The sequence below is a fragment of the Eschrichtius robustus genome, chromosome 8 (assembly GCF_028021215.1).
Source record: "Eschrichtius robustus isolate mEscRob2 chromosome 8, mEscRob2.pri, whole genome shotgun sequence".
NCBI lineage: Eukaryota > Metazoa > Chordata > Mammalia > Artiodactyla > Eschrichtiidae > Eschrichtius > Eschrichtius robustus.
This window is the reverse complement of record NC_090831.1, coordinates 124,505,965-124,574,568: the sequence shown is the minus strand read 5'-3', so window position 1 is coordinate 124,574,568 and position 68,604 is coordinate 124,505,965. Positions and strand designations below refer to the sequence as shown.

Below are 68,604 nucleotides of genomic sequence, written 5' to 3'. Positions count from 1 at the left end.
CTGCCCAGTACACCTTCCTCTGCTCTCGGCTCCTCTCTCCCCTTGGCTTTAGCTACTCTCTCCTTCCAGGCTTCCTCCCAACCTCTGGCCCACGTGACGGGAAACGGAGGCCCTGGGAGCTGGAGGAGGCTTGTTGCAGCCCAGCCAGCGGGGGAGACACCGAGTAGATCAGAAGGACACAGGTCTGCTGACCTGGATCAGCTCTGGCCAGTTGGGTCACATAGTACTGGGGCCCACGGGGCCGACCTGCACCTGTGCGGTCCAAGGAAGAGGAGGGGAGACAAGGGGGGTGGGCTGGGCCCTGGGGAGTCCCCCCTGCAGCCTCCTGGGAGTGTCTCTTCTCCCACCCAAAGGGACCACCTACGCGTTTTGTAGATGAGGAAACCGAGGCTTAGGAAGGTAGTTTTGTTTCTTGTGGCTTCTGTAACGCATCACCACAAACTTGGTGGCCTACGCAACAGAAACGTATTCTCTCTACAGCTTCACGAGGAGCTCCCTACGCCTACGCAACAGAGGAGGGAGAATCAGTCTGTTGTTCACAGGGGGCTTTGTGCAGTAGCTGCCGTCAAATGGAGGTGTGCGACCACTGCATCAAGTCCCACTCAGGGATGGTCCTGAAAGACAGTAGTGAAGGGTGAGCCGCCCGGTGGTCCCATTTTGGCCAGTCTGGTCGTCTGCTTTGCTTTGGAGGAGAGGTGGCTGGGGCTCTGGATCTACACTGACTAATGAGCGACGGGCAACAGACTGGCTGGCTGGTCGGGCACCTCTAATGGTCAAGACCAGGAAGTCTGGGAAAGAGGTCCATGGACGGAAGTCCCAGAAGGGGCATCAGGTGAAGACACAAAGGGGTCGTGTAAGTTCCCATCAGGGGCAGAAGAGGATCTGGGTCATCAGGCTGATGAAATGACCCGTCTGTCCTGTGAATGTCCGTCAGCCTCTCTGGCCCTCCCCCCGGTGCTTTTTCAGTAGGTACTCCTCACTAGGGCCAGTATGCATGTCATCTCCACTGAGGTCCCGGACTGAGAAATACCAACAAAGAGCAATGCTGAATCCCCGACATGGCGGACCAGCCTAATAATCCGTATTGTTCCTTCATGGAGGGAGCTAGTCATTTGTTCCCTTAGGAATGGAGTCCTGTTCCAGATACAGACTTTCTTTCCCTACTTGCAGAGCTTCTGCCGGCACCAGATTTTCAGAATGCCCTATTCGTTGTCATGGTAACCCACACAACACCCTCTCCAACCAAGGAACTCATTATAGAGCAAAAGATGTGTGGCACTGAGTTCATGCCCAAGGAATTCACTGGTCTGTGCACAGTTACCGAAATACTCAGTTGCAGCTGTTTAGATGAACCGGGGAATGGACTCCTGAAGGCTCAGTTTTGGCACCCACTGGAGGCCAGCACCCTGCAAGGCTAGGTGCCCTCCTCGAGGGTGTGGTGTCTCCTCTGGGAGATACCACCTATATAGGGTGCTATTTCCCCCATAGCGAGAATACACAGGACCTGTTCTTTGACAGGGTACCCCCAGAGATGCGAGTTGGTCTCCAGTGTAACCTGGAGAGATTCCAGGAGAGAGGAGAGGCATGAAGTACTCATTAGGTGTGTGGATGTGCAGAAGGGCTAGGGTGGACGAAGAAATGCCTCTCTCGCTACTTCATCAAACAGCCCTCTTACAGAACGTTTGCTTCTCCCCCATAACCTTGGGCTCAGTAGGTTTGGAGGTGCTAGTGTTCAAGAAGGAGTGCTGTCCCCAGTGAACACAATCTTGATCCCATTACATTGGAAGCTCAGGTTTGCTACTGGCCACTTTGGGGCTTCTCGTGCTGCTGAACCAACTGTACTGGTCGGGTTGACTGGTCGCAGTTACCGGGGGAAATTGGATTGCGGGCACAGGATAGGCCACGGAGGACAGTATCTGAACCAGAGGGTTTGCTGGAGTGCCTCACAGTCTCCTCAGTCCAAAAATAATGGCCAGCGGGAAACTGGTGACTCAAGAAAGAAAAGACAACTAAGAACTTGAATCTTATGGGAATGAAGAATGGGGCCACCCCTGTCAAAAGGCAAGGGAAATACAGACGGGGCAGTGGAAGAAGGAAGCTGAGAGCAGCAGCTTAGGTCTTGTGACCAGCAACAAGTGGGCTTTCTCTTTCTTCCTTTTTTCCTGTTACCTTCTGTGCAGAGCAGTGTCGGTCACTAACGCTATTCCTATTGGAATTATGACCGACTGACAGCACCTCGCTGTGATCAGTGGCTGATGGGACTTGGTGTTTCCCCTGGGTGGGACCACAAGATTTATTCCTCTAAGCAAAGGACAAAAAGTCTCTCCTGAGCCGTCCTCCGTCCTTCTCCTGCCTGCTTTGTGTCCCAGGAGGCTGACCTTGACAGACTGCATCATCCGGACTCCCTCACCTTCCGGCTTCTAGTTGGATGTGGCCAGTGGAAGCGCTGCGGGACATCAGAGGTAGGTCAGGGGATTTATCATGGTTTCCACAGTGGCTGCGTGTCCCTACGATCCCTGCTGGGCAGACCCTCTTCCGCAGCCTTGACCCCATGTGGTCCTGACAATGCCATCCCCTCTCCTTGCCCCCTTGGTCTCCGTCTGGTGCTAGTGTCTGGATGCCGCATCATCATGATTGGTTCCTTTAGCCCTGCCCACATCTCGTAAAGAGGCCCTTCATTAACTTTCTTCAATTAAACCTTCTTTCTGTGCCATATACTTCCTGCTGGGAGCTTGACTGATCTTCGGACCTTTAAGTCATTCAGCTTTACTGGAGCATAAAGTTTAAGGTGGGAGGAAGTGGTAAGAAAGGAAGCTGTACAGAGAGGGTGACCAGTTATGAGAGGCTTTGTATACTGTGATAATGTCAGTTTTCCACACACAGGACAAGCCACCTAACCTCTCTGTGCCTCAGTTTCATCCCCTATAAAATAAGGATAATGATAGGACACACCTTTGGAGTGACTGAGGATTAGATTAAAGAAGGCATGTGAAACACTTAAAGCAGTGCCTGGCACAGCAAGTGATAGCGTTGTTAGGGACAGTGAGTGATTGCAGGGTTTTAAACAAGGAAGTAACCAGGTCAGGTTTGGTGGTTCAGAAAGTTACTCTGGAGGAAATGTGGAGAAGACGTGCGGTGTGTCAGTGAACAAGTGGAATGAAACAAGACTAAAAGCAGGAACACCAGTAAGGGGACTACTGCAATAGTCTTAGCAATCATAATAATAATAATAACTTATGAAGAACTACCATCCAAACAAGGAATTAAAGAAAGAGGATGATATTGGGTTACAAGAAACAGGAATTCCAACACAATATCTGGGATCTTTAGGAAGTTCAATTTTGCTGAAGCCTAAATAATAGCAAGGCGAGGGTGATGGAAGAGCTGCCCCTCCCCCAGCTCCACACCTACACTGTCTGGGGTCCAGAGAGAATCCTTCTAGCTCGTTGTCACTCTCTCCACCATTGCTGCCATCTTAATTCCTGATAAGTGGACTGTCCACGTAGAGGATACTTCCAGAATCTTGGCCTCTCAGTTTCGTAAACTCGTCTCCCGCTCTGATCCTGATCTCCGCCCTCCCTCAGCCACTCGCTTCCACAGTCTTACCCTAGACCTCGTCATTAACATGACTGCAGTCTTCCCACGCCCAAATCCTCACCCAAAGCTTCTCGTCTCCTCAAGCCTCCAAAATCTCCTCCTCCATCCTCACACTCAGTAGTGAGTTTGCTCCCATTTTACCAAGGAAGCAGCAGCAGTCAGAAGAGAGCTTCTCCCACAATCAATCTGCCCACCCACCTGCCTCTGTGCCCCCAATCTCTCCCCTCCTGCCCGTTCTCTGCTAAGTCATCCCAGAGACCCCGAGTTAATGGGTTAAGGGTGTGGCCTGGGCTGGAGATCTTTAAATGCTCCCAGATGACTTTAACATCCATCCAAGGTTGAAAACTGCTGCCGTAGATGAACGACCCGTGCTCTCCCCTCTCACGTATGCAAGGACATTGTTCCAGAAATCGTTCCCTCCCTCCCAGCATCATTTATTTTTCCCTCCACTGGCTCTTTCTTATCAGCTACGAACATGTTCTTAATTCTCCCAATTTAAAGAAAGCTTTTCCACCCCATTTCTCCCTCCAGCTACTGCTTCACTGCAAAACTTCTCTGAAGGGTACTTGTGTCTGTAATTCCTCTTCTTCCCTTTGCCCCCTGGACCCACCAAGGCTGTTGCTACCACGTTCACCAACGGCCTTCTCAGGGCTATAGCCTGTGGCCGCTGCTCAGTCTTCGACTTCAGTGACAATCGGCAAAATTTGTCGCAGTGACCACTGCCTTCTCCCTAGAATGCTTTCTCAAACTGCCTTCCAGGACGCTACATTCTTCTGTTTTTCCTACTAATTTGTGACGGACCCTTCTCCGCATCCTTTCTTGGTTTCTCCTGTTATCTGACCCCTTAACGCTGGACTGCCCCAAGGTTCAGGCTTTGGACCTCTTCCCTAACCATGTTCATTCTCTTGGGACCCTCATCCAGTCTTGTGGCATTAACACTTTCTAAACATTGACTGCTACATGTACATTTCCAGCCTAAACGCCTGATGCCTACATCCAAATGCCAACTGGACATCTCTTCTTGAATGTCTAACAAGCATCTCAAATGCATCACGTGCAGAATGGAGCCCCGACCTCTTCTCAAACACGTTCCTCCCAGCACTCACGCCATGCCGTGAGTGCACGGCAGCTCCGTCCTCTCGGGGTGGGGGGGGGGGGGCTCGGCTCAGTCCTTGTAACCTGCAGGACTGCCACACCCAGGGTCAACCTGAGAGCAAATCCTAGTGGCTCTGCTTTCCAAGTATGCTCAGAATGCAACTATTTCTCACCATCTCTTTTACTACCTTTTATTCAAATCCGGTCTCTGTATCCCCTGAGTGATTGGACAGCCTCCCATCTGGCCTCCTTGCTCTTGCCTTGACCCCTACCGTGACTGCTCAGCATGGCAGCCGTATTGGTCCAGTTCCACGTAAGTCAGATCATGTCTGTCCTGCTCAAACCCTCCAACACTTTCCCATCTCATTCACAGTAAAAGGCAAGGCTCTCAAAATAGCCTACAGGGCCCTGCGTGGTCCCTCCTCCCCACCCCCCATACACACAGAGGCTGTTATCTCTCTGACCTCAGAGCTTCCAGCTACACCCAGGTTCCTTTAATACACAGGCCCATAAACCCAGGGCCTTTGCACTTGGTCTTCCCTCCTGACCCCGCTCCCATAGCGAACTTTTCATCTCCCTTCCCTAGTTTTTATAAATTAAACTTTTTATTTGGGGATAATTGTCAATTCACATACAGTTGTAAGAAATAATACAGAGAGGCCCTGTTTATCCCTCAGTTTTTCCCAATGGTGACCTCTTGCAAAACTATTGTATAATATACGGTGAATATGTTAGTTATCTGTGGCTACTGTAAAAATTACCACCAACTAAGTGACTTAAAGCAATAGAAATTTATTCTCTCACAATTGCGCAGGCGAGAAGTCCCAGACCAAGGTGTAGGCAGCGCTATCTCCCCTTCCGGGGGCTCTAGGAGAGAATCTGCTCCTTGCTTTTTCCAGCTTCAGGTGGCTGGTCCACTGCACCTTCCTCTCCTCCGTCTTCACATCACCTTCTCCTGTGCGTGCGTGCCCACGCATGTGTAATCTCCTTCTGCCTCTCTCTTATAAGGACACTTGTAATGACATTTGAAGCCCACACGGATAATCCAGGATAATCTCCTGATCTCAAGATCCTTAATTTAATTACATCTGCAAAGACCTTTTCTCCAAAGAAGGCAGCATTTACGGGTTCTGGGCACTAGGTTTGGACCTACCTCTGGGAGCCATTACCAACTTCGCACAGCAGTGAAGACAGGACCATTCCCATCACCACAGAATTCCTCAAGTTGCCCTTTAGAGCCACACCCACTTCCCTCCCATCCCCACTCCCTCCTTAACACCTGGCAACCACTAATCTGTTCTCCATCTCTATAATTTTGTCATTTCAAGAATGTTATATAAATGGAATCACACAGTATGTAACCTTTGAAACTAGCTTTTTTCACTCAGCATACTTATTTTGAGTGTCACCTGTGTAGTTGTATGTACCAATAGCTTATTCCTTTTCGTTGCTTAGTGGGAGCCCATGGGATGGATATGCAAGTTTGTTTAACCCACCGTTCACCCACCAAAGGACACTTGGGTGGCTTCCAGGTTGGGGCTATTATGAATAAAGCTGCTATGAACATTCATAGGCAGATTTTGGGGTGAACATAAGTTTTCATTTCTCTGGGACAAATGCCCAAGAGTGCAATTACTGTGTTAAGTGAGTGTTTAGTTTTATAAGAAAATGCCAAACTGTGTTGCAGAGGACCAGTTTGCATTCCCACCAGTAATGTATGGGTGAGTCGTTCAGTTTCTCTACATCTTCACTAGCATTAGGTATTGTCACTAGTTTCTATTTTAGCCATTCTGATAGTTGTGTAGCCTAATGGTTAGAGGTAGTGAACAGCCTTCCATGGGCTTATTTACCACCCTTATGTCCTCTTTGGTGAAGTGTCTGTTCATGTCTTTTGCTCATTTTCTGATTGGATTGTCTGGGGGTTTTTTACCTCTGAGTTTTAAGCATTCTTTGTATAGTCTACATACTAGTCATTTGTCTGATATGTGTTTTATACATATTTTCTCCTATCCTTTAGCCTTTATTGTCATCTTCTTAGCAGAGTCGTTCAAGAGAAATTTTAAAAAATATTTGTCAGTTTTTCCTTTTATGGATGGTGCATTTGGTGTCAAGTCAAAGAACTCTTCACCTTGCCCTAGATCCCAAAGATTTTCTCTGATATTTTTTCTAAGAGTTTTGTAGTTTTATCTTTTACATTTAAATCTGTGACCCATTTTGAGTTAATGTTGTATAAGGTGTGAGAGTTAAGTGGAGTTCATTTTTGTGTCTTTGGATGTCCAGTTGTTCCCGCACCATCTGGTGAAAGGTTATCTTTTCTCCATTGAATTGCTTTTGCACTTCTGTCAAAAATCAGTTGAGCATATTTGTGTGAGTTTATTTCTGGGTTCTCTGTTCTGTTCTATTGATCTACGTATCTATCCCTCTGCCAATATCACATTGTCTTGATTACTGTAGCTATAGAATAAGCCTCAACATGGGGGAGAGTGATTCTTCCACTTTATTCTTCTTTTTCAAAAATGTGTTAGGTACTCTAGTTCCTTTGCCTTTTTATATAAATTTTAAAATAATCTTCTCTTTATCTACAAAAACTCTTGCTGGGATTTTGATAGGAATTGAGTTAACCTGAATATCAATTTTGAAAGAATTGATGTCTTTACTAGGTCGAATCTTCCAAACCATCAACATGCTATGTCTCTCCATTTATTTCGGTTTTCTTTGATTTCTTTCATCATCACTGGGTAGTTTCAGCATATAAATCCTGCACATGTTATATTTACACTAAATATTTCCATCTTTTGAGTAATTGTAAATGGTATTGTTTTTTTAATTTCAGTGTCCACATGGTCATTGCTAGTACATAGAAATGCTATTGATTTTTGTGTCCTTTTATAATCTGTGGCCTTGCAGAACTCACTTATTAGTTCTAGGAGGTTTGTTTGTGGGCTTTTTTTTAAGATTTATTGGGATTCTCTGTGTAGACAGTCATGTCATCTTCAAATAGGGATACTTTTATTTCTTCTTTATGATTTCTATGTCTTTTCTTTCCTTTTTTTGCCTTGTTGCTCTGGCTAGAACTTCCAGCAATGTGTTGAATAAGAGTAACGAGAGTGGACATTTTTGCCTTGTTCTGGATCTTAGGGGAAAAGCATTCAGTTTTTCACAGTTAAGTGTAGTGTTAGCTCAAGGTGTTCTGTAGATGCCCTTTATCAAGTTGAGGAAGTTCCCTCTATTCCAGTTTTTCTGAGAGTTTTTATCATGAATGGGTGTTGAATTTTGTCAAATGCTCTCTCTGCATTGATTGATGTGATCATTTGATTTTACTTCTTTAGCCTGTTAATATGGTAGGTTACATTGATAGATTTTTTAAAAAATATTTATTTATTTTGGCTGCTCCGGGTCTTAGTTACGACACGCGGGATCTCTGTTGCAGCATGCGGACTTCTTAGTTGCGGCATGCGAACTCTTAGTTGCAGCATGCATGCGGGACCTAGTTCCCCGACCAGGGATTGAACCCGGGCCCCCTGCATTGGGAGGGCAGAGTCTTCTTACCCACTGGACCACCAGGGAAGTCCCAACATTGATAGATTTTTTAATATTGAAGCAGCCTTGCATGCCTGGAATGAACATCTCACATATTTTTCTTACTTGTTGTCTGTCTTTCCCATTTGAAGTCAAGTTCCGAGTGGGAAGAAGCTTTTTGGTTCATTTTATTCATTGCTGTATCCTAGTTCCCAAAACAACACCAGGCATACAGTAAGCTCTCAACACCAACTCGTCGAATGAATGAAAGAACAGTAGAGCTGTGAAGAGAATTCCCAAGATTAAGGTGAAGGGAGATTCCAGGATGACAGCTGTGGGCAGCCAGTCCGGGTGGAACAGGTCAGAAGGTTCCAGAAGAGCCTATAGAGCCTGAATGCCCTGAGAAGAGGTCTAGATAGTCTGCAGAGCTTTGGGGTTGATTTGATAAGTACGTAGAAAACTAAGCAAACAAACAAACAAACAAGCATTTTTTTTAAAAAGGTAATTATTATTGCGGTGCATCCACACAATGGAATATTATTCTGAAAAGAAATGAGCTATCAAGCCACAGGGAGACATTAAAGGAGGAGCCTTAAATGCATATTTTGAAGTGAAAGAAGCCAATCTGAAAAAGCTACATCCTGTATGATTCTAAGTATATGACCTTCTGAAAAAGGCAAAGCTATGGAAACAGTTAAAAATCAGGGTTGCCAGGGGTTAGGAGAGGGAAAGATGAATAGACAGCACGGAGGACTTTAGGCAGTGAAACTACTCTGGATGATACTATAATGCTGGATACATGTCCTTATACATTTATCCAAACCCAGAGAATGTACAACGCCAAGAGTGAACCCTCATGTAAACTATGGACTTCGGGTGATTGTGATGTGTCAGTGTATGTTCGTCAATAGTTACAAGTGTACCCCTCTGCTGGGGGATGTTGATGATGGGGGAGGCCATGTGTCGGGGTTGGGGGGCTCGGGGGTATATGGGAACCCTCTGTACTTTCTACCCCATTTTGCTGTGAATCTAAAATTGCTCTAAAAAATAAAGTATTTTTTAAGCTAATTATGAACTCCAGAGAAAAACAAAAGTTGCCCAGGAGAAGAAGAGCACTCACAGTTCATTCTGTGGGTTCAGTCAGGACCACGTCCAGGTATCTGTGGGGCCTGAAGTTTATACAATTGAGGGAGGACCCTTTAAGAAAAGCACTAAATCAGAAAAAATCTGATTAACTCTCAGAGCAGTTTCTGGAATCTTTGTACCTTCCCTGTCCTGATCTGTGGGTATGTTTGAGGGACAGTGAAGCAGGGGAGGGGGCTGACGAGTCCTGAAAACCCCAAGGAAAGCCCAGAACTCCAGAATGTACAGCAGCCCCTTGCTGGTGCCCACCAGCCCGGGACAAAGCACAAACTCCTGGGCAAGCACCCCGGACCCCCGCACCGGGCAGGCTCCTTTGCCTACTCCTTCGGTTCACCAGGCCGGTGCTTGGTTCCTCAAGACTCAGCACCATCAGAACCATTTTTTTTTTAGATTTCATATATATGTGTTAGCATACGGTATTTGTTTTTCTCTTTCTGACTTACTTCACTCTGTATGACAGACTCTAGGTCCATCCACCTCACTACAAATAACTCAATTTCGTTTCTTTTTATGGCTGAGAATAAAGATGCAGATGTAGAGAATGGACTTGAGGACACGGCGGGGTGGGGAGGGTAAGCTGGGACGAAGTGAGAGAGCAGCATGGACATATATACACTACCAAATGTAAAATAAATAGCTAGTGGGAAGCAGCCGCATAGCACAGGGAGATCAGCTCGGTGCTTTGTGACCACCTAGAGGGGTGGGATAGGGAGGGTGGGAGGGAGACGCAAGAGGGAGGGGATATGGGAATATATGTGTATGTATAGCTGACTCACTTTGTTATACAGCAGAAACTAACACAACATTGTAAAACAATTATACTCCAATAAAGATGTTAAAAAAAAAAAAAAGACTCAGCACCAAGGCTGCCTCTTCCATGAACGTACCACCCACCCTCTTCCGCAGAGTTGCCTGTGGGGGGGCATGGGAAGAAGCCCAACGGACGTGGATTTGAACCCCAGCTCTGCCACGTGCGAGTTACATGGCCTCGGACGTGTCACTTGACCTCCCAGAACTTCGTGTTTTATCTTCTGTAAATGCAAATAATAATGTCCGTCCTGCAGGGCTGTTGGGAAGAACAAACACCTGATATAGCGCTGGACACGTGGTGAGGGTGAGGAAACACGTCCTTCTTACTTTTTTTTGGCGGGGGTGGGGGTGGGGTGGGGTGGGGCACGTGGCATGTGGGATCTTAGTTCCCTGACCAGGGCTTGAACCCGTGCCCCTCTGCAGTGGAAGCGTGGAGTCTTAACCACTGGACCACCAGGGAAATCCCACATCTTTCTTACTTTCTAGGAGCATTAGAAAGTTTTTTTTAATTGTGGTAAAATACAAATAAAAGAAAATTTACCATCTTAACCATTTTTAAGTGTACAGTTCTGTGGCATTAACTACGTTCACATTGTTAATGACCACCGTCCATCCACAGAACTGTTTTCATCTAGCAACACAAATTCTGTCCCCATTAACACTAACTCCCCATTCCTGCTTCCCCACAGTCCCTGGCACCCTCCATTCTACTTGCTGTAACCCCCAGCATCGGGGCTGGCCTCTGTGACTGGTCTCCTTCCTTCTACCTGGTGTAGTGAGCTATTTACCTGTATTAATCCCCCACCTGGTCCAGAGGCATCTCATATCCCTGCCCCACAGAGCCTAGTACAGGGCCGGGCCCACAGTAATACCAGCTCCAGGAAGAAGCGCAGAAAGCCTGAGGGAGATGAACAGACAAAGGGTCCTGTATGGGTTCATGGGTTTGTGGTCTGATTTTACATAGTGGGTGCTCAGAAAATATTGAAAGTCTAAAAGATGATATAAATGATTTTTGTTAACTTTTACATATTTTTTGAATGGGTAAAATATTCTAAATTCAAAAGCTACAAAAGAAAACACAGTGGAAAGTAAATGTCCCTCCACCCCTGTCCTCCAGCCCCTCACCAGAGGCAGCTGCTGTGACCAGTTTCTCCTGTATCTGTCCAGAAGCCTGTGTGTGTGTGTTCGTGCACTTACACACACACACACACACACCAGCACGCTTTACACACTGTTCTGCACATTTTCCTTTTATTCTCTTGTCTCATCTTTGAGATTCTTCTCTATCCTTCTCTATCAGTACATAGAGGGTTTCCCTACTGTTTTTTTTTTTTTTTTTTGCTTTGTTTTGTTTTGTCTTTCATTTTTGTCCACACTGCACAGCCTGTAGGATCTTAGTTCCCCCACCAGAGATCGAACCCGGGCCCTTCAGCAATGAAAGCACAGAATCCTAACCACTGGACCGCCAGGGAATTCCTGCCCTACTCTTTGATAGATTCATTGAGTGGTGTATTTATCTTGTCACCTGTTTACACCGGTCACGTGATTTGTTTACTATGTCACCTGTTGATGAACCTTCAGACGTTTCCAAATTCTTGCTATTCAAGCAGTAGTACAGTGAACAGCCCCAGGTCTCACTCACAAATGATTGAATTTTGTATATAGTTGTGTGTATGTGTTAATCCCAAACTCCTAATTTATCCCTCCCCCCCCTCCCCTTTGGTAACCATGTTTGTTTTCTATGTCTGTGAGTCTATTTCTGTTTTGTAAATAAGTTCATTTGTATCATTTTTTTAGATTCCACATATAAGTGATTATCATATGATGTTTGTCTTTCTCTGTTGCAGACAACAGAATCGTATTCAGCCTTAGAAGGAAAGGAATTCTGACACATGCTACAGCATGGATGAACCTTGAGGACTTTATACTAAGTGAAATCAGCCAGTCACATAAGGGCAAATACTGTATGATTTCATTCATATGAGGTAATCAGAGTACTCAGATTCACAGAGACAGCGAGCCCGTGGGGTGACCAGAGCGGCCTATCTAGCTGGACGTCCAGAAAGGGCTTCTCTTGGCCGCCAGAGTCCCTGCAGAGACAGGAGTAAAGCTGGGAGGAACCCAGATTAGACCATGAGTGTCAAGTGCATAATGGGGTGGGGGGCATGGGTCAGAGCCTGTCCCTGAACCTGGAGTGGAACCGAAGCCCCCTCCCCACCCCACAGCGTGTGTGCGTGTGTGTGTGTGTGTGTGTGTGTGTGTGTGTGTGTGTGTGTGTCTGGTCCTAGAGTAGGTAACGCCTGCGGTCACATCAGACGCTCTGACGGTCTGTGTGAATCCACGGGCGCGTAGGTGCATCTACAGACCGAAGGCACATCTGCGCACAGACTGCAGATCACAATGGGCCCGGCAAGGGCGCGCCGCCGTGCTCCTAGCCTGGCGATCACATATTCGGATGGATGGGGCGACGCTGCCTGCTCTGATCCCTAACTCATTATTAAGCTCCTCGCTCTTTGCAGACGCTCCCTGCGCCTCCCCCGCTCAGGGCTGCAGCGGCGCAGGCGCCGGGGCCGAGCCGAGCGCCGAGCTGGGAGCGAGCAGCCGCGCGCCGGGCCAGGGTCCCGGGGGAGCAGGTGAGCGACCCGCGCCGCGCGGTCCCAGGCCCTTGGAGGAGACGCCGCGCCGCCGCGCTGCGCCGGCACCTCGGCTTTCCCTGCTTGGCAGTACCCGTCTTGCTTCTGTTGGCATCACCCCTCCTTCCCTTGCCTGGCATCCCTCCTCCCCCCTGCCTGGTATCTCCTCTCCTCCCGTCTGCCTGGCATCCCTCCCCCCACCCCGTCTGGCATCTACCCCCTCCTCCCCTTGCCTGGCACCTCCCTTCTTTTCCCTTCCTGGCACCTTCCTCTTACCTGGCACCTTCCCCTTACCTTGCACCCCCTTCTCCCTGCCTGGCTTCTTCCTCCCCTCCTCCTTTCCTGATCTCTACCCCCCCACTACTGATTCTCTCCCTCCCCCTGCCCGGCACCTCCCCCCACTCCCTTTCTTGCACCTCTTCCATGACTGGCAAACTCCCATCCCGCCTCCTCTCTGATTCTCCCCCTTCCTCACCCCTGCCTGGCATCTTTCCCTCCTTCCCCTACCTGGTACCTTCCCCTTCTCCCTCCCCTGCATTTCCCCTCTTTCCCTTTGCCTGGCACCCTCCTGCCTGGTACCTTCCCTCCTCCCCAGCTGCCTTGTACCTGCTCCTCCCCGCCTAGCACTTTCCCATTCTGCTTCTGACTGGCATCCTCTCCCTCCTCTCCACCCGCTGCCTGGCACCTCCCCTTCTCCCCCTGCCTGGCACTTCCCCTCTTCCCCCCTGCTTGGCACCTCCGCTCCTCCCCCCTGCTTGGTATCTGCCCTCCTCTCCCCTGCCTGGCACCTCCCTTCCTCCCTTGTGTCTGGCACCTCCCCCCTGCCTGGCACCTCCTCTCCTCCCCCCTGCCTGGCACCTCCCCTCCTCCCCCCTTTCTGGCACCTCTCCTCCTTCCCCTCCCCTCCTCCCCACCGCCTGGCACCTGCCCTGTCTCCACTTGGCATCCTCTTGCCTGGACACCTCACTCCCTTCAGATTGTCCCTCTGTCTCCCCGCTTCCTGCAGGGCACCTCCTCCCAGCCCTGGGTTGGTAACATCTCCCCTGCTGGCATCTTCCTCCTCTCCTTGCCTCCCCTTTCTCCTCACCTTCTCAGAGTCGCCCTCTGGCCAACACCACCTACACGTGACCCTGAACTGCTCTCAAGCCCCGCCCCCTGTAGGTACTGCGCTGCCCCCCCATCCCCGACTCCCCACCATCTGCCCAGGGACTCCAACTCACAAGGTGGGCTCTGACCCCAGCCCACAGCCGTCCTGCTCTTACATGGGGGTGAAACCAGGCTGTGCACACAGGGAGGGTTCTATGTGAGCTGAGCAGAGTACAGAGCAGGTCAGCTCTACCTGCCGGCCACCCTAGATTCCCTTGGGATGTCCCTGAGCTCCAGAAGTCATCCAGGTCCCAACCTGGCTGATGGTCCTCCTCCGCCTATTGCCAAGTCCCCCAAATTTGCCTGCCCTGCCAGGGCCTGGGCTCTGCCTGGATCCTCTGCTCTCATCCATCTAACTCTGTCCTGCAGGACCCGCCTCTGACGGCTTCCTGCACTCACACTGCTCCCACCCCACACTCCTCCTCGTGCCACCCAGCCGGGCTGGCCCTCGCCTGCCCCCTCGTCCCTTCCTGCACACCTCCTGCCTTCCTCAGACCGTGCCAGGGAGTGGGTCCATGCAGCGGGCCCCTCAGCATCCTCAGGCCCATTGTGAGTCTGCCTCTGGGGCTTGGGGTCTGGCCCGCCCCTCCCACTGCCCTCTCCTTTCAGATCCTCCTCAGAATGGCCCTTGGTGCTGCAGGCACGGTAGGCTCTGGGCCTGGGCACCGAGGGGGCACTGGATGACTCCCCCACTGCAGGACCCAGCCACCTATGACTCCAGGCCTTCAGCACCCACCCGCCGTGGTACAGGTAGGCGCTGTTTCCCCCACCAGCCCAGGAGCAGGAGCCCTGGGGCTCCACTGAGAGTTGCTGGCTCTCAGCCTCTGGTCACACTCCACGGCCCCCTCTTGGCACTTCTGCCCCCATCTGGACCCATGGCAGTGCCTCTTCTCATCCCCTGTGACAGCTGGAGCCTCTGCCCAGACCCTGCTGCCAGCCACCGCCACCGTTGCCCTCCCTCTTGCTCAGTGTCCCCTTACCTCCCGCCGTCCCTGGGCCCTGCCTCTCAGAGCCATTGCAGACAGGGACGAGTGAGCCTGAAGCCAAGGTTTTGGTTCATGTGAAAATGGTCTAGTGCTCTGGCTTGTTCCACTTCCTCCCCACCCCCAGACCCCCAGACACACCTCCTTGCCCTCACGTGTGTGTGAGTGCACCCATGTGCCCAACACCCCCCACACACGTGTGCACACACGCTTTCTGCCAGTCGGGAGGAACAGGGACCTGCTGAGCCCTGGCACAACTTGAGCTCTAGAAACCTACCCCCAAACACGTATGGCGAACACCTGAAAGCCTTCCAGGCTGCAGGCAGGGCTTTGTTTGGGTCAGGAAGGGTGGTGGTGGCATCCTGTTTCAGGGCCTCTGGGGCAGCCAGCCCTGCACTGGCTCAGAGGCACACTCAGGCCCATTGCACGTCAGTTGGACCCTCCTGAGCCTCCTCCCGGCAGTGTGAGAGGAGGACAGCCTAGCTGGTCCCACGTTGGGTGCCCCTGGTCCAGAAGGAAGTGCTGAGGCCCCACGTGGAAAGGCCGCCTGCCCCAGAGCCCCATCCATCTGTGGGGAGGGAGGGGTTGGAGCTGTGGGTCTGAAGCCTGCAGCCTGGTCTGAGCTCTGCCGGTCCAGCCCCACCCGTCACTTTGGCCACCTCACCGGTAGGAGTCACCTGGCAACAGATGGGATGCTCTCAGGGCCCTGGAGGTGTGAGGGACCCAGTCCCCGCCCTCAGGCTGGCAGTCCAGGATGGGGAGCAGACTTGGCCATCCCACAGGAAGTGCCAGAGTGGATGACTCAGGCCTCCGGGCTCTGACAAGGGAGACGTCAGGAAAGCCCTTCGTAGGGGCAATTTGAAGTTGGCTTTCAGAGAACAGGAAGGTGGGGTAGGCTGGTGACTCGGGGGCAGGGGGTGGGCCGAATGAGAGTGCTTTTCTCAACTTCTCCTCCCTGAGGAGGGGCAGAGGAACTTGCTTTCCTGCCTGGGCCGCTCTGAAGGCCAGGGCAGCCCCGCCCCCTCTCTACCCCACACCCCTCTGGTCGGTTGGCCCAGGGCGGAATGGTGCAGGGCACTGGCTGCAGGGGGAGCCTGGCTGGCCCAGAGCTGGAGCAGCCCTGGATGCAGAGAGACCGTCACTGGGTGCTGGTCACCACGGAAACACGTGCAGTTCATCAAGGCCCCCAGACAAAGGTCCGACCCACTGGCCTACAACCTAACCACTGCCCTAGGTTAAGTGCAAAAGTGTTCCTTAGCTTGTGGGGTTGGTTTTTAAATGCAGACTCCTAGAGAAAAGGTGTGAGCTAGTATACTAAATATATTCTTCCCGGGCAGCTCTAAAGTTCTGGGGTGTCTGAAGGTGGAGGCCAGGTCGAATGGGGGGGCTGGCTGATGGGGAGGCAGCTCAGGGCCCTGGGAGGTACAGCAGAGCCAGGCCCTTACGTAGTGAATCCTTGTAAATTGCAGCTGATTTGGGGTGCACTGAGGTAAGCCCTCAGGGGCTCCCCAGCAGCAGTAGGTGGGTGCCCTGGGCTGTTTCCGTCCTTGCCCAAGGGGGATGATCTACCTGAAGGGATGGGCGGTGGGGGAGGGGAGGCTTGAGAAGACCGGGGGGTTGGGAGGCTCTGGGAGCAGTGAGTACATCGTAGTGACACCTGGTCCCCGAGTGACCCCAATCACGAGGTTCAGTCTAGGATTCCTGGGGAGTCGGGAGCCCCGACCTCCCCATGTGATGAAGGTGGTGAGGGGCGAGGTGCTGGGGGAAGTTTCTGGCATTTTATTTTGGAGTCACGTTGACGTAAAATTGGCCTTCATTCCATGCATGCAGTCGCAGGCGGGGAGCCGACTTTGACGCCCGGTGGCTTGGGCACGTGCTGTCATTTGGATGCTGACAGGCCCCATGCTAGCGTCTAGACAGCACGGGCGGGCGGCATGGGCCAGGCGTGCAGCAGCTGGAGGCTGTCTTCGCCCCAAGTGCCTGCGGTGTGATTGCGAGTGAGAGCTCGTTGTTAGTGAGCGTTAAGTGGCAGAGGTAATGAGCTGAGGTGGCACCAGGGGGAGGTGTCACCGGAGGACGCAGAGCCGCAGACATGCAGGACGAGCAAATGGCTCTCCTCTTTGGCTGGATTCTGAGCCCTCTTGAATCACTGCTCCAGAGGGTCCAGCCTGCTTCTGGGGGGCATTCAGCTGAGGGAGACTTTGGGGGTGGGGCTGTGGCTCTTTGGGATATGCAGACCCTCGGTAACCCGTAGGGACCCTATGGGGGCGTATTTGGGCCCCCGTAGCACACCTCAGCCTGGCCCACCTCCTGATTTGCTTCCTAAGCTGTGAAACCCATTTCTCTGCGCCCCAAACTCACTTCCAGGAAATTTGAGAAACTGTCTCATGAGCATGTGGCCACTCATGCCTTTACTGGAATTTACAAACTTGGATCATCTCCCATGTCAACCTTCTTTCCAGACTGAAGAACATTCTGGGGCTTGGAGTGAGGAACAGTATGCTGTGAGGGGGGCGGGGGAGAAAAGATGCAGGAAGATGTACTCGCCTCATTCCAAAGGAGCTTGAGGTAGTTTGCAAAGACACACATAGTGAGGAAATCAGGACAGAGGAACGCAGGGTAGGGAAAGGATGTTGTAGCCAAGGAGGAGGTTAGCAGACAACACGCAAACCATGAGTCCTGCAGCCCCCTCTCATAGCGGGGACACATGAGGGGTTACACTGCCTGTAGGACAAAAGTCAAACCATTTGCCCCAAAAGACTGTGATTTCTGGCCCTGAGACCCCGAGAAGTGTCTCCTGTGTGACGACATGCGGGGGATTCTGTGTGACAAGTTAAGCAATATCCTCAACAATTCCACAGCAGTTTCCTCGGGCTAAGCCCAGGGCTGACAGAACATCACACGGCTGTGCAAATACTGCTGACCGTGCTCGATCCAAAGATAAAATTTAGAACAGCTAGAAGAATGCATTGCCTGTTAATATTTACAACAAAGTTTCCAATGAATATCAGGCAGCAGGCAAGTTTATTTAAAATTGGGAATCAAGTACAGAGTTATCAATACATTCTTGGGCTAAGGGGACTCTCCTCATAGGAAAATAAAGACCTTGATCAGCATGTGTGCCCAACAGGTGAGCTTGGGTACAGGGAGGGACCAGTCACACCCCTTACCCCAGGTCCTGAACCCACTGAGAACGAGACACAGATGGCAGGCATTTATCAACTTCATGGCAGGGAAAGCTGGACTGAAGAAAGAAGCCTGAACCTGAAGCCCAGATGTAGAAGGTGGACCTGACACCCTAACCTTGGGTTTGCTTACCTGGTGCAGGTTAACAGGAGGAGATAGGCAGCCTCCTGTCAGCAGACCCCCCCCTAAAGGGGAAGGCAGGCCACGGGGGACAGCCGTGACTTCACCTCCCCCCTGACCCAGGAGAGGAACTTGTCCAGAAGGTGTCAGACCCTCACCACCTCATTAGACAGCCCCTCCCAAAGGGAAGAGAGGTGGGGCGAGGTGGCAGAGGATTATTCCAGAGTCTTGACTCCCGAAGAATAGATTGGAAGCCTCCTTGTGAACACATGATGACAAGAGAGCAGGGTCCCCTTTGCAGTGGGGGTGGGGCCATCCACGTTGCTGGACAGTGACATCAAAGCTCAAGTTCCGACTTGGGAGTGACCTTTGACCCTACCCCTTCCTCCTCTCTCCATCGGGACAATCATTTTATTTGATTTTATTTCCTAGACACATCTCACTTCCATCCACTTCTTATTCCCCACGTCACCACGCTAGTGCATGCTGCTCTTGTCTTCCGCCTGGATGACAACTGGTGCCCCGCACAGGGTCTGGCACCCTCCCCCCAGCCCCAACCCATCAGAGTAGCCAAATGGGCTTCTTGTAACACAGGCCTGATCTGTTGCGTCTTCCGTTTCCTTGAGGGCTTCACATATGCTGTTCCCTTTGCCTGCAACACCCTTCCAGCTCCCTTCACCTGCCTAAGTACGTGCATCATTCAAGTCTTGACTTAAATACCACTTCTTCCAGGGACACTTTCTCCCACTCCAAGGTGTAAAGTTCCACCTTCTTTTGTCTTGTAGCATGTACCAAAAATTTCAGTATTTCATGGACATGCTCCTTAAAGGCACAGACTGCATTTGTCTTGTTCAACACAGTGCTGAAAAATATATATATGTATTTTTTTGGCCGTGCGGCTTGGGGAACCTTGGTTCAACCAGGGGTTGAACCCGGGCCACGGCAGTGAAAGCGCAGAGTCCTCACCACTGGACCGCCAGGGAACTCCCTGTTTCTTGAATGAATGAGCGGATGAATGAGGCAGTGGGGGAGAGGAGGTGGCCTTGACAGCTGATGCTAAAAGGAGCCTGAGATCCCTCTGTGCCGTTGGCCCCGCCCTCTCTACACCCCGACGACCCAAGGGTGGGCCATTCCTGCGTGCCCGCCTTGACCTGCTGACACCTGAGCTGCGCTGTGCAGGTGCTCTTGGCCCACGCCCCGTCAGTCCCTCTCCGATAGGAACTGTTCACCATGATCAGGGAAGTCCATCCCCTCTTCAGTTGTCCTTGTGATGAGGGAGGTTCTTTCTTCCTGTGACCTCGGTCTTGCCCTTGGAGTTACAGAGAATGAACCCCTTTCTGCTTCCGCGACATTTGCCCGCCTCCGGACATCCTTGGAGTTACAGAGAATGAACCCCTTTCTGCTTCCGCGACATTTGCCCGCCTCCGGACGTTTGGAGGCAGGTCTCCCACACGCCCTGCGTCTGCTCTTGGGAACATCCCGCTCTGGCGTCTTCAGATGTGCCTTACCTGGGGGCCTGTGCCGGCTGCTTAGACCTTGGCGCCCACTGGGAGAGCTGGACGGGGGCGGGGCTGTCTAGACAGGCTTCAGAGCCCCCAGGCCTCCTTAGAGGCTGAGCTGTGCCCTTTACCTGCTAGGCAGACTTGGGCAGACACTTAGCTCCCTGGGTCTCAGTGTCTCCTTGTAGGACAGGACTTAATCCCCTGCCTATAAAGACTCCGGGGGAAGCTGAGTACCAAGCACTCTGCACAAGGCCCGCACGCCATGGATGCGCCGAGCGCCCCTCATCACCGCTGGGTTAAAATGCGACGCTGGGCGCTGTCCCGGCTCCAGGTGTCAGCTGTAGACCCCAGAGCACTGGCTCTGGTGACCGACCGGTGTCTCCCTGGTTTCCAGCCCAGCCCGCTGTCCTCACTGACACCGTTGCCTCGTAAAGGCTAGAGTCAGCGAGAAGCCCCGGGCTTTCCGCCCACCAGCGAGAAGGTTGTCTCTGATCCCGGTTCTGAGAGCTCAGATGCAGAGTTACCCTGTGAGCGTTCGCCATCTTTCCAGACAGCAGCTCGCTGTCCAGCCTGATGCAATCGGTGTGTTTGCGAGGCCTGCCTTCTTGGCCTTTAATGACGTTTTTAGTTGGCGAGAAAAAAAAAAAAAAAAAAAAAAAGTAAGCCAGTGGAGCCCAGGAGAGAGCCCTGTGGTCCTCGGTCTCTCCAGGGCTGTGAACAGATTCCTTGCAGTCCCAGCAGCTGAATCAACAGCAGGGGCCCAGGTGGGTGGGCTTGGGGGAGGTGCTGCAGGAGTGGGGGAGGGTCCTGCTGGTGGGGGCGGGGCCTGCGTAGAGGGAGGGGAAGCTGAGCTCCAGCTCTGTCTGTAAATCCCACTCCACCCCTCCGCCACCCGCGGGAAGCATCGTCGTGCTTTTGCTTTTTCTTGCCTCAGTTTCCGCTCTGAGCCCGGACTTTACCACCCGTTCCCCCATTTTACCCAGACCTCTGCCTCCAGGAGAAAATCCAGTCTTAGAAACCCTGTCGAAAATATGCCCGCTGGGTGGTCGACACCCCATCTGTCAAGACTGCCCCCCAGCAGCCCTCACTTCCTCCGCAGCACCCAGGACTCCACAGCAGCGACTTCAGGAAGGGGAAGGGAAGGGAAGCAGGCTGGGGTCAGAATAGTAGCAGCCGGTGTTGACCGAGGGCTTATTGCGGTTTTAAGACTTTTACATGGTTTGTCCTCACCGCAACACTGTGAAGTAAATGTTATTATTGTCACCACTTTTAAGATGAGAAACTAAGGTGCAGAGAGGTTAAGAAGCTTCCCAGTGGTCGGGGAAGCGTCCCAGCTGGGGTCTGTCCACCGCGTCTTCTGAGGTACCATGACCCAAACCTCGGCCCTCAAAGGGCAAAGCAGCCAGGCCTCTCTACAGGCCAGCATCCCCTGTTCACCCCAGCTCTGAGGCCCAGGTCAAGGGCAGGTTGTCATTGTGCACGCGGCCCACACCATTTCTTCCCATTAATTGCTGGGTCCCTAGGGGCGTGAGAGATCCAACCCCTAAAATAGGGAATGGGGGCACGGTGGATTGCAGAGCTCGCACCCCTTCAGAAACAGACAGCCCCTCAACTCCATCTGTGTTGCCAGATTTCCAGCGTTTTAAGAGATTCTGGGAATCTGGCTTTTTATATGAAATCTTTCCATTTTTAAGATTTTTTAAAGTGTTTAAGACGCACTGTGGGCTAAGCGAAACCTGTCCAGCTTTCCCAGTTGGCAGCGTCCACCGTGAGCTTTCCTTACCCCATGACCTGTCACCTGTCATCTCTTCTGGCCTTCAGGCCCTGAACCCCGAATCAGTGTTTCTCAGTGGGCCCCAGTTGAGACACACTGCATGAAGAGTTGCTGTCACTTTGGGTGGCCTCCTGCCGTCAATGAATTATAAACGAAATGCAGAGTCTTGTCAAACACTTGAGGACCCTCTCCGAAGTAGAGAAGCATCACTCATCAGTCCTCAGGGATGTGCTGCTAATGAGAAGGGCCAAGGCTTTTGGAGATTCTCCCTCTCAACTTGCCCACGTTGTGAACCCAGAGCAGTGGCTGCTGAGGGAATTCAGGGTACTTTTGACAACCAGCGTGAGAGCAGTCAGAGGGTGAGCAGAAAAGAACGCTGGCCTTGAGATCAGAACATGGGAGTTTGAGCCCCTTTGACACTAGTTGGATGTCCGGCCCTGAGTCAGTCATTAACCTTGTGTTCCTCATATTTAAAATGGGTATACTAATAATATCCAGCCCTTTCACTTCCTGGGATGTTGAAAGAACCAAGTTAACTCATGAATATTGAACTGTTTTGTAGCCTATTAAGCTCCATAAAGATATATGTGTTAATTTGGAGGCGTTTGACAAAGTCTCTCCCAGTGTCTTGAGTATGACACAAGTGGCCTGAATGCAGTGGTGTGCTGGTAAATACTTAACAACTGGCTCTTGACAGGGTGGGAAGGGGGAGATGAAATATGATTTGCATCATTTGCTAATGTCTGTGGTATAAATACTCCTACCGTAGCTGATTTTAAACTACCACCATGACTCTGCAGCACATCACTGGATATTAACTGTGATTGTGTAAGATTGCTGCCAATTGAAGACTAATTCCAAAGGGTGTAGATCATTTGGAGAGAGGGCTCTGTCCTGATGCCTTTTTCAATACGTTCAGTAAAGACTTGGATGAAGAGAGAAGGTCACGCTCACTGGATTTATGAATGATGCGCAGCTGGAAAGGATGGTAAATATATTGGATAAGGGAATTGAGATCCAAAAGCTCTCAAGCTGGAATAACGGGTTAATTCTTACAAGAGGAATATTCTTAAATTTTTTTTAAAATTAATTAATTAATTAATTAATTAATTTTTGGCTGTGTTGGGTCTTCGTCTCTGTGCGAGGGCTTTCTCTAGTTGGGGCAAGCGGGGGCCATTCTTTTTTTTTTTTAATTTTATTTATTTATTTATTTATTTATTTATGGCTGTGTTGGGTCTTCGTTTCTGCGCGAGGGCTTTCTCCAGTTGCGGCAAGTGGGGGCCACTCTTCATCGCGGTGTGCGGGCCTCTCACTATCGCGGCTTCTCTTGTTGCGGAGCACAGGCTCCAGACGCGCAGGCTCAGTAGCTGTGGCCCATGGGCCCAGTTGCTCCGCGGCATGTGGGATCTTCCCAGACCAGGACTCGAACCCGTGCCCCCCGCATTGGCAGGCAGATTCTCAACCACTGCGCCACCAGGGAAGCCCCAAGAGGAATATTCTTGAGTCCAAAAAGGCAACTTTACAAGTATGGGATGGAGAGACATGTTTTGGCACAAAGTAGTAAGAGAATCAAGTTTTTAGTTGACAGGAAGTTCAGTACGAGTCCAAAGTGGGATGGGTGCTTACCAAAGAGTAATACATTAGTAACAGTGAGGACTTCATTCAGTCCTCTATGACTTAAAGACAATTTTCACATATGCCCTCTCGTTTCTATTTTGCTACTCACAATAACGCAGTGAGAGAGGTGCGATGATGCTATACCCATTTTAGAGATGAAGAGACTGAGGCTCAGAGAGGTTGGCACTTTTGTCCTCCTGTCAATAGGTGGTGGAATAAAGACTCAAACTCAGGTCTTCTGGCCCCAGATTCTGCCCTGTGTTGTGCTCATGAGCATTGTTTTTTTGTTTGTTTTATTGGCGTATAGTTGATTTACAATGTTGTGTTAATTTCTGCTGTCCAGCAAAGTGATTCAGTTACACATATATACACATTCTTTTTCATATATATATATATATATATATATATATATATATTTTTTTTTTTTTTTTTTTTTTTTGGCCACACCACACAGCTTGTGGGATCTTAGTTCCCCGACCAGGGATTGAACCCAGGCCCTCAGCAGTGAAAGTGTGGAGTCCTAACCACTGGACTGCCAGGGAATTCCCATCTTTTTCATACTCTTTTCCATTATGACTTATCACAGGATATTGAATATAGTTCCCTGTGCTATACAGTAGGACCTTGTTTATATAAGTCCATTGTTCTGAGTGCCCTGCGTTCTGTGGCTTCAGGCAAACCAGAGGATGTGAAGGGAGGGGCCGGGTGGGGTATGGACCAGCAAGGAATAGTGAGGAGCACTGCTGGGGGAGGATTAGTTTTCTAGACCTGCTGTAACCAAGTGCCAGACTGGGAGGCTTTAACAGTGGAAATGTATTTTCTCACAATTCCAGAGGCTGAAGCCGGAGATCAAGGTGTGGGCAGGGTTGGCTCCCTCTGAGGGCTGTGCGGGAAGGCTGTGCTCCAGGCCTCCCTCCGTGGCTTGTAGACGGCCGTCTTCTGCCTGTGCCTCCTCACATTGTCTTCCCTTCGTGTGTGTCTGTCTCTGTCCTAACTTCCCCAGTTTTATGACACCAGTCATATTGGATTGGGGTCACCCTAGGGACCCACCTCATTTTAACTTGATCACCTCCTTAAAGACTCTCCGAATAAGATCGCATTCTGAAGTACTGGGGGTTAGGACTCCAACAAATGAATTGGGGATCATGGAGGCTGGAGGGGACACGCCGTTTTCCCACGACAGAGGGACTTTGAGAGCTGCCTTCAGAATTTGGAGTCACGTCTTAAGAGGGAGAAGACTGCGCTCTAGGTGGCCGGAACCTCCAGGAGGTGACCCCAGGTCACGCCCACCACAGAAAGAGCCAGGGCCCCCAGGGACAATTTGACTTGCTGCCACCGCGGACTCCCTTGGGCCCCTTGGCTGCCGGGACACCGGCTCCACGCCTGGCTCTAGCTTTCCACACATGGGAACGCGTGGAGCTGGAGGGAGGCCTCCAGCACCTCTGTTCCCACAGACACGCGGGCAGGCAGTGCGCCCTGGCTCGGCGGCCGGCCCACAGCCGACCACGGGCAGCTCTGCCGCTGCTGCTCAGCCCCGGCGCCCCGCCGCCTCCGCCAGGGTTTGGGCGCAGCTCCCGGAAACTCACCGATCCCACCGTCACCCTGGGGCACGGCTGCAGCTGCTGGCTGCTCCACCGCCGCCATGGCCCCCCCACCAACCCACAGCCCCTCGGAGGAGGTAGCCGTCGGGGGCGTTGGCCTCGCTTTCCCATAACGAAGCCCGGAGCTCTGGCGGGGGGCACACTGGCCCTCTACTCTTCCCTCCTCGGGCCGCAGCTGTGGCCATCCCGGGGCAGGAGCTGACGTGAGCTGCTCAGTCTCCCACCCTCTCCACGCCCTGAGCCCCGTCAGTCCCCATTCGGTCCTCAGACTCAGAGTCCCATGGGCTGTGACTGTGTCCACCGTGTGAAGCAGCGGCACTTCGTACAAGACGGCCACGCAGTAGGGGGCGGGGGCGGGGAGGAGGCCCTGCTCTTCCTTCAGATGCCTCCGTCGGCAGCTCCCAAACCTCGGCTTCCCTGGGCCCAGCGAGAGGCCTTATGAATTCTTCCTGGATTTCCCTCCAATTGACTCACTACTCGTGGTGGCTTCTCGATGTCCCCCCTCCCCTCCTTTCCTGCAGCCCCTCCCCTAACCAAGTTTCTACACGGGGTTCTCATGTAAGACCCACACTGGATACTAATGGCCGTTCTCTGCTCAAGGAAGCCTCCAGTGGTTTGGGTAGAACCCAGGCTCCCCTTTGGCTCCCTGAGCGTCCATGATTGGCCACTATGAATAATCACCTGGCCAACCTCTCACGGGTACCCTCCCTGGCATTTGGGACAGCCCGCAGGTGAAGGTCTCTGAGGGCTCCTGTATTCACTAGTCCCCTAGCTGGGGGTTGGTGGGCAGCAGGACCACCAGGACCCAGAGGTAAGGCAGAGCAGCGGCGGCCGAGGCCCCCGGGTCTGGCAGGCTTAGCATCGGAAGCTAGTAATAGCAGACGATTCGTTAAGTGTTTACTCTGTGCCAGACGCTGTGCTGAAGTCTGCACATACACGACTTCTTTTTATTTTTTGGCCGCGCCTTGTGGCATGCAGGATCTCAGTTCCCCCACCAGGGATCGAACCCGTGCCCTCTGCAGGGGAAGCGCGGAGTCTTAACCACTGGACCGCCAGGGAAGTCCTTATACGACCTCACTCTAATCCTCACATCCGCCTGTGAGTCAGGTGAAGGGCTCTGTGTCTTGCAGACAGGGAAAATGAGGCTGACAGTGACCTGTGCAAGGTCATGATCACTCAGAGGCTGCACCAGGCCTGACATCCCAAGACTGTCTGACTCTAGAGCAGTGGTTCTCAACCCTGGGCAATTTCACCCTCCAGGGACAAAGGACAATGCCAAGAGATGGGGAGAGGAACGTGCTGGTAGAATTTACTGGATAGAGGCTAGAGATATTCCTAGCATCATTCGATACACGAGACGGCTCCCACAATAAAGAATTATCCACGGGACTTCCCTGGTGGTCCAGTGGCTAAGACTACGTGCTTCCAGTGCCAGGGACTTGGGGTCGATCCCTGGTCGGGGAACTAAGATCCCATGTGCCGCGCGGTGCAGCCAAAAAAAAAAAGAATTATCCAGCCCCAAAATGTCAGCAGTGCTGGGGTTGAGAAGCCCTGTTCTTGAGTCCAAGCTCAGAGCCATCACACCATGGAGCCTACAGAGACCCCACCCAGGGAGGGCAGTGGGTTCAGGGCCTGGGGGAGGACAGGACCCCAGAAGAACTGGAGCAACGGTCAGGGCAGTAAGGCCCCGTTGTCACAGCCCTGGCCCAGGACAGACTGGCTTGCAATGGCCAAGGCAAGTGCCCAGATCTGGGAGCAAGAGCCCGGGGTCAGGGCAGGCGGACGGGCTACCTGGAGGGGATTCATTATACAGGTCGGGGTGAGGGACACCCGCTGGCCTTGTTCCAAAGGTTTGCAGAAACCAGGAGTGGTGCACCAAGCAGGTCCAGGCCCTGAGACCACCCCACTCCATCTCCTTCCCCCTCCTGCTCCATGATGAGCCTTCATGAGGCCTCTTGGTTGTCACCACAGCTGTTTGAGCCCCAGAGACTTCCAGGGTATGCTGTGTGGGGACATGGGAGGGGCCGAGCCGGGCTTTGACCATGAAATCCTTGATCACAGGCAGCCCTCACAGACCATCTCCTCTCAATCCCGCATACTTTTGCCTGGTTCCCCAAGAAGCCTGGGGCCCTCTGCGCATAGATGGAGACTTTTGCCTTTTGCTTGGATCATTTCTCCTACCCTTCTTAGGCCAGGGCGGGGCCCTCTGAGTTCTCCAGACCTATGGCCATCGCATGGTGCCAGGAAGGCAGGACGAGGTGGCACTGGGGCTGCCCATGGCCTGTGGGCAGGTAACCATGTGTTCCCAAAGGAAGTACCTGGGGTGGCTTCTGGAGGACAGGGCGGGGTGCCAACGTGGCAGGCCGTGTGCGTGGGTCCTACCCAGGAGTTCCACGGACACACACGTGTGTGTCCATCTGTCCAGCCAGGAGAAGTCCGTGGACGGCCCGCTGATCCGCCCACAGGAGCGAGGAGCCAGGGGCTTGTTCAGAGTTTAACTGGGTTTCATTTTTCTGTCTAAAAGGTAATTCTTACATAGGAAATAATGCAACTTCCTCCAACGCATTGACATTTATTTTAGACACCTCGATGGCAAATTTTCTAGAATTTGTATTCCCAGTGTTTGAAACAATCTGCTTGAGATTTTTGGGAGTGTATTTTAAAAGATAATTGAGGGTAATTCAGCTTAAATGCACAGGCCTCTGGGGATCTTGATATCCTTCTTTAAAAAGCAGGTGTTTGGGGAAGGTGGAGGGGCACACGTGTGTGTGTGTCCCCAGCAGGCAGGCACTCCGTGAGGGGACATCGGAGAGGCAGGTTGAGATGAAGGAGAGAAGCCAGGGACCTTGAGGTTGGGAGACCCGTTCTGCAGCCCCAGCCCCAGCCTGTAACAGCACAGCGACTTCTGGCAGGTCACACAGCTCCTTACAGCCCCCACCCGGTAGGGTCTCTGTCAGTTAGACAGGTTGATGTGTGTGAAAGTGCTTGTGCAACGGCAGACTCCCACATCTGAGATGGTGTTATTAATCCTACGAAACACAAGCCCGGGTTGTAACATCACCCAGCGTCTGGAAGCACACTGGCAATCCCAAGTAGACTTGGAGTGGGTTCTCTTTACCCACACCTTTGAGATACTGGGGTCTCTCCTTGGGTTTTATCCATGAACAAGGCATAAAGATCCCTGCCTTTGGGGCGCTTACATTCTAACGGGGGAGAGAGAAGTGAAACGCTCAAAGTAATAAGTAAGTAGGTTATAAAGGATGGAGGAAGGTATGCAGGACGGGGAGGAAACCCAGCAGAATGAAAGCGATAAACAGCTGGCAGGGGAGGGGCAGGCGGTGACTTCTAATAGGGTGGACAGAGAGTGCCCCACTGAGAAGGGGACATTGGAACCAAGACTTCAGGGAGGCGACAGTGTTAGCTGGAGGAAGAGCATTCCTGGCAGAGGGAACAGCAGGCTTCAAGCCCTAAAGGCTGCCGAGTGCCTGGAGTTTCTGAAGAGCCACGAGGAGGCCAGAGGCTGGAGCAGAGAGAAGAGTGATGGAGATGCATTAGGTGAGGACACAGAGGGAGCAGAGAGTGGCATGGGACTGGGTCCGGGGACCTGCACGACCTGAATCTCACTGGCAATGAGATGGGGGGATGCCTTGGGAGGGCTTCGAGCAGAAGTGACGCCATCTGACTCCCCTTTCTAAAGGACCGTTCTGGTTGCGTGTTGAGGATAGAGGGTTGGGGGCCAGGTTGGAAGCAAGCTGTTCATTATTGATGGATTGGACCAGGGTGGTAGCAGTGGAGAAGTGAGAAGGGGTTGGATTCTGGATCCAGAGCCAACAGGACTTGCTTTCTGATTGGATGTGGGATGTGAGAAAAAGGCAGGATTCCAGGATGGTGCCAAGGTCACGGGCCTGAGCAGCTGGAAGGAGAGTGAGGTCCGTGGGTAGTGAGGCAAGTTTGAGGTGGGAGAGCAGGAGTTTCATCGTGGGCATATCTATTCAAGGTCCAGGTGGAATCGTCAGTATGTGAGCAGACAACTGGATACATGAGTCCAAGGATTGGGAGAGAAAATGGGCTGGAGGAAAATGGGAGTTGTCAACATACAGAAGGCATTTCAAACTCTGAGATTGGGGGATGGATGAAATCTCCAAAGAATGATTGTAGAGCAGTGAAGAGGACCAAGGACTGGCCCTGGGGCACCCGACCCTGAGAGGGAAAGAGGGCCGGACAGCCAAGGAGAAGGAGAAGGAGCAGCCAGGGAGGCGGGAGGAAAGCCAGGAGAGGGCAGTGTCTTACGAGCGAAGGGAAGAGAGTATTTAAAAGAGGAGAGAGTGATCAACTGTGTGGGATGCTGAGGCTGGAGAAGCAAGGTGATGCCCGAGGACTGACGGTTGCACTTGGCGACGTGGGGTCATCGGCGGCGGCCGGACGGGAGTGTTTTCAGTGGAGCCATGAGATGTGCACCTGGAGGGACTGGAATTCGAGGAGAACCGAGACAGCAAACGTAGACAACTCTTTTGAGACACTTTATTGCAACTGGGCAGTAACCAATGGGATAAGCAGGTTATGTGTTTCTCAGGGAAGGTGACAGTGCTTTAGCATGCTGATGGGAGCAATGCAATAGAGAGAGCTAAGCTGATGATGTGATGGTGCGGGGGAGAATTGCTGGAGCGATGCCCTCGAGTGTGCTGGAGGGGACAGGAGCTCATATGCAAGGGGACGGCCGGCTTTAGATCGGAGCACAGATAACTCAGCTGTAGGGACCAGGCGAGAGAGTTGCCAGGAGGTGGGAGGAGGTGGTGGGAACCTCTGGAAGTTCTTCAGAAGCTTCTGTTTTCTCAGGGAAGTGGGAAGCAAGGGCATTAGCTGGGAGTGAGGAGGCGGGGAGGAGGAGTTGGAGGTTGGAGGAGGGAGAAGATGTGGAAAACTCACATAGGGGAGTGGGAGCGGGAAAGGACCTGAATGGTCTAGGGAAAGAGGGGGATGGCAGGGCAGGATGAGGCCTGTTGAAGTCCAAGCTCTGGAAATGACAGTGAGACCAGGTTAGGGTGGTGGTGTGTCTCTCCAGCCATGTTCAGGTCCTGGGGTGCAGGGTAGGAGTTGGTGAAGCCGAGTTTAACTCTTAAGAGAGTCAAGAGTATATGCAAAGAAGGTTAAAATGGTAAATTTTACGTTATGTATGTTTTACCATAACTAAAAATGAAAAAGAGTATATATATGTCAGGGCGGAGTTGTTGTGATGAGGGGTGCAGGTCAAAGAAACAGACCAGCGGTTCCAGTGGCGTCACAGGCTTTGGGGGTCAGGGGGCTGGACAAAAAGGAGATGGTGGTCCGAGAGTGGGGAGCTTAGGACTGAGATGGGGGGGCGCTGCAGGTGCTGGAATGGCAGGGTCCAAGAGGTGACGCTGGCGTGAGTGACTGAGGGAGGGTGGAGGGTCGCTGGAGGAGAGGCGGCCAAGGAACCCAGAGCCCTGGGGTATGGGAAGGGCTGTCCCTGAGGATCCAGGAGAGCAGCAGGAAGAGGTCAGGGGTGACAGAGGAGTGACTGTGAGCCAGGAGCTAGAAGGCTCCAGAAAAGAAGGCGCCGTACGTGGGGGTAAGATGCAAAGCCAGGGGTCTGGAAGCAGCAGTGAGGGGCAAGGAGGGTACCTACCCCGCCTTGAGGCCAGTGGCAGTGGGGACTCTGGGAAGACCACTGCCCCCCACATGGAGGGTTTGGGGGGGTTACTCAGCAGGGAGCCCAGCTTCCATCACAAGAAGGCAAAAGGGATGTTCACAGAAGTAGCCGAGTGCATTGGAGATTCTCCTTCCGGCAGACCGCACAGGGAAGGGCTCGGTGGGAGATGGCAGCGGAAGAGGGGCGCACAGAGCCCTGTGGAGCCGGGGTGCAGGAGTTGAGGGGAGTCTGGGGCTCTCCATGGCGCCTGATGCAGTGGGAACAAGGGCATGGTGACAGGAAGGCAGGCACCCCCACCAGGGCAGAGAGGCAGCGTTGCGTCAGGAGGGGAGGGGGCAGAGTAGAAAGTGCCCTTTCAGACCCTGTGAGCAGGGCTCGCCCTTGCCTCCTAATGAAGTTGAAGACATGGGGAGACCAGGCCCGCGTGTGGCTTCCGTGGATGTTTCATCTGTACGTTCCACTGCCCACTTCCACTTGGCTTAATTCCCCCCAGAAAATCTTTAAGGCAATACAGATGAATCTTTTTTGTTTTTAACATCTTTATTGGAGTATAATTGCTGTACATTGTTGTGTTAGTTTCTGCTGTATAACAAAGTGAATCAGTTATACATATACATATATCCCCATATCCCCTCCCCCTTGCGTCTCCCTCCCACCCTCCCTAACCCACCCCTCTAGGTGGTCACAAAGCAGGAGCTGATCTCCCTGTGCTATGCGGCTGCTTCCCACTAGCTATCTATTTGACATTTGGTAGTGTATATATGAATCTTCCTTGTGTATTCAGTTTTCTTCACTCAGGTGACATCCCAGACCTCAGAATGCACTGGTTCCCAGGAATCCCTCTGGCCACCTGGTCAGAGCAGTAGCAGAGGCCTCAGAAGCTTCCTGGGGGGAAGACTGGGATGCTGACCACCAGGACGTTATCCTGGTCAGCAGGGAGCACTGAGCTGTGGGAGAAAGAGGAGAGGAACCAGAAGCCCTGGGATGGGGCTCCTGTCTGCCAAGAAAGAGGATGGCTGGGGTCTGGGAGCCCCGGGGCACAAGCAGGGCAGGAGCGATGGCTGCAGCCCCACAGGGGGTGTATGGGGATGGGTGGGTCTCCCCAGGCCGGTGGAGCAAGGCAGGCACCTATGCTCCCAGAAGAGAGGAAGAGGCTCGCCTCTGCTTGGAGTCCTGAGGATTCTGAGGCCTCGGATCCCTCTTGCTTTTGCCCCGAATCTAGCCAGACAGGCCAGTGTGAGTCCTGAGGAAGATGGGTGGGGAGCAAGGATAGTTCTGTGGGACACTTACCTGCCTGCTGCCCTCCTCCAGGCAGAGCCCCACCCTATGTTCTACCCCCTAGGCTGTGGCAGCCAGCTGGGGCAGTTATAGCACCTGTCAGTATTCCATATAAACACCACCCCACAGACCGACCCCATCCTCACCAGAAGGGGTCCAGGCCAGTGTGGCTCGTTTTTTTCTACATGGGACCACCTGATTAATGGTGGCCCTGCGGGGAGTGAGAGAAAACTGGCTGTGAATCCAAAATGGGCCTTCCCTCTGGGCCCCAGAGGCCCAGCGCTTCACTCCCTGAGGGACAGGGAGGTACAGTGACTTGCCCAAGGTCACACGATGGTTTTGGCATCCTACTTTTTCTTTTTCTTTTTTTTTTTTGCTTCTTTCTATCATATTTGTCTCTCTTGTTTGTGCTTGCAAAACTGACATAGAAAGATGAAGTGACACAGAGACAGCCCCCTTGATAGTAGCAGACGATGTCCTGGGCACAGAAACATTCTCACACAAGGAGGGAGGTGACCAGCGCTGCTCTGGCCTGAGAAGAGCAGTGGGGGTAGCCAGGAGGAGGGGCAGGACTGTGCCACAACGCGGCGGTCATGTCTGCGGATGTCCTGTCTGCTGGCTGGAGGAAGCCCCTCGCTGGAGGTGGGCCTGAGGTGCAGACTCCCCTTCACCCAGCCCTGGGGGCTGGGCCTGGCCCTAAGGTCTAGCCAGGGTTCTCTGGGGGCCTGGGACTTGGACCAGGCAGGTAGGCTGGACCAGAGCTGCCTCTGGGCCTCCTGGCATGCCCTGGGGTTTAGTGACCAGAGGAGAAAGTGTGGGCTGGCTGGGTTTAGGGATGGACCAGACACAGAAATCAGGGGTCCTCAGCCTGAAAGCTCCAGGTGGTCTCACTTCATTCTCTCTCTCTCTCTCTCTTTCACACACACACACACACACACACACACACACACACACACACACACACGCCCCAGTCTGTGACGGTAATTTCATGCCACTAAGGAAAGCTTCATTGCTGGGGATATAGGCGGCGGAAAGAGGTCTCTCCCTTCAGTCTGGTTTCCTTTGTTCCTCCCTCGCCTTCCTCCCTCTCCCCTTCCCGGCTTCCCTCCTCTTCTAGCCTCCTTCTTTCCATTCTCCGCCCCCCCCAACCCCCCGCCCCGCTTCTCCCTCCTTCCCTCCTCCCCCCTCCCCCTGAGCTGTGTGCCCGCCGCGGGACCTCCGCAGAAGGCGGGAGGGTGGGACTCCGGGCTCCGGCCCCAGCCTTGGTGGCCATCCTCCTGCGGGGAAGGAGTTAAGTCTCTCCGCTGCATCCCTCCTCCCTCCTCCGCCTCCACCCCCCCGCCGCCTTTGAGTCCTGCAGCTAGGCCCTGGGCTGACCTTCACCGGGAGGGAGGCCGCAGTGCGCATGCCCGGGCCGGCTCCGGCCCGGCTCCCGCCGCTGCCCGGTTACCGGGCGGGTGAGGGCGAGGGAGGGCGGCCGCGGCCCCGGACGAGCCCCCTAGCGCCCGGCCGCCGCCCGATCGGGCGTCGTGGGGGGGCCGCCGAGCCCGTCCCGCCGGCCGCGGCGCATCTCTCCCTGCGCGGGGAGCGGCGCTTTGCCATTTGGTGCTGGTGGTGCTTCGGCGAGGGAAGGAGAGATGGGGGGACGGCAGGGGGGACTCCGGCTCCGGGCGGCCGCCCTCTGCCCGGACACGCGCGCGGCCTGCCCGGAGCGCGGCCTGGGCCGGTCGGCCGAGCCTAAGGGCCGGGTTGAGCCGGCAGGAAGGGCCCCTGCCCGTTGGAATCGGGGCTTCCCCCGGGCCTCCTTCCCACCCGGCAGGACGCAGGAGCCGGCGGGCGGCGTGGCACTGCTGAGCGCCCTTCTGGGGCTGAGCCGTTGGGGAGCCTGGCCTTTGTGAGGTGGGAGTCCTGGCCCGGGACACCCTCACTGGCGCCTCTGCTTTCTCGTCTGAAGGCTCCCCGGTGTCCGCACACCTAGGGTCGCCCCTGTAAAAGCAGCATGCACACGTGTCTGCTGGCTGAGGCCTTGTAAACAGACTGCATTGGTGATCACGTTGTGCCTGTGTGTGCAAATCCATGTGTCTCCTTGTTCCTCTGGTGTTTGCATTGGTGGGTGTGCCTGGGGGCAGGTATGCCCTATATATCTGTTGCCTGTGTATGCGTAAGGATGTCTCCCAGAGACGGGTCTGCAGGGCGAGGCCCTCATCCTGGGGTGGCCCAGGAGGCTGTTATCTATGGACCTGAGTGATACTCTCCTCGGTGGCACCAGATCCGTTGGCCTAACCACCTCCTGCAATCTCCTGCACCACCAAGACCAGCCCCCTCACAAATGCTTGGTGTTCCCACTGTGCCGATCCACCTCCTCTTCTGTCTTCTTTTCCCAAAAGGCCTCTCCAAGAGTTGAGACCTCGGAGCTTTACATAAACCCTAGAGGTGTCTGCCCCTGCCCCTGTCCCCCAGAACCTCCAAGGTGTCACATGTCCATGCTAGAAGCACCCACAGGGAGGCGGGGTGCCCATGGTGAGGCACAGCTTCAGGTAAGTGGCAGAGTATGAGCTCTGTCCACTGGGCCACTGAGCTTTGGGTGGTTGCAAGTGTTAGCAGACACTGGTCATGTCCAGTCCCTGTGTGCAGGCACGGAGGGAGAGTGGCACTTAAGACCAGCCTCAGACTTCAGGGGGCTGCAGCCTATTTGGAAAGCCAAACATAACACACATGAAACACAGGGAACGTGAGACATTAGTCAGTAAAGTGCCACTTCATGGCCATGGTAGATGGCAGTGGGCATTCAGAGAACAGAAAGATCTGTGCACAGGAGTGGGACCAGGGAAGGCTTCCTGGAGGAGGTGGGGCCCAAGCCGGGCTTTAAAGAATGAATGTGATTAGGACAGGCAAAAGAATAGCAGGAGCAGAGGCTTGGGAATGGGAATGAGCAAGAGGTTTTGGAAGTTAGCGGAGAGACTGGAGAGGTTAGCTCCCCAGGTTACCACCAGCCACCTTCATGGCCTATGGCAAACACCCACCCATTCCCACCCCAGCAGGGCCCAGTCTCTGAGAGTGTGGGTCGGGGTGGGGGTAAGCCTGGGGAAAGATGTAGTAGGAAGGGGATCTCTAGGTCCCCTGCTAAGCTGGTGGTAGAGGAGGGGCATCCTGGACCACATGCCCTCTCTAGCCTTTCAGGGGATTGACAGTGGGCACTTAAATGGCGGTGACAACCAGAAGTGCAAGGGGGCCCAAGGAAACCAGGCTGCAGGCAAAAAAGGCTCCCTAGCCAGAACACTCCCTTGGTTCTTTGTCCTGACCTCTGAAGGCATTCTGAAGGGTTGAGGGTCAGGACCACCCCACCCCACCCCAGGGTAATCCTGGGTCTTCAGTATCTAACTTCAAATAAACTTCCCAACAAATTCCCCCAGGCACTGCCCCATGCTCACCTGGATACTGACAGTACAACCCCAGGAGGCCCATAAACTTGACCCACTCTGTCCCAAAGCCCTGGGGCTCTTCCTCCAGAAGGGGGAGAGAGGGGTGTGGCCTTGGGGGCATGGGCGGGGCCAGGGCTCCCGGCCTGGGGAATCTCAGGATTTGCCCCTCCTGTATCCTGTCCCTCTTTCGCCCCAGGGACTGCCAGCTCCCTCCACACCACCCCTTCTGGGGCTCCCTCATAGCCCCACCGCTACCCCTGCTTTCTCTGGGGTCTTGAGGCTGGCCCTCCCATACCCAGCGCCCCAGCTCCTCAGGGTCCCCTACCCCACCCCCGACTCCAGAACCGTCGGGTCCTGCTCACCTCCCTCTCCCCGCCCCCGCAGCCGTCCACGCCGGCTCCTGGCCTGCCCCCACAGCTTCTCTTCCTGTTCTCACGAGCCTCATCCACCTCCCTGCTTCCGAAATACCTCCCCTACTGCCCTCACTCTCACATAGAGACAAAGGCTCACGTACCCCGAAATAGACTCACACAGGGCTGGGAGACACACACCGTGTCCCGCCACAAACGCACACGCACGCACGCGTGCGCACCGGAGGCTCTCGTGGAGGGAGGCACACAGAGAAGGCATTTGTGTGTGCACGCACATAAACATCCACACCCACAGCCCCGAGCCGTGCCCACACGAGGGTGCAGACACACACGGCGGGTGAGACAAGGGCGCACACATCTGTGGACGCAGGGGCACCCCGCCTCCCGGGGCACACCCACGCCTGCCGCCCCGGTGCAGGAGAAAGGCCTCCTCCGGGCTCCGGCTCCCCCCGGATTCCTTCCAGCGAATGTTTCCCTACTTGGCCTGCCAGGTCTCTGGGGAAAGGGCCTCAGAAATGCAGCAGGAGCCACTTGGGGGCAAAGTTGGAACTGACTGTTCCCTGCCTGGCCCTGCCGGCGAATTCCCTAACCGAGAAACTATTTGCGGCGAGAGGCCGGGGGGCCGGCGAGCCCCCCGCCACCTCCCCTCGCGTCCCCTCCCCGCGCCGCCTCCCCGCGGCCCTCGGGCGGCCTCGGGCTGCAGTGCCGCTGCCCAGCGCCCGGGAGCCGGGCTGGCCGGCGTGCCTCGCCGCTTATCTGCGCTGTTTGGCCAGCGAGGGTTGGAAAGGCAGGCTTTTCTGTCCCCGCCGAGTCAACAGGCAGACCCCGGGCCGCCGGACTATTTCTGTCTTATCAGTGCAGGAATGCGGCAGCCGCGGCGGCGGCGGCGGCGGCGGCGGCGGCGGCGGCGGCGGCGGCGGCGGCGGCGGCGGCGGCGGCGGCGGCGGGCGGGCGGCGGCGGCGTGGGCCGTGGGCCGTCAGGGCAGCCCTGAAGGGGCCCCCTCCCCACTCCGCTCGAGTAGAAGTGTGAGAGAGCCCAGCAGGACTCAGAGGGGAGAGTTGGAGGAAAAAAAAAAAAAGGCAGAAAAGGGAAAGAAAGAGGAAGAGAGAGAGAGAGAGTGAGAGGAGCCGCTGAGCCCACCCCGATGGCCGCGGACGAAGTTGCCGGAGGGGCGCGCAAAGCCACGAAAAGCAAACTTTTTGAGTTTCTGGTCCATGGGGTGGTGAGTGGGGGAAAGTTAGCGGGGGAGGGAGAGCGAGCTGGCTCGGGCTGAATGGAGGGATGGTCGGGAGGGGCCGGGAGGGGGGCTCCCGCTCTCCCACCCCTCCAGCGGGAGCGCCACGGCCCGCGGCCCAGCCCCAGGACTGTGCCGGCGCCCTGGCACCCGAACACGTCGTCAGGCGGCTGGCCGGGGTTGGGTGCCCGGGCGGGGAAGGGAGGCGTTTGCATGGGTTCCTGTCAGGGGCTGGGGGTGGGACTTGGGGACTGTACCCCCCAAGTAGGGGCTCCCCTAGGTACCCGACGTGTTGTCTTCCGTTCTTTTCCTTGTGGGCCCAGGTGTTACCCCTGCCCTGGGGGTGGGGGTGGGGGACATGGCATCGCTGGGCTGGGCTGTCTGTTAATCCGTTGGGACAGTGTTTCTCTGTGTCTCAGGAGCAAGGAGCAGGTGACCCTGTAGTCACTGTGAGCAGGAAGCCCTAGGGCTGAACAACCTCTGCATCCCGGCAGGAAGACTCTGGGGCTTTGCTGACGGCCTCTGCCATCAAGGCCAGAGAGGGGCCCTCTCTAGGGACAGACCCCAACTTAAGGGGTCTGAGGATCCCTCGCAGACTCAGCCACCAGAAGCTGATGTCCCTAATGCCTCAAAGGTGTGAAGGAAGGGCTAGAGTCAGGGACGCGAGGCCTAGAGACCAAAGGGGCAGGGCAGCACCGTCCTGCCACGGGCAAGCTTGGAAGGTCCACCGGGAGCCTGAGGGAGCCCAGGGGACCTGAGAGGATGGGAATAGGTTGGAAGGGCTGTGGAATAGGAGAGGCAGGGGCTCCAAGACTTGGGATGGGTGCTGGTGCTGGAGCCCGATATAGAGGAGGCAGTCAGGTTTACAATGGCCACATTTGGTTGTGACCCCAATGAAGGCACATTCTCAGCAAAAGAGGCCAGAGTCCCTAGAATTTTGGCCCTTCGTGCGGGTTGCCGATCCCTGGTGGCTGGCACAGCCCTCTGGGGGCTCTGGAAGTCTCCCTCTCAGGGCCTCTTCAGCAGATCAGTGAGTACCACTGACCTTGTTAAGTGGGAGAGAATCTGATGGGGAAAGGGGCTTCCCCGGGGCAGCTGTCCTCCAGCCACTGGGCTCTCTGGGCTAACTTCCATCTCGGTCAGCCTAGTGACCAGTCCTAATCTTGCTGCCTGGGGATTCCCTTTTAAAAGGCCCATCTAGGAGGGAGAGGGACTATACACGTGGATTTTTTATTTGGCCAACTTAGAGCTTCAGTTCTTGGGTGGCTGGGAGCCCCACTACCCCACTCCCAGTGGCCCATCTGTGCTGGTGGGGAATGGCCGGCGTGGGCTCCATTCTGGGCTGCCACCCTGGAGGTGTGAGTGACAGGGTCAGGTGGGGCAGGGGAGGCAGACACATGTACAGGCAGGTTTCACTGCGGAGGCGATGGGCAGAGACAGCTGGCTGGCTGGGGGTTAGGGTTAGACATAGCGCAGGGCAGGAGGGACCGGAGGGAGAGTCGGCAGTTAGAAGGGACTCACCAAGCTCAGGGTTAGGGCTCTGCTCCTCCCTGTTCCTGGGAGCAGCTGCACTCCTGGGGGTGAAGTGGGTGGTGCTCGAATGATATCAGGGGCACAGGGTCTGCAACCATCACTCCCTAAATCTCCTTCCTGCTCTCCAGTCCCCATCCCACCCACCCTCCACTTGACAGCCCCTCAGACCCTCCCCAACCCCTCTTCTGGAATCTGGACAAGTGAGGTTTTAAAAGTCTGTGGACCACTTCACTCAATACATTTGATGTCATCTACATCCCCTCTGAGCACCGGGGTAGCGGCAAAGGAATACACCTGCCTCATCTCCCTCTCCGTGGCCCCCTGCGAACCCAGACTTCTGACCTCACTGGGGTAGGGTGGGGAGTAGAGGCGGTCTGGAGGATGGGGCCATCTCTGGTGATTCGGGTGGACGGGCAGGGAGAGATGGATATAAGAGGAAATGTTGCTGCTTTTGACCTACCCAAGCCCTCTGGACCTCCCATCTCCAGTTGAGCCTCCCCCCACCCCCCATCGGAGAATCCTGGTGAGGTCTGACCTCAGTCCCTCAGGTTGCCTCCAGCCTTCACCTTGAGAGCAAATTATGGGGATGGGCTACGTCAGCAAAGCCCCTGCCTGGGGAGGCTTGGAATCAGAGGAAGGGGGTGGGGATCACGGCTGAGGGGTCAAAGGCAGGGGCCCAGAGAGAAGAGTGGGTTGAAATGGGAAGGGTGAGTTCAAGGCAGGACAGCCCAGGAAATGGACTGGGAAGCAGGGAATAGGAAGCGGGGCAGCAGAAGTCCGAGCAGGGAGCCCAGCCCCTAAACTAAACGAAGCAGCAGAGAGCAAAAAGCCCCTCAGGAGACGGCCGCTCAGCGCTGCCTTCGCCGGGAGGAGCTGCATGACCTTGGCTAGGTTGCTCTTCTCCTTGAGCCGCGGTTGCCTCATCTGTCAAGTGGGGAGAGAAGGACCCGCTCAGACTGTCTTGCAGAGGAGCATGTGGATGTGAACATCCTTTAAAAAGGTTGAAAGGCGCCATTAATATTCATTTTCGCGGCACCTTCCGCAAATCCGAGGCTGGCAGTGCCCTGTGCAGTTGCCTGGCTTCAGTTAGCTTCCTGCAGCGAGACGCAAAGCCCCCCTCCGCCAAAGCCGCGCGGTTCCGGCGCCCCCGCCCAGCCCTCGCTCGAGCCGTCGGCAGCAGGGTCACGGGCCGGGGACTCGGGGTGGGAGAGACGCAGCTCACCGCGCCTGGAACAGGGGCCCTGGTCTGACCGGCGGACGTCTGTGTCTGCTTCACCCCGCGCCTCCCCAGCGCCCCGGGATGCCGTCTGGAGCCCGGATGCCCCACCAGGGGGCGCCCATGGGCCCCCCGGGCTCCCCGTACATGGGCAGCCCCGCCGTGCGACCCGGCCTGGCCCCCGCGGGCATGGAGCCCGCCCGCAAGCGAGCAGCGCCCCCGCCCGGCCAGAGCCAGGCCCAGAGCCAGGGCCAGCCGGTGCCCACCGCCCCCGCGCGGAGCCGCAGGTAAGAGGGGCCCAGAGCAGAGGGGGCGGACGCAGGACCCGCAGGGACGGGGTGGGCGAGGAGCGGGATTGGAAGCGGGAGAACGATCAGCAGGGAACAGGCGTCCTGGGTGGGATGCCCTCCCGGGAGGCGGGCTGAGGGGGCACTGGTCTGGTTCCTTTGTGTGCCCACCGTAGAGACAGGCTGCGGCCGTCGCGCCCTTCTCCTTGTCACCTGCTCTGTCCCTCCCTCCACCCCAGTCCCCAGGTTCTGGGTGATGCTTCAGTCTTTGGAGTGGAGGCGGGGCTGGCACTAGGACTGAGGGCAGAGCTTTAGACTGTGTTTCTTAGTGTGGTTGTCCAGTGTGCCTTCCTCAGAACCCGCCGGCTTGACTGTTTAAAAGCCCCACTCCAGATCTTCTTAATCAGAATCTCTGGCCAGGGGGGTGGAGCCTGGGGATTTGCCCCGTGGGTGGGCAGTCGCTGCCCCATCGTGCCCTCGGGTGATTCTTTATCAATCAAATGTTGAAGAATTGCCATAATCTGTCCTCTGGATCAGGTCTGCCCCCAAACCATCAAGGGCCACCCTACTTACTTGTCTGAGCCAGCTGGTGGCACCCCAAAAGCCCCTGCTGGTGCCTGGCAAGAGAGATACCCCTCTGGGTTTCACTATTTAGCCAAACACACATGCTTCCCTTTGCACACCAGATGGAGTCCTATAAAAGGTGCAATATGGATTTTACCGCATTATTAAATATTTTTTACATAGCAAGGAAAATTCACCATTTATAGGAATCCCATGATGAATTCTTTTGCAAAGTGAGTCATTCTTTTACACAGTAAAGAGTCCCTGATTTATCTTGTATAAATGGAGAGTTTCACATAGATAATTTCTTCAAAACAAATCAGACCTTTAATGAAAACTGCTTGCCTAGCCTTAGAACAGATTTTTGGACAGAGAGGGGGCAGTGGTTGAGAACACCACAAGGGGGCAGTATGCAGCCATCCTCTAGGCTGGGTTCTAATTTCTACTTGCCAAGGATTTTCTGGGGTGCTTTTGGGAGTCAGAAGCAGCTAGTGGATCAAGAAGAGTCCAAGTCCCAGCTGCTACCCCAGGTCCAGCCGCAGCCACACCCCTCAGGAGAACGTCCTATCCACTCTCTCTGGATACCTATGGGTGTGTCCCTGGACCCTGCTAGCAGGTGGCCCAAGGGCATGAGCACCCCCTGCCCATCAGTGTCCCCTTCCAAGCCCAGGGTGGCAGGGGTGCAAGTCCTCGCCAGCTTCACACCATCATTTCCTGCTCCAGGGATGGGCCAGGGCTGTCAGCTCCCCTCCCTTTTGAGCTCAGGCCACCTTGGACTGTGCACCCATGCTTAGCAGAGAAAGAGAGTCCTCAGAATCCATCCTCCCTCTCCTCTGTCCTCCCCCCTTCCCAGCTTTCCTCAAAGGCTTCTGCAGCTCCCCTACCCCCAGCCCCTTCTAAGTCTCATTTCGATGGCCCGGAGGATGTGGTGGAGCAGAAAGGGGCTCCCAGGCTGGAGAAAGGACGGGGTCACCTCTGCTCCCCCCTGAGAGGACAGAGCGCCAGTGCCACACACCAGCATCATAGCCCCTTGGGCAGGCAGACGAGCGGGCTGTGGGAACCCCAGCCAGGCGGGCTGAGATGTCGGGATAATTTAGCAGGTGGCCTCGTTACTCCCAGATCTGTCGCCATGGTAACCTGGTTTTTTCTTTAAAAAATGTACAGTGCCAAGAGGAGGAAGATGGCTGACAAAATCCTCCCTCAAAGGGTGAGTGCCTTTCACAGCAGCCCCCAGCCCACCCCCCACCCTTTGCTGCTCCGCCCTCCTTCCCCGCTCCCCGCCACCCCGTGCCTCCTCCCCTCCCCCCTCAGGAGCTGCGCTTCAGCGTCACAGTCACTTTCACTTTTTGCTCAAAAAGCTAATTAAGAAGTGAGGCTCCCCAGGCCAGAGGGAGGGGGTGGGGCGGAGGGAAGAAGCGGAGCCATAGAGTTAGGATACTGGGTCTGGGGTGCAGTAGATTGAATTCCAGCGGTCTGAAGACATAAAGGCGTGGGACAAAGAGGAGACGAGGGCTCGGGGATCACAGGCTGGCAGGGGGAGTGAAGGGAACAGAAGCTGGCCGGAAGGCCCAGGCATCGTAAGAGGACCCAGGCCGAGCTGGCTAGGTGGTAGCATGGTTGAGCAACCATGAGCCAGGGTAGAGGCAGGCAGCGACATCACCCGTCTCAGGGACCCCAGGGTCCGTCCTGTCCACTTTGCAGACACCCAAGGGAAACCCAGAGGCCGTGTGACAAGGGAGAGGACAAGACGAGGAGGTGAAGCCCTAGCACTTGCTGGGCTCCCTGGGTGCTCCGGCCGCCCCTAGTGATGAGATGCACTGCTTCTCCCTAGTGGGAGAAGCAGTTTTTATCCCCACACGTCAAGGCCTTTATTGCTGGATTCGGAGTCCTGGCGAGAGCTCTCGTTCCTGCTCTCAAAGTTCCATGCCCTGAACCTGGCCAGCTCCCCGCCACACTCTTTGTGTCCTGGGACCACATGACGCATGCACATTCCACCTGCAAGGCTGGTTGAGCCCCTGGTTCCCGGCCTTGTTCCTCCTCTTCCAGATCCGGGAGCTGGTCCCAGAGTCCCAGGCTTACATGGACCTCCTGGCCTTTGAGAGGAAACTGGATCAAACCATCATGCGGAAGCGGGTAGACATCCAGGAGGCTCTGAAGAGGCCAATGAAGGTGCCTTGGCTTGGGGGCAGGAAGAGGGGGCTAAGTCCTATTCCCAGAATGGAGAAGCGGGCTCGCCCCGGGGGTTGGCTCTGTACTACACTCTTTATTTCTACAGCAAAAGCGGAAGCTGCGTCTTTATATCTCCAACACTTTTAACCCTGCAAAGCCCGATGCTGAGGATTCTGATGGCAGCATTGCCTCCTGGGAGCTGCGGGTGGAGGGGAAGCTCCTGGATGACGTACGTCCTGGCCCAGGTCTCTCCAGGTGTCCTGGGGTGGGTATGGGGCTGAGCCGAGGACAGTACTAGACTACTAGCACTCAGGGCTAGGAAGTCAGCCCTGGCCGGGGCGGGGTGGTCTAGAGAGACGCTCTGGCCGGAGGCCTGCTTCTAACTGTGCTGCCCTGCCCGACCAGCCCGCCCGCTCCCAACTCATTCTGCCCCGACGGTCCCTGTTCCGCCCCCACGGTCCGTTCCTCTCCCACAGCCCAGCAAGCAGAAGCGGAAGTTTTCTTCCTTCTTCAAGAGTTTGGTCATTGAGCTGGACAAAGACCTTTACGGCCCTGACAACCACCTAGTGGAGGTAAGACCCAGACCCCTTCTGCCCTTGAACCTGCCCCCCTTCCACAGACCGCAGTCCCGTCAGCTGCACAGGTTTGGATGAGGGAGCCCCCGCCACCAGGGCTGTAGCCCCACCAGCTCGGTCGGGCCTGTGAGGTGACCCGGCTCTTATCCCCTGGGCAGTGGCACCGGACGCCCACAACGCAGGAGACGGACGGGTTCCAGGTGAAGAGGCCGGGGGACCTGAGTGTGCGCTGCACGCTGCTCCTCATGCTGGACTACCAGGTGTGTGCCCCACCCCCCAGACACCACATGAGGCCCTCAGCCCCCCACGCCCTTCCTCCTAGACGGGGTGGGCCTCGGCCTCAAAGGTGCGCATCCTGAGAGGTCCCATTCGCCTCCCTACCCCGCCCTCTCCAGAGCGTGCTTCCGAGGAGCCCAGGCACCGCATCCCCGCCGAGTCCCAAGCCGCCTGGCCCTGAGCTCTTTCCACTCTCTCTCTTTTACCTAATTTTCATGGTCACCTTTTCCCAGCCTCCCCAGTTCAAACTGGATCCCCGCCTGGCCCGCCTGCTGGGGCTGCACACACAGAGCCGCTCAGCCATCGTCCAGGCCCTGTGGCAGTACGTGAAGACCAACAGGCTGCAGGACTCCCACGACAAGGAATACATCAACGGGGACAAGTATTTCCAGCAGGTACCCTCTCCCCCGAGCCCGGCGCCCTGGGCAGCAGGCGGAGCTGCCGGTAGGGGAAGTGCCCCTACTAAGGTGACACCCCCACTCCCTTCTCGACTCCGTCGGAAACGGTCTCGGAGCCAGAGACCAGGGTCCCAGTCCCGGCTCTGCCATGGCACAGCTCTCTGCGGTGGCCCACCCATCTTAGCCACCCCAGGTGAGGAAGATCTGGAACCCCGGGAGGCCAACAGCCTTGGGGAACACTTCTTGTCACTTGGAATTGGGATCCCCGAGTTCTAGTCCTGGGTCTAGACTCTGGGTAAATTACTTAGCTATTTTGAGCCTTGTTCCTTATCTTTACAACAGGGTGATAACAATACCTGTCCCCTCTAGCCCACCGGGCAGTTAGGAAAATCAAATTGCTGTGGAAGTGATTTGACAAGAGTTCTACCAAACTAGAGATTATTATTAATAATATTTTTTAATAATAGTTTTTAAATAAATACAACAGATAGACCTGAGTAGTAAAAATAACAGTCGATATTTATTGAGCACTTACCACGTGCCGAGCACTGTTCCAAGCACTTTGTGCGTAACCGACTCATTTCATTCTAACAACCCCTTGAGATAGATACCATTCCCATCCCCTTTCCAGAGATGACGAAACTGAGGCCGAGGTGTTAGTAAGTTGCTCAGGGTTGCAGGAGCGGTGGAAGCAGCATTTACACCCGGGCCGGCCGACCCAGGGCCTGTGCTCTCACCCGCGCGCTGCACACCCCTCCCCGTCAGCGCTCCTCTGGTCGCAGCCCACCTGGCCCCAGCCCCGTGAGCACTGGCTTCTCGTGGCCTTTTCAGAATGGAAACTGTGCTCTTTCAAGCACAGAAGAGCGATCTCTCTCTCCCACTTCAGATTTTTGACTGTCCCCGGCTGAAGTTTTCTGAGATTCCCCAGCGCCTCACAGCGCTGCTATTGCCCCCTGACCCAATCGTCATCAACCACGTCATCAGGTGAGGCCCCCAGCTGCTCCTCGGAACAGGGAATCTCTGTGGTGGTCCTGGCCTCCCTGCCCCTCCCTCTGCCTCCCCCCCCGTGCCCCCCCCCTCCCCTCTGCATCGGGCCCCAGCGCCCTTGGCCTCTGTGGGGGCGGCACGGACGCCAAGGGCTGGACTCCCCTGGCAGCGTGGACCCGTCGGACCAGAAGAAGACGGCGTGCTATGACATTGACGTGGAGGTGGAGGAGCCACTGAAGGGGCAGATGAGCAGCTTCCTCCTGTCCACGGCCAACCAGCAGGAGATCAGCGCCCTGGACAGTAAGGTGGGGCCAGAGCCCAGAGCTGGAGTGGGACATCAACCCAAAAGTGACAGAAGTACAGACAAAACAGACAAGAACGTGGGCCTGTGGAGAGAGGAAGGGGAGGTGGCCCTTCCCTCCTACTTGGAGCTCCGCCCATCCCCCTTTCCCTGGGACTGCCTCGGCATCAGGGACCTGAGGGATTGCCCTTCAGAGGAACAACGGCAAACCCCTTCCCCGACCCCGTACCGCCCCCCCTTTCCCTTCCTCTCACACGTCAGCACGGCCAGGTGAAAGCCTCTGTCTTTCTACCTGTAGATCCATGAGACGATTGAGTCCATAAACCAGCTCAAGATCCAGAGGGACTTCATGCTAAGCTTCTCCAGAGACCCCAAAGGCTACATCCAAGACCTCCTCCGCTCCCAGAGCCGGGACCTCAAGGTGAAGGGGACTCAGGGAGCGCTGGATGGAAGACAAGCACATCGGGAAGACAGTAAACGTTGTTCACAGGGGCTGGAGGGGGTCCGGGCTCAGGGCTGACCCCACTGCTCCCTCCCAGGTGATGACAGATGTGGCAGGCAACCCTGAGGAGGAGCGCCGGGCTGAGTTCTACCACCAGCCCTGGTCCCAGGAAGCCGTCAGCCGCTACTTCTATTGCAAGGTGTGAAGGGCCCCACAGGCCTCCCATGTCCCTCCGGAGAAACCTCCCTTCTCAGCCTCACCAGCCACTCCAGGGAGCCCTCCTGCTCCCAGACGCTCCTCCAGGGCGGGCGGGGGGCGTCCTGTCACTCACCATTACCACGGTAACCTGCTTCTGCTCTCATTTCTCTACAGATCCAGCAGCGCAGGCAGGAGCTGGAGCAATCCCTGGTTGTGCGCAACACCTAGGAGCCCTGTGAAGGAGCGCCGCTGGGGGCCTCAGGCCCTGCCGTCCCCTAGGGCTCCGCCATCACTCCTGACGCCTGGCCTCGCCTCGCGGGTGAGGCAGGGACTGGATTAAAGGTCATTCACCTGATAACAGCCGTGTGGTCATTGGTAACTGGGGAGGGAGGAGGAAGGGGAGGGCAGTGGGTCCCTCTGGGGAAGTCCCCACCCCCTCCCTCAGAGTCTTCTTACTCCATTTTCCCTAGACCTAAAAACAGTTTGGCAGAAGACACTTTTAATAACATTTTCTTATTCAGAAATACAGCAACAAGCCCTCCGTCGGTCCATCCATCTTGCCCCGCCTGGCCGGGGCTAAGGCCGGAAGGGCTCTAAGTGGCGGCGCGGGGTGGGGGGGCCCGGACCGCGCTAGGTGCTATTGGCCTGCTCCTGCTCAAACAGAGCCATGGCGAGCTGCGCACGGCCCCCCAGCCCCTCCAGGTTGCTGAGGCGGCAGCGGTGGTAGAGCTCCTCGCTGAGCCGAGGGCTGCAGTCACGCACGGAGAACTTCTGCACCAGCCCTGGCTCCACGGCCCGGAAAAGGTGGAGCCCTGAGAACCGGAGGAAAACATCCACCACCTCCAGCCCCTCCAGGGCTTCCTCCTCTTCCTGGCCTGCCAGCTCACCAGCCAGCCGGGCTCGCGCCGCCAGGTAGTCCGCGTTGTAGAAGCAGCCCTCTGCGGAAGCCTGTCGGTCAAACCTGCCCCCAGCGGGAGCCCCCCGGGCAGGGTCAGCACCAGGAAGGGACGGGGGGTCGGGGCCGGCCCCTGGGGGCCCCTGGGGAGATCTCTGTGGTGCCAGGGCGGGGCTGAACTCCTGGAAGTGGACAGGGAAGAAGGCCTGCCAGCCGGAGATGGCGTTCATGCGGCAGCGGTTGAGGACTTCGGGCCCGGGCCTGGTCCACACGGTGGTGAGGAAGAAGAGCGTGTCCACGGGGTGCTTCTTAGAGACCACGTCCAGGAGCCGCACCTGGGAAGGGGCCTCCGCGCGCACAGCGAGCCAGGCCAGCCTCGTCCCAGGGTACCGTCGTTCCAACTCAGCCACTGCAGCCTTCACCCCAAGAAACGGGTCCGGGGCCCCTCGGCCCCCTTCCCGCGGCCCATAGACCAGCAGCAGGGTGAGCAAGGCATGCTCTCGTGGCTCCAGGACACCGGCTGCAAAGGCCTCCAGGAACGCAGGGGCCGCGGCGGCTTCGGCCACCAGCAGCGGCAGCACCAGCTGCACGCGGGTGGCCTCGGTGACGTAGGGCATGGGGAGGATCTCCACCCGGCTCAGGGGCCGCAGCAGGCTGACCCTGCGGGCCAGGGCCCGCCGGTGGCCACGCTGCGTCACAGCTTCCAGCAGCAGGTCCAGGGTGTACTCCATGCCCCGCGCTGGATCAAAGCGCCGGTAGCCGTTGAGCAGCCGCTGCTTCTGGAAGCGCAGGCGGGGCTGATAGCGCCGATTCAGCTGCTCCAAAGCAGTCTCCACGGCGTCACTCACATCTGCCCTGCTAGCCCCTTGCAGTGGGCACTTGGGGGCCCCATCTGCACAGGAGAAGGTGTGCTGCTCTGTGAAGTAGTCCCAGCCGAGCACCTCAAAACGAGAGTGCGGTGTAAAAGGGGCCGGGAGCCCAATGGGCCAGCTCAGGCCTGCCTCCCCCTCAGGGGTCAGCACGGTCAGGTTCCGGATCTGAGCCTGGGTGGGAGGGACGCCCAGTTAGTGCCCCGCTAGGCAGTCGGGACCCTACTCCACTCCGGCGTCCCGGGGCCTGAGGTCTGCCCTGACCCCAGCAGCACTCGGTGAGGCTCGTGGCTTAATTCCCTGTACTTTACACTCTTTAATCCGGGAAGTGCAGAAGGCATACGAATCACAGCCGCCTTTCACAACCGCTGTGAGAAGGAGGCGGTGGGAAACGTGCTTCTGTGGAGGTTAAAGCACCCTGATATCTAAAGCTGGGCAGTCTTTCTCTTCCATACTCAAAGCACTCGCGCTCTCTTCATAAAGAGCCCTTTGTTTTCACCTGTACCCCGCCTCAGACAAGCCACTCGGTCACGCAGAGAGTTCCTCTAGCTTCTGCCCTTGGACCTTCTAAGGTGCTGGAGGTTCAGGGACTTCTAGGTTTTTGCCTCCTTGCTGGAGAGGCACTACTGGAGAGGAATTAAAACTATTCTGTCGGGACTTCCCTGGTGGTTAAGACTCCGAGCTTCCACTGCAGGGGGCACGGGTTTGGTCCCTGCTCGGGGAACTAGGATCCTGCGAGCTGCGCAGGGGGGCCAAAAAATTCAAAAATTTAAAAAACACTATTCTTAGACTCCAATAAAGTTGTTAAAAACAAACAAACATTAATTCACTTAACTTTTATAAAACTCAAAAAACAAAAACCCCAAACCCCCCCCCCCCCCCAAAACACACAAACCACTCTTCTAAGCACTCTACCAAAGCCAGTCCTCAGAGCTCACCTGCAAACCCTTTTAGGTGCATCCAAGTCATGCCAGGAGCTTTGATTATCTTATGACTGACCTGGACCCCCCCAGAGCCCCTTCTCCCTGGAGTCGTTTTAAATTGGGGTATGGTCAGCCTCCCCTCCCGCGCCATCATGAGCCTGGACGCCTGAAGCTCCCTCTGACCTCCAACCCTGGTCCCAGGCTCACCTGCAGCTGTTCTATTTCACGGTACGCTCGTTCCAGCTCCAGAGCACTGAAGCGCTTGTGGAGCCGGTACATGAGGGTTCCCTCGGAGACAGGGTGCACCGCAAAAGCACTCAGGAAAGCCGAGCTCTCCTCCTCCTCGGGGTCCCTATTTTTGGCCAGTTCAAACGAGCGATACTGCTGCCCCTAGAGGACCAATGAGACCAATCAATGCCACACAGGGAGGGCTGCCCGGCCTGACCACCCTCGACCATGCTCAGCATTCACACCTATTACTGCCACTGCCGCAGAAGCGGGGAGGGCACAGGAGCTCGTTCTGGTGTCCCCTCAACCTCGGCCTTACTCTCACCAATGGATTTTGGAAAAGAGAGTGCTAGCTAAGCAACTAAGGATGCCCTAGCCCTCGCCCACCCCCCAAAGAACCCCACTGTTCCTCAGAAGAATGAAAGCCGCAAGCCAGCAGATACTCCCAATACTCTGGTCTGGGAGGAGGGGCCCCTCTGGTATCGTCCCCTCTTCACCAACCAAAAGGGAGGCTCCTAGGCTACCCTACCCCTCCAGGAGAGTGGCCATCTCTAGGACACTCCCAGATCACTGGTGACTGTGCAAGTGTCAGGGAAGGGGCGGAGGGCAAGGGGCCAGGTGGGAGGACTGGTAAGGGGCACCTTTCTGGCTTGCTCAGAGGGTCCCTGACAAGATGCCACTTTTGACGGCCCCAGGGATCTAAGACTGCCAGAGGTGAGCAAGGGAGAGCTAGAGGGGTGATCAGGGCTGGAAAAGGCACGACGACAGCCCCAGGGTGCTGCTGGGAAAGTGCCAGCAGCACCCAGCCTCGAGGCCAATCACTCGGTCACTACTAACTTGTCGGGGACCGGGATTAACTTGAAAGGGCTGTCACCTGGTGCTGAGACACACAGCCGATGCCCAGAGAGTCAATGAGGCAGCGGCCAAGCCACTCATCAGGACGGGCACTGAGGATGTCTCCTCGACAGCCATCCAGATGTGGCCACAATCGAAGCAGGAGGCTCCGTGACAACAGGTAGCCAAAGCCGCCGTGGCAGTATCGGGCCTGCTCGCCTGCGCCAATGAACTCCTCCGTCCGGCCCAGGTACAGGTCTTGGTTGATACTGAGGTGGCCAGCCAGGGCTGCCAGGCGGGGGGCCTGCACATACGTGTCATCCTGCATGACGAAGAACCAGTCGTAGTCGGCCCCAAAGTGTGTGTGAAGATGGCGCAGGGTCTCGGACATGAGCCAGGCTGGCCGTTCGTCCCCGTGAGATACCACCTGCATCCCTGCCGGAGTCCGGGCCCCTCGCTGCCCAGTGAAGTAGAGTAACCGAGGGAAGTGGTGAGCCACCGTGCGGTTCACAGCCACAGCCAGAGTGGACAGTGTGGCCCGGGAGGTCAGGACAGCCACCAGCAACCGCTCGCGAGAGCCCAGCTCTGTCTGGATGTACCGAGTCCTGTAGGGAGACCAGCATGCCAAGGGTCAACTCCCTGATGTTTAGGAACTCAGTGTGTCCAGCATATACATCCCCCTAGGAATTAGTGAGTTGGAGTTGAGAACAGAGAAGGGAGAGATCTCCTCATCCATATTCATGAGCTACTGGAGTGAGTATCCACTGAGTAGCCGACACTGGGCCTGATTTGGGGAGAGGTCAGCCAAGGCTGGAGGAGATGGCTTAGATGCGATTCCTGCCCCGTTGAAGAACATCCAACTACTAATTTAACACCAATGGGTGAGGCTTTCTTAGACCTGAGGAGGAGGAAGAAATTGGACCAAACCCTGATGGATAACAAGGTAAAGAATTGCTTCAAGGAGCCTACAATGATTACCAGCGAAGGCAGAGGCAAGGACTTGGAGCAACTCTAAACCGGGGTCTGGGGACTATGCACACACACAACTCTCACCTGAGCACCTTCTTGTAGGGCTTGTTGGGATCCCTGTAGTAGGGGACAATCCGGGGTTTGAAGTCTTCATCACTTTGGTCAAGCTGAGTTCCTGAGTCTAGACTCTGTGGCCCTCCTGGTTCCCCCACAGCCACTACACAGGGATCTTCTCCCTCACCCTGGATCCAGGAAACCCGCAAGAGGCTCAGGCTGCACCCCAGAGACAGCCCTAGGATGAGGGGCAGTGCTGGTCGCAGCAGAGCCAACACTGAGCTCAGTCGCATGGCGGTGGGCCCTGCCATGTGCGTGCCCCAGAGGGCACAGCCTCAAGGATCGATCAGTGGGTAAATGGGCACCTGGCCGGGTGTAGGTCTGCAGTTTTAACAAAGGAACCTGGGGTCAATGAGGTCACCAAGAGAACAAGGCGTGTTTGCTTCCAGGCCCAGTCTCCCCGGGAAATGTCTGCCTGGCCTTCTGTTGTCAAGGTGCTGGATCTAACCCTCAATCCAAATAGTAAATATCAGAATCAATTTCACCCACTAATGGTGAGGCTTCCAGTAAAAACGGGAGGAAATAAAACTCAGTCCTGTCAAACCTAACCCCAAAAGGACTACATACATCTGTAGACTGGATCTAAGCCAAGAGATGGCAGCAACCCATAAAGATGGGCTTGGGGAAAAGCACGTGCTCCATCAACACAACAGCCCCCGGCTAGAGGAACCTAACTCCACGGGCCTTTCCCAAAGAGCACCTGGCGGGGGCACGTCTCACTCAGTTTACTGCAGGCGCTGCTGACTGGCCGCTGAAGGCCGGCACCGGGATGGGGGCAGGGCCTTTCCACTCTATTCCCGAGTGTTAAGCAGACATCTGGCTAGGGTACCCACCCCTCCCAGTAGTCAGGAGTGGTCAGGAACCACTGGCACCGCGCACAGAAGTTCTGCCCACCTAATGAGGTGGACGGAGGATATGGTGACTCAGCACGGAGAGCCTCTCAGAGGAGCACAATGGCTGATGGAGCCACTCTGCAGGGCGTTCTTCTCCGAAGCCCCGCTGCTGAGAGGCTGGCGCTGCCCACCATCTTCTGAGAAGGGACGGGAGGCCAATGACAGTAACCCCGGCCGCCTAAGAGCGATTCGGTGTTTGGTGTTACCAGAGCCCCGGGTACCCAAACCGAACCAAAGCAAACCGAGAAGAGAAGCAGCTAGCGACAACGCAGGGATCCTGTGAAGGCGCACGGATGCTCGGCTGGCTTCCGGTGCGCCCGTTGTCAAGCCCGGCGCCCCCGTCTACCTCTCAGCAATCAAAGAGCAACTCTAGTCCTACAAAGAAGGCCCAAAGCGAGTGGTAGCCGTTAGTCTCACAACAGAAATAAAACTGGCTGCGTCACGGGGCTGTAGAGGAGGAGCAGGGAGACTCCGTTCGTTCTGGCGACGGGAATGGAGGTCGCGGCGGGGAGAGGAGGGCAAAGACCCCGTTCTCAGGCCCGTCAGCGGGGGCAAAAGCCCTGCCTGCGCCAGTGGGCGAAGAACAACCAAGGACACCCCGAGGCCCACGGGGGGAGTCCCCTGCAGCCGGGCCAGCGGCGGCGGCGGGCGGATAACGGGCGGCCGGGGTATGGCGGCGGCGGCCAGCCCGGTCCCGGGGACTGGGGGTGAGGGCGTGGGGCTGGGACGTGCTCCCGTCCTCCGGAGCGGCGCCCCCGACGCCCCTTGCAGGGGTAGGACGGGGAAGGGGGAACAGACCCCAGGGCCCGAGGCGCCGGCTCCGCCGCTGCAGCCGCTGCCACCTCACAGCCTGGCCCGTTCCTTCCTCTTCCGCTCGCTGTCAGTCCCCGTCTCTATGGTGACCGCATCCGGCCGCTCGCTCCGCCGCCGCCCTCTCTGTGGTCGTCCCGCCCCCTCCCTGCGGCGCGTACCCGCTGTGGGGTGACGTGGTCGTCCCGCCAGCCCCCCGCCCCCCTCCCCCCAGCAGCAGGCGTGCGTTCCGCAGACGCTAATCCGAGTGAACCCAGCACGGACCCAAAGGTGACGCAAGCTTCAACCTCAACTCCCTTCTGCCCTAGAAAAAATTACTCTCCCTCAGTGAGCGCGCTTCTGCCTCCTTGACGACTGCTCCCAATGGGCTTCCCGAACCCCATCACCCACTCAGTTATTTCAGAAATGTTTATTGTTTGCCTACTAAGTTCCAGATCATCGTAAAGGAGTGGTAGACGAGGTGGGCATGGTCCCTGCCCTCAGGTAGCTGAGAGTTGCGGGAGACAGGCATTAAAGACACATTGACGAAAAAAGTATAAATTTAGGTGGAAGTCACAAACTGTCATAAGAACCATTGCAGAAAAGTAGACTCCAGTGGAGAAACAGGACAGGAAGAATTAGACTGAGAATTTGGGAATCCTGAGATCCAAAGGTGCAGTAAGTTACCCAGACAAAAAGTGAAGAGAAGTTTTCCAGGCAAGGAGCAGAACACAGAAGGCCCTGAACAAGGAAGAGATTGGCCTAGAGAACTGGGAAGGCCAAAGCCGCTAAAGCCTGGTGAGTGAGGGGAAAACAGGTCAAGGGAGGCTGGAAGGCAGGCGGGGCCTTCAAACAAGTATGGTGGGTTCCCACCCAGGACGGCACATCCCTAGGGAGCAATTTGGAAGTGCAGTTTTGTTGTCAGATGGTTGAGGGGAGGAGCAGGATTGCTAGATGTCTTATACATTGCAAGATCGTTATCACACTAGAAAGAATTATCTGTCCTACGTAGCTTTCTTTGTTTTTTGTTTTTGTTTTTTTTTTTTCCAGCCACGCCGTGGGGCATGCAGGGTGTTAGTTCCCCAACCAGGGATTCAACCTGCGCCCCCTGCAGTGGAAGCCCCAGAGTCTTAGCCTCTGGACCCTCCAGGGAAGTCCCTGTCCTACGTAGCTTTCAAATATGTCCTACTGAACAATCTTGTTCGTGAAAAAAAAAAAAAAAGGTTCCAATCATCTAATCCTTGAGCCTGTGTTTTATATATAAAAATTAAGTAATTTTGCAGGGTTGTAATATGTGCTGAATTTTCAAGGACTGGAGCTATCATGAAAATGGAAGGACCATTGTACTTTCATTTTGTCCAGGAATGTACTTGTTAACTAACATTTTGGAGAGCTGTATCATGCACAGCAATGTCATTCATGGTGTTGTGTCTGCATTTGTACTGTCACATTCAAGCTGGTACTACATTAGGTACAAGCGTCTGACTAATGATGTTTTCTAGCATACTGAAATAACATTATTCTTTTATTATAAAGGATTTCCTTTTCTTTCTTCTTTCTGTTGTCATTGCACTGTAATTTTTTGTAATTTATGTGTGTAGTTAGGTTTTGTGACATACGAACTTTATTTCAAAACAGGAAAGGGGGTGTTACTTGAAAAGTTTGTTATTAAAAGGCAATATTGGGGTTGGTAGAGTCAAGAACCCATATAGGAGGCACATGAGATGGAATGCACCAGCACCTTTACCCTTTACTATGTTTTGGTCTTATCCTCAGATAGACAGCAATTTGATCTCCCCTCAGCAACTGGCACGTAAATAGGTGGTAAATGAATGGCTTGTTAGAAGACCCTGGGAAGCATAGTAGAAACACTCATCTAGAGGTTGAAAGATACAGGTTCCAGACCAGCATTGTCCAATGGAAATACAATGTGAGGGACTTCCCTGGTGGTCCGGTGGCTAAGACTCCGACCTCCCAATGCAGGGGGCTTGGGTTTGATCCCCGATCAGGAAACTAGATCCCGTGTGCCACAACTAAGACCTGATGCAGCCAAATAAATAAATAAATAAATAAATACATTAAAAAAAGAAAGAAATATAATGTGGGCCACATATGTAAATTTTAAATATTCTGGTGGCCACATTTTAAAGTATTTATTTATTTAATTGAAGTATAGTTGATTTACAATGTTGTGTTAGTTTCAGGCGTACAGCAAAGTGATTCAGTTAGATATAGATATATTCTTTTTCAGATTCTTTCCCATTATAGGTTATTACAAGATAATGAATATAGTTCCCTGTGCTCTACAGTAGGTCCTTGTTGTTGATCTATTTTATATACAGTGGTGTGTATCCCAAATTCCTAATTTATCCCTCCCACCCCTTTCCCCTTTGGTAACCATAAATTTGTTTTCTGTGTTTGTGAGCCTGTTTCTGTTTTGTAAATAAATTCATTTGTATCATTTTGTTATTCCACATATAAGTGATATCATATGATATTTGTCTTTCTCTGTCTGACTTCATTTAGTATGATAATCTCTAGGTGTATCCATGTTGCTGCAAATGGCAATATTTTTTAAAAATTTATTTATTGAAGTGTAGTTGATTTACAGTGTTGTGTTAATTTCTGCTGTACAGAAAAGTGATTCAGTTATACATATATATATACATTCTTTTCATATTCCTTTTCATTAGGGTTTATCACAGGATATTGAATATAGTTCCCTGTGCTATACAGTAGGACCTTGTTGTTTTTCCAGTCTATATATACTGGTTTGCATCTGCTAATCCCAAACTCCCAATCCATGCCTCCCCCCCCCACCCTCCCCCTTGGCAACCACAAGTCTGTTTTCTATGTCTGTGAATCTGTTTCTGTTTTATAGATAAGTTCATTTGTGTCATATTTTAGATTCCACATATAAGTGATATCATATGGTATTTGTCTTTCTGACTTCTCTTAGTGTGATAATCTCTAGGTCCATGCATGTTGCTACAAATGGCATTATTTCATTCTTTTTTATGGCTGAGTAGTATTCCATTGTATATATGTACCCCATCTTCTTTATCCTGCAAATGGCAATATTTCATTCTTTTTTATGGCTGAGTAATATCCATATATATATATATATATATATATATATACCACATCTTTTTTATCCATTCATCTGTTGATGGACACTTAGGTTGCTTCCATGTCTTGGCTATTGTAAGTAGTGCTGCTATGAACATTGGGGTGCATGTATCTTTTCAAATTAGAGTTGTCATCTTTTCTGGATATGTGCCCAGGATTGGGATTGCTGGATCATATGGTAACTCTATTTTTAGTTTTTTAAGGAACCTCCATACTGTTTTCCATAGTGGCTGCACCAATTTACATTCCTACCAGCAGTGTAGGAGGGTTCCCTTTTCTCCACACCCTCTCCAGCATTTCTTATTTGTAGATTTTTTGTTGGTGGCCATTCTGACTGGTGTGAAGTGATACCTCATAGTAGTTTTGACTTGCAATTCTCTAATAATTAGCGATGTTAAGCATCTTTTCATGTGGCCACAGTTTTTTAAAAAGCAAAATGAAACAGGTGAAATTAATTTTAATAATATATTTTATAGTATTAAATATATCCCAAATGTTAACACTTCAACGTGTAATCAATATAAAAAATTGAGATATTTTACATTCTTTTTCTTTTCCACATGCAATCTTTGAAATCCAATGCCTATTTCACACAGTGTATCTCAGTTCAGACTAGCCACATTTCAAGTGCTCCGTAGCCACATCTGGCTAGAGGCTACCACATTGAACAGCAAAGTTCTAGACCTTTCTCAGTGACTAAGTTTCTAGGTAATTCTGGATGAGACATTTCCTCCCTTGGGTCTCAGTTTCTTCATATTTTAAATGAAGAGTCTGGACTCTTCATTTCCTGCTTCCAGCACTGATCTTCTGTAATTGTTCATATTTAGCCAGTCCTTTTCCCCTACCTCTCTCCCTCTTATTTCCCCGTTTCTTCTCCCTTCACGTCCAGGTCTGTTCCCTGCAAGAGACCTAAACCCTGGATGAGAATGGCAGAACTTCTTCCTTTTCTAGGCCAGTCTTTCTGTGCTGAAGGAGACTTTGCCCAGCAACGGTCAGTTCATGGGAAATCATGGACGCAATAGGTGGAGTCAGAGAAGGAACTGGTTAGCCCTTGCTGTCCCAAGTCACTTTACAGAGCTGGAGTCCCAGAACCGGAAGATTTGAGCTTCAAGCCTGGCCATGTTTCCTCCCAGCAGTGTTGTTTTATTAATAGCGCCGTGCCTGTATTTCCAACCTGTAAAATGCTGTTAGTACCCACCTTAGCGTCTGTTGGGGGGATTAAATGTGATGGCATAAATGAAAGAGTATAATTAATTTTAGGTCTCTGTAACCTGAAACCTGCCTGTGACCACGCATTTTAATGAGGCTGGGAGAGGCAGGCATGTTGTAGACCTCCCAGGAGGCTAGGTGCTTGGATAAGCAATTTTATGTGATCCACAATCAATCCACAACTTCCTTGTTTCATAAAGAAGGGCTTTGCAGGCAGTTAACTATTGTCTATATATCTCTTTACCTAAAACAATGCTTTTGCCCATATGGCACTTATCACATGAATGTCATGATCTGTGTCCTTTTTAAATTTTCCATCTCGTCGGCTGAAAAAAAAATGCGCAACATGAGAGTCGTGAGTTAAGTTTTATTTGGGGCCTAATGAGGACTATAGCCCAGGAGACAGCCTCTCAGATAGCTCTGAGAAACTGCTCTGGAGAGGTGGAGGACATCAGTATATATATGATTTTACTGAAGGGGGGCTGTTTGTAATCAGGCACACATTTTGGCAGGTTACTGCTAGTCACAAGGAGCAGACGCCTCCGTTAATGATTTTAGTGTTTTTCTAGATATGAGGAGTTGCAAGAAATTGGGCTCGTAAAATCTTCTACAGAAAATATCTGAAGGCCTGTTCTGCCAGTTTTTCCCAGAGCACAGAGTGCCTCATTCCTGATCTCAGCCCTGAACTCCTTTCAGGGTGTGTGGAAGGTCAGTGAGTGCAGTGGCTAGTGACTTCATTATTCTAGAACCAGATGGTGAGCGACAGTTTTTTGGCATTTTTAATTGTGAGCTCCGTGAGGTCCGGGAATGACTTACCACCACTGAAATTCTAGCATCTAGCTCTGAGTCAGACATAGAGTAGGCACTTAATTCATGGAGGGTATTCTAGGAAAAGGCATGCTCCGAGGCATGAGGTGTGAAATGGCATGGCTTATTTCTGAAATGCAAGTAATTAGAGTCTATTGGAGCATCAACCTTGAGGAGGAAAACTAGGTCTGTTGGGGGGGGGGGGGGGTGGAGCAAGCTCACTTTTTTTTTTTTAATATTTATTTATTTATTTAGGGTGCGCAGGGTCTTAGTTGAGGCATGCGTGTGGGATCTAGTTCCCCGACCAGAAAGCGAACCTGGGCCCCCTGCATTGGGAGCGCAGAGTCTTACCCACTGGACCACCAGGGAAGTCCCTGGGCTCACTTTTTTAAAGGGTCGGGGGGGCTACTTTTGGAGGAAGTGCTCAGAGGGAGTAACAGCTTCCTTTGCTTCCCTCCAGCCGTGTCACTGCTGGAGGCACTGCTGGTCAGAAGCCTGGAGAGGTATTTGAGGCTACACATTTGGTATTTGCACTGTAGGCTATGAGAAGGCTGTGATGGATTTTAAACAGTGAAAAGTTAACGGGCAAGGAAAAGTAACGGGCAAGATCACGTTGGTAAATGACGATAAAGCTAAACTCAGAAAAGAAGTCTTGTTTTTTACTTCAGGGCCCTCCCCATCAAATTTACGTGGCTTGGATGGAAACCTAACAATTCTGGAGTGGGTAGGCTGAGCAGCCACGGTTCAGGAACAACGTTCCGCACCTTCTAAAGTTTGGTTAACGCTGGGCCAGCCTCTAAAACCTCAGTTTCATGGAACGAGGACACATTTCTTTCATGGAGAAATTCTGTTCTTCGCATCATCTTCGTAGTGATGAGCGTCTTCCCGTCCCTCTCACCAGCCGGCTCACGCTTCCTCCTCCTCCCTCCTCTTCGTTCCCCCATTGTTTCGACCCATTCCTGCCTGATGCCTGCCGGGAAGTGTAGTCGCTCGCCCTGCTGTCTGAGCTGGTTGGGCGGCCCTATAAACCCGGTATCTCCGCAAAATTCCTCAGCTATTCCCGAGGTAGGGTAGCCTGGAAGGTGCAGCCACTCATCCGAGGAGCCAGCTGGGATTTGCAGTTTCCAGTTCCCGCAGCGCGCCGCTGGCAGAGGGCTCCTGGACTCCAATCTCCCCAGCCTCGCGCATCCTGATGACGTCGCGCCGGCCCGCGAGGCCCCTGGAATCCGCGGTAGTTCTCGAGGAGGGTCTCAGGCTCGGCAGCCACGGCTGGAGGACGACACTTCCCAGGAGTCTACGCGGCGGCGCGCCGAGAGCCGCGCGAGACCGTGATTGGCTAGTGAGCCGGCCGCACGCGGAGGAGCTCAAGGAGCTGCTCTGTTGCGACAGAGGCCGAGCGGCGAGGCCCAGTGAGTTGGGGGAAGGGGCGCTGGGGGCGGGGGGGGGGGGAGGGTGCTGGCCGGTGAGGGGGAGGGGGGACGAGAAGAGGGAGGAAGGACCGGGCTGGGATGGAGGCGGCTGCGCGGGAGAAGAAGGGGCCAAGGGAGAGACGGTGACGGGCGGGGGCTGGGGAGGTTCGGGGGTTGGCGAGTGAGGAGACCCCGAGGGGACTCACGGGGGGGGTGCACGAGGGCGCCCCGGGAAGAAGCTGGACCCGACGGCCAGCTGGTGTGGAGGGGGACGACGGGGAGGAGGCCGGAGGCAAACTGGAGGAGGAAGCCCGGGAAAGTGAGGCGGCCGGCTGGAGCGTGGAGCGCCAAGTTGTGGGGAAACTGGAGACCGGGACCTGTGCCGAGGGGCCGAACCCGGTCCCTAACTGGAGGCCCTGAAAGGAGGAGCGTTTCCAGAGTGAGGCCGTCCGTGGGGATTGGTGGACAGAGCCCGAGGGAAGAGCTGTTGAGATTAGAAGAGCGGCCGAGGATCCGAATTGGCTTGAGAGATCCTGACAGAGTTGGGAGCGACTAGGCTGGGACGGAGCTGGGATCAGAGGCTCGCTAGGCAGTTCCTGAGAGGGATGGAGCCAGGCCCAGGCATTCTGCGGAAGTTTAGAACCTGGGGGTGTTTGCCTTCCTTCAGGCTTCCTGAAAGAACAGTAACGTTCCCTTGTGGTTCATCACCATGCCCTCCGACCTGGCCAAGAAGAAGGCAGCCAAAAAGAAGGAAGCTGCCAAAGCACGACAGCGGCCCAGAAAAGGACATGAAGAAAACGGAGATGCTGTCACAGAGCCACAGGTGGCAGAGGAGAAAAATGAGGAGGCCAATGGCCAAGAGACCACAGGTGAGTTGAGGGAGAGGTGGGTTCCTGGGATGGTTGCTCGGACAAGCCCCAGCTGGAATCAGAGTCCGGATGCTGGGGGCACTGGAGAATATATCTGGTGCCATGAAACTTTTCATGATGAACCAAACCAGTAGAGTTGGAGCTTGATCAAGGAAACTGAACACAGAGTTCTCACATACTCAGTGGCAAGCAGATATGGGAGTGGTTGTGCTGCCTTGCTGCTCTGTCTTCTAGACTTGGAGAAGAAGGTCAGTTCCCTGCCCCTTTCTTAATTTCCATTTCTACACATGAAGGTCAGTGTGCCAGGCTCCTTACCACATGATACCCTTGTCCTCCCAGCGGCAGTGGCTGTACCAGCAAGACAGAAACACATGAGTTGTTTTATGGGTTTTTCTTGGGAGAGAGATGCCTTTCTGTTATGAGCGCTTCTCAAGTGTTAGACACTGTGCTGGAAACTAAGGCACTCTAAGCACGCTCTGCCGTCTGATAGCTTGCAGTCTAGATGGGGAAGCAAGGCAGTGTGTGATCAAGAGTATCCCCGGCCCTTGGCAGTCTATCCCAGCCTTCTTCCTTGCTCCCTGAAAACACTCTGAAGAGGTCTTCTCCATCGACTCTTGTTGTCCCTTGAATAGTCACCACATTTGTCCATTTACACACTGAGGTTCTAATACCACAATTTTTGTACTAGCTACATTTGACATTTCTCTCAGGGCCCAGCTCAGGATGGTGAAATCTTTCCCAGTCAAACCTGACCTCAATAATATTGCCATTCACTATACCCCTATACTATCTGTAGTGTTACTTTTTTTTTTTTTTTTTTTTGGCCGAGCTGCACAGTATGTAGGATCCTAGTTCCCCAACCAGGGGATGGAACCCACACCCCCTGCAGTGGAAGCGTGGAGTCCCAACCACTGGACCGCCAGGGAAGTCCCAGTGTTACCTTTTTATGTTGTGCCTTCTGTTTCTTCACCTAAATTGCTTGATCTTTGAGTGCAGAGACCACGTCTTGTGTAGTATATTTTTTTTGCCTGATCGGCCTTGCAGATAGAGATACTAGGTAAATGTTTGAAGAGGAGAGGAGAATTATTAATGCAAGTTACAACGGACAGATAGGAATTCAGAAAAGGGAGAGTTAAAAATGATTGAGAGGAGAGAGTTGAATGGTAGGAATTGTCTCCAAAATAAGAATTATGAGAGAAAGCTAGTGCAGTAAAGTCAGGCCATGGGGATGTTTTCTTCCTGGCCAGAGTGGTGGAGGGATGGGAAGTTAAGAATGATAGGAGTGAACGAGCAGGCTGAATCGTGATCTGTAAAGTAGACAGGGTTCCTCTAGGTCCTCAGGAACAATGGTTAAGCAGTATCTATCATCAGCTCTGTAGGTACTTTCTGGATGAATTGGAAAAATAGAAAACTGAATCCCACTTTGAGACTATTGTCCACTGTTCCCATTACAAATTTCTTCTTCACCTTTCTTCCTAGGAAACCAGAATTTCTCAGGGGGAACCCAGCTATGGTATCCCTATCTCAGTAATAAGGGAGCTTTGGTTTTCACCCTGCTTCCTCAGGGAGCTACTCTTCTGAAACATGAAATCTGGTTTTCTTGCCAGCTCTCTCAAAACATTTCTTATTACCAGGGACCCAGGGTCATTTCTGCTTTGATAATTAATGGGTCATCTGTTCCCTCTCCCAAGACTGGGTCCTCTCTCTTCTCTGAGTTTGGAATTACTTAACGCTGCAGGTCACTGTTCTCCAGCCTTTACCTGTTACCATTGCCACATGGCCTTTAGGTAGTGAGGTACGGAAAGATTAAGATAAATATCAAAGAAAGCGGCTTCTGGCAGACAGTTCAACCTTCTTTAGAAAGTGAGACTCTTCAAGACAGGCACTAGAGTTCAGCTGGTCCCCTTGTTTGGGGAATGAATAGAAAGGGGCTGCTTGTGAAGTCTACAGTATTCTCTCTGATGAAGTTTATTCCAGAATCCTTTCTGCATTTATTCAGTGCTGTTCACTTACTTTTTGAGTCTGTTTTGTGGGATGCTGTAGGCTAGGACAGTGAGGTCTAAGTCTTAATTTTAAAGCTCAGGAGATAACTTAGGTCATAGATGGCTGTAAAGTGGAAGAGATCAAGAGAAAATGGTATACAGTAGTGCCTCGGTATCTGCTGGTGATTGGTCCCAGGACCCCTGTGAACACGCAAATCCACAGAAGCTCAAGTCCCTTATAGAGAATGGTGTATGTAGTATCTGCGTATAACCTAGCATATCTCTAGATTACTTGTAATACCTAATACATTGTAAATGCTATGAAATAATTGCCAGTGTGTGGAAATTTTGGAACTCCTGGAATTCTTTTTTTTAATCCTCAGTTGGTTGAATTTGTGGGTGCAGAACTGTGGATGTAGAGGGTTGGCTGTATAGCTTTCCCTTAATTTTGATCTTCTTGCCTGAGCAGATAGAGATATAGACCACGGATTGGCAAACTTTTTCTGTAAAGATCCAGATAGTAAATATTTGTAACTTTGTGGGCCATATGGTCTCTGATACAGCTGTTCAACTTCGCCATTGTAGTGGAAAGCAGCCGTAGACAGTATGTAAATGATGGGTGTGGCTGTGTCCCAATAAAACTTTATTTACAGAAACAGGCAGTTGGCCAAATCTGGCCAGCCTTTTTTTAAGCCACCCCCCCTCCCAGGCTAAGAATGCTTTACATTTTTTAAGTGGTTACGTTTTAAATGGTAATGTATATACCTACATAATAGTTTTGATTTTTGTCACTTGGGCTGTAAACCCTAAAATATTTACCATCTGGCCCTTTAAGAAAAAGTTTACCAACTTCTGATCTAGACCATAAACTTCTCCCTGTACATCTTCTTCTCAACATCTAGAACAGGGATTGGCACAAAGCAGGGCTGTGGGAAGCCTGGTAACTCAACTGTGTAGAAAAGAGACTTTTTAAATTCCTCTCATCAGTCAAAACAAAAAATTTGTTCTCCATTTGAAAAGTACAGGCATACCTTGGAGATATTGCGGGTGCAGTTCCAGACCACCATAATACAGTAAATATCAATATTGTGGTATCAATAAAGTGAGTCTCACACGAATTTGGGGGTTTTCCAGTGCATATAAAAGTTATGTTTACGCTATACTGTAGTTTAGTGAGTATGCAATAGCATTATGTCTAAAAAAACAATGTGTGGGGACTTCCCTCGCGGTCCAGTGCTTAAGACTCCGTGCTTCCAACGCAAGGGGCACGGGTTTGATCCCTGGTTGGGGAACTAAGATCCCACATGCTGTGCGGCGTGGCCAAAAAAATAAAAAACAAAAAACCAAACGAAAAAAAAAAACACTGTATGGAATTCCCTGGCGGTCCAGTGGTTAGGACTCTTCGCGTGCACTGCTGAGAGCCCAGGTTCAATCTCTGGTTGGGGAACTAAGATCCTGCAAGCCACGTGGTGCGGCCAAATAAATAAATAAATAAAACAAAACAATGTACGTACCTTAATTTAAAAATATCTTATTGCTAAAAAAATGTTGGCCATCATAGTAGTAATATCAAAGATCACAGATCACTGTAACAAATACAATAATGAAAAAGTTTGAAATCGTGACACAGAGACAGGATGTGATCAAATGCTATTGGAAAAATGGTGCTGATAGACTTGCTTGACGTAGGGTTTCCACAGACCTTCAATTTGTAAAAATTGCAATATCTGTGAAGCACAATAAAGCGAAGTGCAATAAAACGAGGTATGCCTGTATTCATCAAGCAGTTACGTATAACACAGTGTACTGGAAGCTGAGGTGGACATAGAGTGACTGCCATCTGTCTGGCAGGACAGTCCCTGCCCTCGGATCTGACTCCTTGCAGGCAGAGCAGGTTCAGCAGCAGGGTGGGTATAGCACCAGCAGTGGTAATCTCCCGACAGGATGGGGTATTTGGAGAGTGACCTAAGACTAACCATCACACCCTTGAAGTTGCTCTCCCCACGCCTGCCTGTCTGAGGACGGCACCGGGCTCTCTTCCCCCTTTCTACTCCATCTTTACTCTTCCTAAGGACAAGCACGTGGGCTTTCTCATTTCAGGTGTTCTACTGTAAGGTTACCATGGGAAAACGGGTAAGGGTAACAAAGACTAGAAAATTAGAAGATTGTCACGGTAGCGGATCCTCATGTGTAGTTTTTGACTCCTTCCTGAAAAGGTTAATAGATCACCTTACTCTCTTTTGGAAGAGACTTACCAAGACTCCTTCTACCCCCATTTCTGTCCCACTTTCAATAATACTTTGTGGGCGCTTGTCCTTTATGGAAAGGTAGGATAGTGAAATAGTTAAGGTCATGGCTTTGGGGTCAGACAAAGCCTGGTTCAAACTCTGGGTCTGTCACTTACTAGCCTTTTTGACCTTGGCTATATTATTTAACCTCTTCATCTATAAAATGAGGGTCCTAAGTTTATCTTGTAAGGGTTATGGGGATTAAATTAGATGGGGAATGATAATGTAGTACAGTCCCAGGCACAGAGTAGACTCAACAACTATTAGCCAGTTAACGTTAGCCATATATTAATAGTTCTTCCCAGCCTGAAAATGTAGTCATGCCTGAAAAACTACAAAGGCAGAACAGCTAGTCTTTTGTCTCATGGTCAGTTTGCGTCACTGAAACCCTCCAGACTTGGAACTTCTGGTTTTCCCAGCCTTGGCTCCCCCTGCCATTGATCCCTGTGTGCATTTTCTCATACTGGTCCCTTTTGGGCAGCATAGCTTCTTGGAAGCACCATCTGGAAGCTCTAGGTCGTGGAGTAAGACGCATTGCACCTCTATAGCATCTGCTTCATTTTGGGCATTGGTACTAATTCTTTAACACATACTCATGGAGGACAGTTTGGAGTTCTAGCCATTCCTACCATGCATCGTATCATCTTAGAACAAGGAAAGTTAGAATTAAAAGGACAAGTTGCGAAGTAAAAAATGCCCGTGAAAGCAGGATACCAGGGCAGATCTGTATGCAGTGTACACCCTGTTTAAAGCTTGTGAAACATCTGAGTCAGCTCAACCTGATCTTGAGCCCAGGTCCTTCAGGGCATGCCTTTTTCAGCCTTTGGATCTTTGTATGATAATATTTGGTAACTTAAAGAAGGGCAGAAGCCACAAATGCCCAGCCAGCGGCCTGAACCCTGGACCCTCAGATGAAAAGTCTGATGCTCTACTGACTGCTCTATCCAGATGCTCTGAGACGTGCCTTTTCGTGTACGAGCTTCATCTGTCTCATAGCCCTCTTCCCAAACTGCTTTTGTTTTCTGTCCCCAGAAGTGGATTTGCTGACCAAGGAGCTAGAGGACTTTGAGATGAAGAAAGCTGCTGCTCGAGCTGTCACTGGCGTCCTTGCCTCTCACCCCAACAGTACTGATGCCCACATCATCAACCTCTCCCTCACCTTTCATGGTCAAGAGCTGCTCAGTGACACCAAACTGGAATTAAACTCAGGCCGTCGTTATGGTCTCATTGGCTTAAATGGAATTGGTGAGGCCCTTGGAAAGTGAGGTGGGAGGTATCTCTCCTTGGCTCGTATGTCACTCAGCAAGTATTTACTTAGCACAGATATGTACAAAGCAAGGAGTTTATGGTATGGGTGGGAGACCAGGTATGCCCAGGGAAGAGGAACTAGCAATATAGAGCAGTCACGTGATAAGCACCACATGAGTAGTTGTCGACAGTAGGTGCTGGAGAAGTGGGTGGGAGGGGCGGGAGTAGCGGTGCGTGAGGCGGCTGTGGATGAACAGACTTCACAGAGGAGGGCTGGGACAAGAATTGGAGGAAAGGTGTCCCGAGGATGCGGGCAGGGATGGGGGGAATCGTAGGATTTGAATGAATGAAAGGGAGGAAAGTACTCAGACAATGATGAGGTCGTGGTGTGGCTGGAGCGGAGGGGCTGACGTAGGAGAATGACAGGCAGAGCTGTCCTGAGCGTCCACTTCTCTTCCTGTGCTCTGCCTGCCCCTCTCAGGGAAGTCCATGCTGCTGTCTGCTATTGGGAAACGTGAAGTGCCCATCCCTGAGCACATCGACATCTACCATCTGACTCGGGAGATGCCCCCTAGTGACAAGACGCCCCTGCAGTGCGTGATGGAAGTCGACACAGAGCGGGCCATGCTGGAGAGGGAGGCTGAACGGCTGGCTCACGAGGACGGTAGGGCTGCAGACCCGGGGCCCTGGGGGCGGGCTTCCTCCCGGGAAAGGCCCAGGGAGCCTCACGGGCCTTGCGCTGTCCGCAGCGGAGTGTGAGAAGCTCTTAGAGCTCTATGAGCGACTGGAGGAGCTGGACGCTGACAAGGCGGAGATGAGAGCCTCACGGATCTTGCACGGACTGGGCTTCACACCTGCCATGCAACGCAAGAAGCTGAAAGACTTCAGTGGGGGCTGGAGGATGAGGGTTGCCCTCGCCAGGTGAGTCTCTCCCTCCTCGACCCTCTGTAGCACCCCATCTGTCTCAGCGTTTAGAGCAGGGTTCTAAACCAGTGGAACTGTTTAGAACAGGGTTGATGGTCAGTAAGTGCCAAATATTGACAGTGTGGAGGGGCGGGGGTGGTATACCTGAGCTAAGGAGTGAGCTTCCTGACTGAAGTGGTCATTGTTGGACTTCCGGCACAGTGTTTAGGAATCTGGGACCAGCCCTAGGTAAATGGTAGAGTAGGTCTGTTTCTTTCTTTCCTCTTGACTCCTCTCCCACCGTTTTTTGTGCTTCAGTCCTTCTAATTCTTGCTGTTTAAAGATAAAATGTTAGACAGCTATTAGGATATCTGTCCTTCTTACCCTCTTGTGACCTGGACCCGAAATGAGTTTCTGTAGATCATCGTTCCCCCACCAAACCCCCAGAAAGTCCCCAGTTAAAAGAGGTGGTTACTTACCCCGCCAGTCTCTGCCAAGTGCATTGGTGAGGCTTGATACACTGCTTTAGCAAAGCTGCTTGTGTGCCTTAGAACATGAGAGCCGTGGTTTCACGTGCCAGCAAGGATTAGCTGCCTCAGATTCACCTAGGGAGCTTTTAAAAATACAGATTTCCTAGCCTCTTCAATCTGTGCTGGAGTCAGAATGCTGGAGTTGGATGTCCGGAAATCTTATTTCTAACAAGTGCTGCGGATGTGGTGACCACGTGTGGACCCAGCGTTCTCCCCTTGTTTCTCCTGTCTTGAGATGCCACCTCAGAAAAGAACATTCTTTGGCCTCCTTGCTAGAGTCTGGCAACCCCACCAGTTAGGTTTAATCTGAATACTTTTTAGTTGAGCAGTTTACTTTTTCTGTATCCTTTTGTGTTCCCGATGGTCACCAACCTCAGTGTAAAAGACTTGTAGACTCATAAGGACTTTTACAGGCTTATCTCCAAACTGCATCTTCCCCCTGCTTTTCAGCTGTTTTCTGCCCTTTAACCCCCACTCTTCATCTCTGGTTTCTCTCCTAGTTCTCACCTTTCCCCTGAGGTATAGAGCCTAGAATTGGTTTCAGAACTCAGTGCAGGCCTGACCGGAATTGCAGGTAGCAGGCAGGCTGTCCCCTCCTGCGTAGCACCCATTACACTGAAGTGGCTCTGTCTCCTTTCCTGTTCTTCAGAGCCCTCTTCATTCGGCCCTTCATGCTGCTCCTGGATGAGCCCACCAACCACCTGGACCTCGACGCTTGTGTGTGGTTGGAAGAAGAGCTAAAGACGTAAGGGGGCGGGGCTGGGGGTGTAAGTGGGCAGGTCCTGAAGGGGGAGTTGAGCAGAGTCCAAGGCAGATGGATGCCCAGGACCCACAGTGATATTAGAGCAGTGAGAAGTGGACTGAAGTGGGGCCAGAGTGAAGGCCAGATTGAAAAGGTGGTAAGCATCTTTAGGGCAGGCCTTTTTGTTTTTGTTTAGTCTGAAATATGTGGATTTGTCTGTTTTACTCTTTTTGGTTTTTCCCATTATTTAAAATACGATGTCTTTATTACGACAATATTTTTTCTTAACTGTATTTATATATATCATATAAACAGGGATTCCCATCTAAGATCATGATGCAGTGACAAAGAGAAAAATAGCCCATATAGCAGTGGTCCTATGGCTAGAGAGCCAGATAACCTGGAATATCGCCCCAGTTCTAGAATAAGGCTTTCCATGGTCTCTGCAATGACTTGGCACCTTCTTTAAAAAGCCGAGCGTGGTGATTTTTACTGTGCCTATTCCAGTTCTTCCCACCCATGATTTTAGATGTGTTTATGGGTGTCTGTGTGCATACACTTTTGATGTTACCATCACGGTTACTGCCATCTCCACTCCATTCTTTTGAAAATTAGAACAGGCTGCTCTCACCTTCTGAGATGCCCACACTCTGTCTGTGGGGTGTGTTTCTCTCTAAGTAAATCCACGTCTTACCTATCAAGAGAAAAGAGAAAATTAGAACAAAAGTTTGAGGAAACTCAGACTGTCTCACCATACTTTGGAGGGCATCAAAGTGTTCTTACAGGCAGATTGTGCACTGGCGGCTTAGGTGCTAAGGACTGGGAAGTGGCGAACAAATCTAAAGGATGCCTAGGCGTAAGGACGGGAACAGATGCAGGTTTTCTGGGCCTGACATTCGGCCCACCTGTTGTGAACCATCTGCCATTCTGAGCGCCCCCCTGACTGATTCTCTGGCTTTGCAGGTTTAAGCGCATCTTGGTCCTCGTCTCCCATTCCCAGGACTTTCTGAATGGTGTCTGTACCAACATCATTCACATGCACAACAAGAAACTGAAGTATTATACGGTGAGTGGCCCCAGCTCCTCCACAGTAACCTCTGTGCTTACCAGTTCCCTGAAGTTCTCCTTTAAAAAACAAATAGACTTAGCAGTCCTTTTCTACGTATTGCTATAAAAAGATGTGGACAGGGAGTTCTGCACCCTGTTTTATTTTGGTCCCAAAGTAATTGCTTTCAGGCCATAGGCCACGGATTGGCAGCCTGTGCATATGGTGTATGTTTGCCTTGTGCAAAGAGTTTGACTTTTCATGGTGCCCGGGCAGGCCT

General features: G+C 53.3%; 3 protein-coding genes across 11 annotated transcripts in view; 2 read left to right on the top strand and 1 right to left on the bottom strand.

The window, feature by feature from the left end:
• The first annotated feature begins 12,708 nt into the window (after window positions 1-12,708).
• On the top strand, window positions 12,709-46,007 carry SMARCD3 (SWI/SNF related BAF chromatin remodeling complex subunit D3). Of its 5 annotated transcripts, none has more exons than XM_068549708.1 (14): window positions 12,709-12,797; window positions 14,553-14,693; window positions 39,528-39,739; window positions 41,468-41,510; window positions 42,350-42,472; window positions 42,579-42,717; window positions 42,878-43,044; window positions 43,206-43,307; window positions 43,557-43,718; window positions 44,608-44,705; window positions 44,878-45,013; window positions 45,308-45,430; window positions 45,549-45,650; window positions 45,824-46,007. In XM_068549708.1, exons 2-14 carry the CDS (start codon window positions 14,655-14,657, stop codon window positions 45,875-45,877), a joined length of 1,500 nt encoding a protein of 499 aa, XP_068405809.1. In that variant the 5' UTR covers window positions 12,709-12,797; window positions 14,553-14,654; the 3' UTR covers window positions 45,878-46,007. The 5 variants fall into 5 exon arrangements, with proteins under 5 accessions (XP_068405809.1, XP_068405810.1, XP_068405807.1 ...); XM_068549709.1 differs by lacking the exon at window positions 12,709-12,797 and adding an exon at window positions 13,934-13,954; XM_068549706.1 differs by lacking the exons at window positions 12,709-12,797; window positions 14,553-14,693 and adding an exon at window positions 36,428-36,691.
• A 124-nt stretch (window positions 46,008-46,131) lies between these two features.
• On the bottom strand, window positions 46,132-52,267 carry CHPF2 (chondroitin polymerizing factor 2). Of its 4 annotated transcripts, none has more exons than XM_068549703.1 (5): window positions 51,376-52,267; window positions 50,452-50,802; window positions 49,439-50,003; window positions 48,544-48,726; window positions 46,132-47,587 (listed from the first exon to the last, which is right to left on the bottom strand). In XM_068549703.1, the coding sequence occupies exons 2-5, from the start codon at window positions 50,730-50,732 to the stop codon at window positions 46,280-46,282; spliced, it is 2,337 nt and encodes a 778-aa protein (XP_068405804.1). In that variant the 5' UTR covers window positions 50,733-50,802; window positions 51,376-52,267; the 3' UTR covers window positions 46,132-46,279. The 4 variants fall into 4 exon arrangements, with proteins under 4 accessions (XP_068405804.1, XP_068405803.1, XP_068405805.1 ...); XM_068549702.1 differs by having other exon boundaries at window positions 50,452-51,552; window positions 52,173-52,267; XM_068549704.1 differs by having other exon boundaries at window positions 52,173-52,267.
• A 6,123-nt stretch (window positions 52,268-58,390) lies between these two features.
• Window positions 58,391-68,604, top strand: part of ABCF2 (ATP binding cassette subfamily F member 2) — a 15,622-nt gene continuing 5,408 nt past the window's right edge. The window contains exons 1-7 of one of the 2 annotated variants that reach the window (XM_068549700.1): window positions 58,391-58,717; window positions 59,385-59,586; window positions 64,889-65,101; window positions 65,586-65,768; window positions 65,854-66,025; window positions 67,187-67,282; window positions 68,243-68,345. In XM_068549700.1, the coding sequence (XP_068405801.1) occupies window positions 59,427-59,586; window positions 64,889-65,101; window positions 65,586-65,768; window positions 65,854-66,025; window positions 67,187-67,282; window positions 68,243-68,345 (927 nt within the window). In that variant the 5' untranslated portion in view covers window positions 58,391-58,717; window positions 59,385-59,426. Of the gene's footprint in view, window positions 58,718-58,841; window positions 58,861-59,384; window positions 59,587-64,888; window positions 65,102-65,585; window positions 65,769-65,853; window positions 66,026-67,186; window positions 67,283-68,242; window positions 68,346-68,604 lie in introns of those variants that run through there. The other variant, XM_068549701.1, reaches the window with a different exon arrangement.

Coding starts and splice junctions, on each gene's coding strand:
- CHPF2 (XM_068549703.1), bottom strand. CDS start 50,732: ATGGCAGGGCCCACCGCCATGCGACTGAGCTCAGTGTTGGCTCTGCTG. Junction 48,727..49,438: donor GCTGTGTGTCTCAGCACCAG/GTGACAGCCCTT, acceptor TTGGTCCTCTAG/GGGCAGCAGTATCGCTCGTT. Junction 47,588..48,543: donor GTGAAATAGAACAGCTGCAG/GTGAGCCTGGGA, acceptor CCTCCCACCCAG/GCTCAGATCCGGAACCTGAC.
- SMARCD3 (XM_068549706.1), top strand. CDS start 36,614: ATGGCCGCGGACGAAGTTGCCGGAGGGGCGCGCAAAGCCACGAAAAGC. Junction 39,740..41,467: donor GCCCCCGCGCGGAGCCGCAG/GTAAGAGGGGCC, acceptor AAAAATGTACAG/TGCCAAGAGGAGGAAGATGG. Junction 41,511..42,349: donor ACAAAATCCTCCCTCAAAGG/GTGAGTGCCTTT, acceptor CTCCTCTTCCAG/ATCCGGGAGCTGGTCCCAGA.